The following is a 61,654-nucleotide window of genomic DNA, read 5'->3' as shown; positions in this document are numbered from 1 at the left end:
AGCTTGAGCCCAAAGAATAGGAAGAGATGAATGACCTCTCAAACTGGCTTTAAAGTCCAGGAGAAGGAAGTCCAGGACTAATCCATGTATTTGCTCCTGATCAGCCAAGTGAGAGCAGCTTCCCCTGTTACAGGAGTCTTGCCCAGGGTCTGTTTGCTCTCTTCCAGGTCTCCATGGCCAAATCACTCATTTTCAATCACACAATCAAATGCAATCAAGAGCAGGCTCACAGCCTTCAGCTGCTGGGAGATCAAGCCAGAAAGGAGGAAAGAACAAAGTCAAGAAGTATCATGCTCATAAAGTTATTTATGTTGTGCCAAACCTGTAGAAAGGTGGATTTAAAACTCCTCAAATTTGGGGTATTTTCAGGCTGAAATCTAGGGAGTGGGTCGGGATTGTAAAAGACTTCCAGATACACAGTTCCCACTTTTAAACATGGAAATGGAGACATAGAGAACAAGAGAGGGAGAGGGGGGAATGGCAAAAAAGTTAAAATCAGAAGTTTGTCTTCTGCTTCTGATGCTCCCAGAGCAATGTGAGAGTGTGGGAAGCACAAGGAGCAAGCCATTCCAGAGAGATGGGGAAAGCCAGGCCAAACAGGATAAATGAACAAGGATGGGATAATTCCTTATTTCCAATTAAAATACAGGCAACAGCAGGATCCCCTGCGCTGACATTTATCCTGCTCGTGGGATACACCCACAGTAACCAGCACTGAGAAAGGCTGGAGCCCTGTTCTGTCCTAGCTCTGCCATCAGATGGCAGAACAGCACCAGCTCTGCCACCGAGGTGGGTGGATTAACTTCCCATGGTCTGGTTCAATAACAGTCAGCTGTAAAAATCAACATAAAATTGATGGTTTTCGATAAAAATGTATTGTTTCCCCTTGGCACTGCAAGGCAAAACTCATTCAAACACAGTGAGATGTTTAAAGCCATGTCAAAAGGTTTGGTTCACACTCCTTTCAAGGCTCTGTAGAAATTCATTTCAGTGTGGTTTTTGTGGTTGCAGAGAAAGCGTAAGGAAAACTGAGGCATCTGCAAAGTTCTGATGTGCATCATGAGGAGCCACATGATGCACATCAGTGACACAGCCAGCACAGATCTGGCTGCAGGGGTTTTGTTTTTGTCTGATTTTGCCTGTTTTGTGGTCATTCTCAATGAGGTGAGGGTACAAGGGGCAGGAATTTGCAAACCCTTTCTGCCCCACAGCAAATCCCTGAGCAGGATTCACCCTTGTAGACGCACTGACACAAAGTCATCTGGGTTTAAGCTGTGGACAGCTTAGAATTCTCCAGCTGGATCCATATTCTTATTTTTTCACTTTCATCACCAGACTCCTGCTCACAAGCAGCTTCTACCACTGCAACAGCTGCTGCCACAGGAGACTTGTGGCTCAGGTATTACCAGCAATGAAAGTCTGGTTTTTTTTCCTTTAGGGAACAGACTTTTTGCTACAGTAAATGCCACAGCAGGACGAGCAAGGGGAAGTAGAAAACTCTGGTCTTGAAACCAAGGGGATTCCCTGTCTCTGCAACCATTGGTGTAGCTGTAAATAATGAGGAGGAAATGAGAACTCTGCCTTAAAAATATTCAGTACTTTGAATGTGCAAGCATGACTGAAAAAAGAATTGGGAAGGGAAGAGGCAAAAAGAGCAATAGCAAAAATGCTAAATAGCAGAGATACAAAAAAACCTGAAACACCCTTGGATTGTTTGTAAGAAATGTGATCATGCAAGCTGTGAAGCAGAGTCATGGATGTACAGCCAGCCCAGCACACGCCTGCTTTGGAAGGGATAAATTTCGGCTGTCTCAGCAATATTTGGCAAAGCTGAGAGAGCTTAAGGGTGCAGGTTCCTCCTGTCAGGCCTGCAGTGACAGGGCAGAGCCAGCCCCCAGCAGCACATTGCGACAAAACCATCACAGAAGAGTCCTAAAACCTTAAAGAAGATGGAGTTAAAGGAGTTCCAGGGCCAGGGTGAAACTGCAGTGGGTGGAAAAGTGAACTGTGCCACTGCTTGAGTCTCTTGAGCAATTCAGCCAAGAGCTGGAGGCCTCTGAGGAACGTCACAGAACACCACAGAAACCACACCATGCTCAGAGACAGGAAGGCTTTTGCCTTTCATCAGCAGATGTGAGGCATTCACACCATCAGCAGCAGCTGAAACCATCAGATTATTTACAATGGAATCCTCCTAAGACAGGCAGGTGAGTTCTAATGCCAGCCCTCTTCCTGGAGGACACTCATTTCTGCCAGAGTGGCACAAGGAGATTGGCCACCACACTTATTCCTAGCCCAAAGACACCAAAGTGAATTCAACCAAGGCATACACAGTGTTCAGGTAAACTGGACAAGCTTTGTTCTCAATTTGGTGTAAACAGGAGACAGAATTATACCACTACAAATTCTGTGCAAGCTCAAGACTTCATGGCCATGGGGGTGGTGAACAGCCCTGTGCTGATCATGCAAGAGCTTTGGCCAGTTCTGAAAAAATCAAAAAGCCAAAAAACCAGCCACACAACAAAGTAGACAGCAAATACTAACTCTCTGCAGAAAAAAAACAGCTGAAACACACTGAACAGCAGCGTTTCTTTCACAACTTTGTGCACAATGCAACCCTTTTTATGTAGGAAAGTGCCATGTCAAGCCCTCAGAACTGTAGCTCACAAATACTGCAGAATGCTGTCATTTTGTGCCACTCTGTGCTGGTTTATATTGAATTAGCCCACACCACTTTCTGCCCTGTTCCTTGCCCTAATGTAATATGTATGGGGTTACATCACTAATTCATGGTTTAGGAACTCTCTACTTTCTCTGGAGCAAGGGTCAGGGGTAAACTGTAGTTTTTGGTATCTTTTCATGCAAAAACAAAAAAAAAAAAAAAAACCAACCAACAACCAAACCAAAACAAAAGCCTCAGCACAGAAAGCTTGAGTTGGTACATTTGTGTCGGGGCAGGTGGATGAGTGGAAATGGGGTAGGACAGAAAAACAGCACAGCAAACTTCAGTGAGGCACATCCTTACCTCCAGAGTAATCTACCAAAAAAAAGGAAAAAAAGAAAAAAAAAAGAAAAAAATACACAAACAAAATTCAAAATTTCACACTCTAGTATTTCTACCTGCAATGTTAGAGGTTCTCTGTGGGCTTAGCAGAGTCTTTGGCAACAGGAGAGCCAAGCAAAACATTCCTGCAGCTTCAGAGCCTCTCTGAGCCTGCAGGAAGGATGCTGGGCTAAGGACTGTGAGGAGTTAATAATTAATCTCCAGTATTGCCATTGTTACAGGCAGGAGAGAGGCAGGCAGGAAAGGAGTGGTTACTCCCTAGGTGTGCTCAGTGTGAGTCACTTTTCAAACAGCAGTCAGGCACAGGCTGCAGGGCCCCAGAGCCTCTCCCACTGGCGAGGATTCACCACTGAGCACAGGAAGATTCTGGTTACAGCCTGATTTTCTGGGCTTTCACAGCCTTTGTCACTTGTGTGCTGTGTCCAGGCAAGGTTCTCCTGCCCAGATTGAGTTAAACATAAAATTGACACACACAGAGCAACTGTCTGGGCTAAATGAAAGTGGAAAAACCTCGACTACAGAATTTGGGTGCAGTTTAGCTTAAAACTTCTCAAACTGGAAATTTTATTTTTTTGTTATACTAATTCATTCCTCGCTCTGAAATCCCCAGTACAAGATTCTATTATTAAAGTGATACAATTAAATAAACAAAACTAGGCTTTCGCCATTTAGTGATGCATGAGGTTAGAATAGCAGAAAGGCTGAAATAATTAAAAACAAGAAAAACAAACAAACAAAAAATCAATTCAGAACCCCTGAGATGCCACTCTTCTGTTGCATATTTTACAGATATTTTTGACCATCTGGACACTCAAAAACTTCAGTATGTACAACTCCAGCTGAGGAGCTACAGAGGAGTTATGAGAAGTCCAGCTGAGGCTTAATGATCTTGACTTCTTGGCCAGGGAAATGAGACCAGAGGAAGCTCCATTTTGCCAAATTTGATTGCTATTGGCACCCAAACATCCCACCAAGCTCGGCAGATTTCACTCATGCAAAGTTCTCTCCTATAGAGAACTTACGAGCAAAAAGTGCTGCTTTTAGAATTAAAGCCTAAATTAAATCATCTGCTGCTGTGTAGCTTTAATTGGCCGACCTCAAATGGCATCTGAGCTGGGTGGTTTGCCTGTTTAGACACTTTTTTTCCTTTCAGGAAACTTCTCTTTAACCAGAACACTCCTCATACCCAACAAAATGTGGAATGTAGTAGTTCACAAGAATGAAAGAATGGTTTGGACTGAGAGGGAGCTCAGGGATGATCCCACCCCCCTCCCACTGCACTAATTTGCTCAAAGGCCCATCCAGCCTGGCCTTGAGTCAGTGATAGGAGTTGGTTTTGCCATTCAAATTCCCCTTGGCACAACATCTGTTCCCACAGGAGATCCCCTTTACTCCTTCCCTCAAACTCCTGGGTTTGGAGCCCTGGCAACAGATCAGGCCTGGCCTATTTGCCAAATTCCACCCAGCCAGGTGCAGAGTTCACCATGGAAACCCTGAGAGACCTCAGAGGAGCTGGGGCTTTGCAAGATGCTGCAGGAATGTGAGCACGTTAGAGCTGCTTCCAGAAATTCCCTCTCATCCCAGCAGAGGCACAGGAGGGACAAACAGGTGTGGGACAGGGATCAGAGCTCTAGCAGGGCACCCAGCCTCCATGGGAGAGACCCAGGAGAGCCACATCAGGGGGAACAGCAGCCCTTGCTCGTGTCTGAGGGCACAATTCAGTTTCCAGGAGCAGCCACCACCAGCAGAGCTCCGTGCCCATCACTGCTTGCCCAAAGGTCTGCCCACTGTACAGCCCCACTGTGGGGACACCTCCTCTTTTGGCTCAGCCTCCCTGTGCTAATGAGTTGTCACTCCAAAAAAAAACACACCACAGCAACAGCATCTGCAATATTCCTCTGAACACGGCACCAGCACATTCCCTCGACCACTGCTTAGCTCTGCATTCCAGCTGGCTTTAAAAATTAACTCTAGAGCACAGCTCCTACAGAGCTGTGGGAAAAGGGAAGCTAAAAGGCTTTTTTATCCCTTTAAATGTGTGCAGTTACAAGGTCCCAGGCTGTTTTCATTAACTGGCAGGAGGAGAGTGCCTGTCATGCAATGCAGCTGAACCTACTCCTGTACTTTGACCTCTCCATTTCTTGCTACCTGCTCAAGCATGTGCAAAAAGCACTTTCAAGCTCTGACACTGCCTCTCAGCAAGATCATTTTCCAATTTTCCAAGCTTTCAACCCCAACAGGAAAGAAACTACAGCCCACACCTCTTACTGCAGCTACAAAAATAGCTCTTATGGCATAATTTTTAATTTTTCACACTCTTTGCTAATCCTTTCTATTCACAACTCAATTGCCCTGGAGCAGAACTTATTGACAACTCATGCTCTCTGTTAGAAACTAAACCAGCCCAGACCTGTAAGGCTCCAAAGTGCATTCAGTCCACCTGTAAGGGTGAAATGGAGATGAAAAACCTTCCAGCTCCTTGGAGCAGTGCAAATCCTCTTGTCCACCTTGCACTACAACATTTAAGCTTTTGCTACAAAGATGGACATTGGAAACGCTCATACATTTGTGTATCTGTGTGTATATATATATATAGGTGTGTGTGTGTACACATATATGCTTGTAGAACTTACACCCAAAAAAGAGAGAATCATGTAATTTAGAGAGGATGGTTTTTATTTGGAAGTTGGCACTAGCATTTTAATCTGCTATTTAATACTGAGTTAGAAAATATTTAATTTTAATACAGGCTAAATATCACAATGTAGCATGTAGTCTGCAAAGTGTTAAACTTCAATGAATGTGAAAAGTATTGCCTGTATAGATTGTTTACTCAGGTTCTTTTAAAGCACAACACGGGTAGCAGGCAGCACTTACAGTCCCCTGAGGCAAGACTCTGCTTAAGAAGTTAATTGCCAGGTGAGACTAACCTGGGCTCTGCTTCTCCGTTCCCAACAAACAACTATTCTTCAGTCATTTTTCTCCAAAGAAAAAGACGTGAAAGCACAGCAGTGTCAGAAAATCTGCTCTGATAATGTTACAGTCTGAGTGCATATCAAGGGTAATTGCATGTCTTCAGAATACTGAATATTGCTTTTCTAGTCAGCTTAATAACACAGCTCAAAATGTTAGTGTAGTGAAATCCAAGTAGAGCCTACCGACCCACATCACATGTATTCAAATTATTTTAGCCCAAAGACAACCCAGACAGTGGCCAGGAGTCTGTTGTTCAAAACCTGCAATACAATAAAATTTCACTCACAGCCTTTGTACCCTTTATCTTCCCTCAGATAGTTCAATTTGGCAGAAGAGAATTCAACAGCCTGAGACATCACCCTGCAGCAGTTTTACATTTAACTAAAACCAATTCCTGCAGGAGCAAAAAATCAGTGTTTGCAATAGTTCATCAAAGCGTTTACTTTCCAAACACAATCTCAAAGGCAGTTACAATTTCTACCCTAAAGAAAAGGACAGCAGTAGGAAGATTTTAAGAGCAGTGATTTACCATCTACCTTCCTTTTTAACTTTCATTTTCCACTCTTCTTTCAGCCAGATGCAAATACTCCCAACAAGCTCTGCAAGTATCATTTAAAGCAGTTGTATAAAATCAGACACTTTCTTATCACTGTCCCATTCCTTTAAGCACAAGTGCTTCTTGCTGTCATAAGGTAGTGGGGCAGAAGGCTTTAGACAAGTCTCAAACTGCAATTCCTGCAAAAAGGCTGAAATTTTTCCTCCCATCTTCCACCTATATTCGGTGTCCATCTCCATCTCCGCCTGACTTCCTAAGGGATCATGTGAAATGGTTGCTGCTGCTGCTGAAGGGAACCAGCAACAGTTTCTGAGAAGATGCAGCAGCCACCAGCTCTCAAAAGCCCAGAATGGAACAGGAGACGCCCTGGGCAGCAGGGCTGGCAGCAGGAACCCTCAGTTTCAGGTGATGGCAGCCCTTTCTTTCAGCATCACTTGAGGCACAGCTGAACTCCTCCTCGTTCTGCTCTAAAGCCCCAGGCAGTTACTGTGCAACACCTGTGTCTTTTGGCAGCACCACCTGCTAACCATTACCTGTTCTAAACTCTCCCACCTGGGTTTCTAAAAATAACAAAGTGATCTCAACACAGGAGACAGCCCATGTGGCATAGGTGGGGAGAGGAATTAAGAGAAATGTGACCTGTACAAAGATTTCACGCTTTAATCATCCCTCAGGATGCAAATCATCATCTTCACTTGTCATGTTTCAATAGCTTTATGACAGCAAATGCAAAAAACATTTCAGTGTGGTGGCAACAACCTCTCAGGATTATGAAGGGTGTTACTGGAAGTGTGCAGGTGACACTGGCTTTCCACTTGGGGTCTTTTTCTGGCTCTGAAGTGCCTGAGGAAATGCCTCTTTCAGGCAAGTTATCTTACCATACCTCCACACTTCCAGCTTAACCCCAAAAGAAGCCTGCCAGAAGAAGGTTCATTGCTAAACCTGCATGCCAAGCACCTGGAAAGCTCCCACAAGTGAGGGGAGCATCTTTTTCCAAGTTGTTCATTCAGCTTCCATGACAGCAACACTGATCACTGCTGGCTCCCAGGATAATAACCTTTAAACAAGACAGAAAGCAAAACTCCCAAGTTTCTACCAGAATGGCTAAAGTGGCAAGACTGCATGAGTTTAAAACAAAGAAAAAAAGAAGTGCCAAGAAGAACTAGCAGATGTTTTTGCACTTAGTTTAAAAAGTTAATTTCTAATTAGAAGCAAAGTTATTTGATAGGTGTTAGGACAAACTTTAAAGAGAAAATCACCAATTGCTTCCATATTCTGTCTCTGAGTTTTCAGAGCATTTTTCTTTTTACTAAGCCATATTTTTAATATTTCAACTCATTAATTCAGACAAAACCAGTATTTTCTACCAACAGATTAACTCCTATCAGTACTTTCCCTGCAGTCATGGCAGAGACTGATAAAACAGGGAGACCACTTAACACTTGCAAACATGGAACTGTTCTCTGTCTCTCTAACCAGAGGACTGCTACAAAAAAGCCTTCACAGAATAGAAGTCCCTACAGTATCTTCAGCCACCTGATGCCCCATGGAATTTCAAGTCACATTTCCTGCTGTTTGAACTCCTAGAGAGGTGCTGAGCACCCACTGGCTCTGAAATGCAGGAACCAGCAAAGCAGCAGCTGCTCTATCCAAAGGTGACTGACTTACTGGGCTAAGTGCAGCACATTCCTATTAAAAATGGATAGACTTGGTTTTCAATTAGAGTCACCAGAGTGGGAGTTACCTTGCATGCTTTTCTTTCCAAATCAAATATTTATCAGAGGAAAACCATGGGTGTCACTGACAAGGAGAGATTAGCTGTGACTTAAAACCACACACCTGGATTGAAAAGTGGTGAGACATGCTCTGCTTGCTAAGTAACCTTAAAAGTGCATGTGTGTTAGCCCAGGCAAATTAGAAGCCTTTCATTTGTTTCCAAGAAGTAGAATTTTAAAATATTAAAACTCCAAAGTGGCATTTTTCCTACAGTGCCTGGCATTAATGAAGTTTTTACAGCGAAGAGCATCCAATCTTTTTGTCTCAAGTCAGCTGAGTGAGTAGCAAGAGCAGAGGCACCGATGGCAGCACCTGGGGTGGGGAAGGAAAACAAAGGAGCCAAGAGTTTTGCAGAGTTGGTTCACTCCATAAAATACTTCAGTACCAGGACTTACTGAAGCATATTTAAATCCAGAGCTCAGGTCTTCCTTTTTAAAAAGCTTCTTCAGCAAGAGGACATGGAACCCAAGACCTGAACACAGAAGTTGCCTACTGGATTGTCAGTATTGCAAAGTGACACAGAGAAAAAAGGTGATTACTGTGAGTCCTACATTAAATCTGGCCTGAAGTTCCCTTGAATCCTTCCCTTAGTTACTAAGCACAAGATTCTGAACCTATGTGCTGTGTGCCTCATGCAACAAATTGCAGGTTTCTGACCTAAAAACTGGGAGAACCTTTATGAAACAGGAAAGGTAAGATAGATTTCAAAGATGGAGGCAAAAAAACCCAACCAGTCTCTCTCAAAGTAAAGGTGATTTCACACAGCTGGAGAGTACATGAGAACAAATATTAGCCTTATTCAGCCTCCTGCTCCCTTAATTTAACCATTTCCTTTTGTTTCCACAGGTCTCTCCCACCCCACAATGTGACTGCTTTTGCAAAGTCTCTGCTTATTTTAAGCATTTGCCTTATGATTCTGAATCATACTAAGAAAGCTGTATACTAGAGGAAGTCAAGTCTCCTGGCTTTAGATTCTTGAATTCCACCCAAGTAGGTGCCTAAAACAGCAAGCACAACTATTTGTGTCCTGGACATCCAGTTCTGGAATAATTTCATCAGGAATGAAGGAAAGGATGAGCAGCTGAGTTTCATAAAGATAAAAATAATTCAATTCTATTATGCCATCTTGAATGTGGATTAAGGCTGACATACAAAAGGTAATAGTGTCTAAGTACTGAATAATTTTCACAGAGGTGGCAAATTAGATGTTTGCTGATGAACACAGGAATAGCACAGCTCCTTTCTGGTGCTGGTGGACTGGACTGCTGTTTCTACACAAAGGACACAACAGGAACTCCTACCATAAGGGGCAAGGGCAATTCAAGATTTAATGCTCATTCTATACCCCAGAACATTGTAACTAAGTGGTGGTTTTCATTTCTTAACTTCTAAGGATCTATAGCAAGTTTCCTTATTTTCCATATGCTCATTAAGAAGTAAGAGAGGCCTTTCTTCTCCATGTCATACCACGAATTTTCCAAAAGTGAGAGTGGCTACAGAATGACAATCCTCAAAGGTCTAACAGTTCAATTAGAGTGATATTAAAGGCTTATGGTAACAATCCCAAGACTTGAGGTTAATGCCTGTAACTGAATCAATAAGTAAAAAGTCCCGTTCACCCTACCTAGGGCCCATGGCTCCGAGCATTCCAGTGCATTAATGTTGGAACTTGCGCTTTCACCAATTAGTCATGGTTTCTCCTGCTTCCCATAGAAAGAATAAAAGCTGCTCAGAGCTGTCATTGTTCCATATTCCAGAAGAGACAGTTGCATAATTACTAATTACCTATCAGTGAGTCACAATAGCTGTGGAGCAGGGAAAGCCAAAGCTCCTGCACTGAAGAGAAGCACTGGGATAACATGGAGGAGAAAAGCATTTATAAATATCTTGGAAGCAAAGCAGGGTTAAATTTAGTTTGAGATGGCAGAGCAGCAGCTCAGTTACACAGCCTTTAACTGGAAGTGCTCTGCAGGCAGAAAGGGGGCCAGAGCTGCCTGAGGGGCTGAGCAATGCTCCACAAGAGAGGAAGGAAACCTGGAACTGAAAGTGCTAAGTGAGACCTGTCAACCCGTGCTTCTGCATTTATGATGGTAGGGCACATCTTGAAAATCAGAGCTGACAATTGCCATCAGCTCCACTGCTTCTGGAGATCTGCCCAAACACACAGCCAGGGTCTCCAGGCCAGACAAAAACTGCTCGTGCTTCAGCACAAAGAGACTGACAAACAAAAATACACTTCAGTACATTGCTCCAGAGCAGAGATTATTTGGTGGCTTTTCTTCATTTCTGTTACCAACTCTGCTCAACAGGCTGGGAAATATGCACAATTATGGGAAGTTTTACTTCCCAGCTCAGTGCTGGGTGCTTCTCAATCCAAGTTACCTTTACAAACGTGTTCTTTGCTTCTCAACAACACAGGATTTGACAATGTACTATGAAGAAAGGGCAAAATGTTCAACAGCACAAGACATAGGGGACAGCATCTTAAAACCTTTTTGCTCTTCGCTTCCAAGTTTGAATTTGAGATCAAGAAAAACCATCTTGGTTTGGTTTTTTAGTCATAAAGGAAAGGTTAAGCTTAAAGCTGGCAGACCCCAAACCACAGCTTGCAGAGTTTTAGGACTGCATTATTGACAAAAAAGAGGAGGAATCTGTGAAAAATGAATATTCCAAGAAATAAAAAACAAAAACCCACAGCATTTTGGTGATGCACTGACTTAATGCTACCTTTCCCTCCCTCACCACGAAATGCAGATGCCATAAATAACTGCAGTTCCTTGAAATATTAATCCTAAAGCTTCTGCAAAACCACAGTACCTTTTTTTAAACCATATGAAAATGCAGATGGGTTCATGCTATTTAAATAAAGCTGAAGCTAGTAGTACAAATGAACAAGCAATGACAGCAAGGGGAAAAGAGGCTGACACACAAAACAGTCACCATGAGCAGTGATACCTCACCATGTGTTCTGATGAAGGATTAGATTCTGGAAGCTCATGAAAGTTTAGGTTCTGGGGCTTTGATGGACTTTCTGGGTTTAGGTTTTGGTTTGTGATTGTGAAGTTTCTCTGGTTTTGCTTTTTTTAAAATGCACATGAATCAGTAACTTGATTTTCATAGTTCTCACACAGGAAAAGAGCATGCTCTTGTATATTAAGGTGGCATTTAAATTATTGGGGGTATTTTCCACAAATTAGACCAAACAACATAAAAAGATACAATGAACACTGTAACAACTTTGAAGGGATTTGTTTATTTTTGGTTTACAAACAAAGGCACCCAATATTTCTGTTTATGTCTTATAAAAGCTCACAGATTTAGCATTTGTTTCCAAACATCTGTTCCTACAGCAGAGAAAAACATTACAGGAAAATGTCTTTTTTTTCCTGGTCCCCAATTTAAATACCAGTAACAGTTCAGTGATAATGTTGTTTCAGTCTGTTCCTCTTCCTATTAACCAGCTGATACCCCTCCTGTAACTTGCTAGTCAAAACTCATGTCCGCCTTTGTGGACCAAAATATAGTTCCAGTATATATTCCTGACCAACATCCTTTATGTGCAACCACTGGTGTGAAGAACTGCAGGACAGGGCTCCCAAATGGAAAAAATCCAATAGTTCCAGGTAGAATTTCACAGACTGACCACAGGAAGTGACAAAACCAGCAGAAAAAATGTGACATTGAATATACAATGTGACAATATATCAAAATGTGACATACTGTCAGTTCAATAGGATGACTGATGAATTGGTGTAAAATACCAATAGGGCACAGAACAGTCTCCAAAGAGGGGAAAAAATGGATTTCTAAATTGGCAAATGTTTAGTGTAGAGGTTAAATAAGCTTAGACTTAAAGTAATCTCTCTCTTTGTTATTTATCCAAGAGACTAAATTTCTAAGCAGTGTCTTGGACCACAAGTAATGGGTTCATTGGCTTCATAGTTCATCTGAGTGTTAACAAATCAAGGTTACAAGTATCATGTTATAATGTTCATATATTATGTGTATAGTTAGAAACAACCAAAATTCCTAAGTGGATTGTTTCACAGAATAACTTTCAGAGTATGATGAAGTTATCTTTAGCAAACGTCAGCCACGTGCCAACATGGGACAAGGGGTGTCAATGGACAGGAGGCCCCTCTGAATAAAGTCTAGAATTCAGGAATGCTTAAGCATACTTTCAGGTCTAGTGAGATACTTGGGGAGGCAGCTAAAAATGTCATACACCTACTGTATCTGTTAAAGTGTAACATCTCCAAGCACAGAAGCCTTAACTGATTTCAGCCACAGTCAGAGGTCTCTCACACAAGGTGTGGTCCTAGACCATTTAGGCTTTTCATCACTAGCTTTATATATACACCAGGAATTTAAAAAAGGAATTACAGCATAACTACTTACTACAGAATATTTAGCTTCAACAAGGAAGCCATTATCTTTTCAAAATGAGATATACACCTGCAGGAAAGGTGCTCTCTTTAAAGTAAGAGTTTTTAGAAGAATAGCAAAATAAGTTCTTTACAAATTTAATTCAATAGGACAAAAAAGTACCAAGGGCAAGTAAAATGTAGTTCTTGTGTAATTAAGTCATTACTTGCCTTTCCAGGCAGATTCAAGAACAAATTCATCAATACAAACTGATTTGAATGAACAAACACTGGGCAAGGGGGCTGGTCAGTGCATGAATTAGAGGAACACCACAGTGTTCCCACATCTGTGCAACCAAAATTTAAAGGGATCTTCATGTATTGCCTTGGATTAAAGAAATAAGGATTCAATCTTTTCTTACAATTTTCCATTTTTACAAATGTCTTCCCTACTGAAGCAAAGTAACATGCAGGAAAAAACCCAGATTTCTTCAGGTTTAAACCTAATAATTTAAGTTAAAAGATAGATGGAAGACCTGTTAACATCTCTTCATTTTGGAGCAAGGTGCATCTTACTCTGCTTGCCCAGTGAAATGAGGTTTTACTAGGACAGGGATGAAAAAGTGTGCTTGTGCATTGGTGTTGACCATGCATTAAATTTAACAGCTCAGAGATTTGGAAAAAAATATTAATTCTTGAAGTATTTGCTAACATTGCTTACAACTTAAAAACAGGTGTATCTCTTAAAGAAAGTCTACAGCTTGTCCCGCTACTATTACCAGCAATATAAATAGCAACCAAGCATAATAAATTCCTTTTCATTACATTTACCCTTTGAAGTCAGAAGTGCTGGCTCTGTGTTCTCAATAAAAAAAAAAGAAATCATTAAAAAGAAGACAGTCAATGACTTTATTTACCCCTCTCTAGGTAACACTTCCTTTTATCTGCTCAATGCAAGGATCAATTCTGCTTTCAGAGTAGCAAATTGTTCATGCCGACACAAATGCAAGTTGGGCACAGCCAGGTTCAAGCACAGAACCGAATCACAAAGTGCATTCTGAAGCCCAGATATACAAAAGGCCTTTCAGTAAATAAGAAAGGTTGGTTCATTTTTTAATTTCTTTTTTTCTTTTAAAGCAAAGGAAGCACCCTTGTTGCATCCCTACTTTGAGGGGAAGGGAAGAAGTGGCAAAACCTAAAGACAAATTACAAACATTCTCAATTATTTTATTTCAGGAGATCCATAGTCATTTGTACACTTTTGCAACTTGCAAAACCCTTCCTAATTTAGAAGAATTTCAAATAAATAGGTCTACAGCAACTAGCATCTACTATGCCAATATTTATCTTGCTCAATGTGGAATAAAACTTAAAAAGAAAAAAACTCATGTTAAGGCAGATTCCAATCAAACACGTTCCAAATTGCACAGTTATGTTGGTCAGTGGTCTAATATGTCTTCCCCAGGTCAAAGAGTTAAAGTTATCTAAATGCTTTTCTAAGCCAATTCAGTGTGGCACTTGCCCTTGTTATCTGCTCCTTTTCCAGGAAGATACACAGCTAATATCACAAATACCATACTGCTTATTTCTCACTTCAATTAAAAATGAAATTATGCTTCACGAAATGTGAGACTGACTACATGTTACAGGGTTTGTGCAGTTAGACCACCATATGCATAGATGTCCTAATGCTAAATTCTCTTCCTCAGTATCTCATTGTGCTGGAGGCTCTGAAGTAGGAGAGGAACTTGTAACACAAACTAACCACAAAGTACCAGATGTTTCTTGCCATTTGTGACCTTGCGATGAAGATGCGCCAGATCAGGATCACGAGGATCGTGTTGAAGCCATAGCGAATGTTCCTTAACCTGGGGAAAAACAAAAACCATCACCAAGGGCCAACGTGCAAAGGAAAAAGGGCCAACGTGAGGGAAAAAGAACACTCTAAAAATTAATTTCTGGTGTAGAATACAGCTTGTTTATCTGTTCATCTCAAGATACATTATGAGTAATGACAGAAGTGAGTAACAGAGAAGGCTTTTCACTGCTGAAAAGCAGAATGAAAAACCAAGGAGCAGAGTCAGCCCTGTTGCTCACCACATGTACTTCTGCTTTAGAGCTGCTTGATGGAAACCTCCTAAAGCCAATATCACAGTGGTAACTTACCTATAGAAGGCTGTCAACCAAAAAATATTTAACTCTGAACTTTCCTTCTCCCCACCATGTATTTAAAACTTCTTAAATACGTAGAAGTAACTCTAACTGCCACTGGTGACAATAACAAGAAAAAAAACCAAAACACCTCACCCCATTGTAAGAACTCATCAAATTTTCCAGATATTTCCACCCTCTTCACTGCAATTTCAAACACCTTCCTTCTCAAGGAACTATATTTAAAGTGCAGGATAAACTAAGTGACCTTTTAGAGCAACTGTGCTTTTTAGCAATCTTCTCGCATGTAGACATGAAAACATCAAGAAAAACAGCACCCAGAATTTGCACAGATTTCTTAGAAACAGAGCATTCTCTTTGGCTCAGTAGATCATGACAATTTATATTGTAAGGCAGATCTTTTTAGGGAAATCTTGCAAAACCTTGAAATCTTTATCCTTTGTCTTGTTTACAGGTAAGGCTGGGTTCCTTTACAAATCTTATTTGCAGAGAAAAACAGCTTAAATCTGCGTGTTACAAAAGCAATACTTTTCCACTTGAGGAACAAATCTACCCAGTGGTTCCCTAGAGAAGAATGTCCCCTGGGCAGCCAAATCTGGTTAATTCTAAGGCAGCAGACTGCAAGTTCAGATTAGAGTTAAGAACTAGATGGTAACAAAAGAGACCAAATTAATACCTCAGAGCAAATGTCAGTCAGAATCTAAACCTCTTGCTAAACAATCCAATTAAAAACTTTAGAGCTAGGGGCAACCAGAGGCTACTCTAATACAAGATTATTTCTCGAGTCATTTTTACTATGATCCTTTGCACAAAGAACAGCAGCTATGTGATCATTTCTATGTACTTTTTAATGGCATCTAAACAGAAATTTAATAAACCACCCAAAGAAAACAACCCAGAAGGGACACTTGTTTAGCTATTTCCACAATTATCAAATTACTTTTGAAAGATCCTATCTTTCAAAAGTATATTTGTCATTTTAACATAGACCAAACCTTTCCACAGCTGCAAATCCTTGTCTTTAGAATGACAACAACCTGGAGTCACAAGTCACAACATGGATTGTTTCTCTTTGTACTATCAGGCTTGCAGACATGATGTAGAATTGCAGAACAAGATGATTTTTATTTCACTCTTAAAAAAGAGAAATCAAAGACTACAGCTGCCTTGATGAATCAGCCAAGAACAAAACAAGGGCAACTGTGCTAATAAAATTCTGGACAGTACCAATCCATCCAAATGGCAGGAATTAAGTCACAGAGAAAAGGCCAAAGGAGGTCATCCTAGAGCACCAACATCAAAGTGTCCTGATCTGAAGTGCAGAGTCTCTGCCTGTTTATTTACCTGCCTCAAAAGATCACAGATTCCCAGAACAGCTATTGTTCTATTAAATTTCCCAAGCCATTCTGACCTGTGTAGCCACTTACCTTCGACCTTCCAAAATATACTTGGGTAAAATCAAAAACCTGAATTACAGCATCCACACCAGTGATCCCAGACCGATACTGTAACTATTAATTCTGGGAGCAACTCAGGAACAACAAATGCTTTTGAAAATGCTTCAGACCACTGGACTGGAACAGAAGAATTGTGGAGAACCTAAACAGCTGCTATTAAGAACAATTAAGTCATGACATGGAAAAGCAAACCTATGCAGGGCATAGAAAATATAAATTTATACTTAAAAGAAAAAAAAATAAGATTATACTTACTTATTTAAGTGTTTCCTAGCTGCAGGGAGGCCTGACATTTCTTCATTCAGCACGTATTTCTTCGTTCCCAGGCAGTAATTTTCCATATATTCTGCCCAGTGTAGTTGTCGAACATCAAAATTAAATGTCTGCGTAAGAGAAAAGCTTTCACTGTTAGTTGCCTAAAAACTCACCCCTATATCATTTAAATGAAAATAAATGTCTTTATTCCAGATAAATCCAATTTGCCTTTGACACAAGAAGGTTATCCTATCCTTAATCCTAGAAACAGTCCAGATTTAGGTTCCATTTCTGATTCAACCACCAGCTCATGACATAATTTCTTCCAAATTTCAATCACTTCATGCCTTATTTTCCATCCTCAGCAGTAATACTTTTCTCTCCACTTCTCAGTTTTCCCACTTCAACTGTCTGTGAGGAATTCCATTCTAAAAATAACTATTTCCTAGTATGTTATTTATTTTTAAGCAACAATATTATTCTAATATGCTCTACAATAAACACTGCTCTGTGCCAAGTTCACTGTTTGGTAAGTGCAGGGTGCTGTTAGCTGTGCTTAGAGTTGTACAGTTATATTTTAAATACTGTTCTATTTAAAATATATTTAAATACAGTTATATTTTAAATATATTTTAAATACAGATTTAATTCTAAATGCCTTCTTTAGGAGAGAAGGTCATTATGATGAATTTGATACACAAGTTTTTTACTGATGTATTGATTCCTTCATCTCAAGATTCTACAGTAACAGTGTTTAAATCCTAACAAAATGCAGCAATTTGAAAATACTAACAGTTCAAATTGTCTGGCATTTTGTTTTTCAAGTTTTTCCTGAACTCAAGTTGCTAGGAGGAGCCAAGAAGACAGGAAGGGGTGGAAATACCATCCACCCAAAAATCACTGAAAGCTATTTTATTTCCTACATTTAGACAGCTTATTTAGGAATCTGGTAGCTTCTCTGGAATGTAACTACTGGAAAACACTTCAGTAGCAAAGACATCTCAAGAATGACAAAATTGTTCCAAATGCATAAGGGAACCTGAGCTTTTAGAACTGTAACTGGTAATTTTTATTCTGCTGAATACTAACCAAAGTCACAGCAGAAGGGAAGTTTAAATTCAATTGGGGCACCTGAGCCATTGTTGGTGGAGGAGGTAGGGAAAATTTGGGGATTTTTTTTAAACCTGGGAAGAAACAAGTTTTCCTTCTTCCTCAACAAACTGTCATCCTTGTTTCACTTCTCCCTGCCCTTCTTCATCTCCTCTTGTCACTGATGTAGCTTTTCACAGAGCCCTGGCACATGTGAAAGGATCTCCCAGGAACCTGCAGTGCTGAGCTCCTCCCAGCTCAGGTGCACATTACATCATGTCCTTATTCTATCTTGCACTGCTGAGCTGCTGCCCCCCTCTCAGCCTCCATGGCCACAGCACACAGCCACTTGCCTTTTTGTCTTCAGGGGTGAGCTGGTTCATCAGCATGGTCATGTTCTCAGTGCTCCAGGTCCAAGAATTGCTGGTAAAGTACTCTAAAAACATCATGGACTTATGAAGACGTGTTATTGTCTTCATCATCCTGCAATCCGAGGCATGGAGTGGACATGTTACAGGCATAAAGGGTAGTTCAAACAAGTGAAACAGACAATAACATTTTTTACCCTCCAACCCCCTACCCCACCTCCAAAAATCCCATCTTGCCTAAAGCAAGATGTACCTAAAGCATATTATATTACATCAATAGGATATTTCTGCATAGTATTGAAGTGAACTTTGGCTGTCCAATCTCTGCATAAACCAGAAATTGTCACAGTCCTTTTTTTCCTAATCCTACTTCCCAGTGGAATTGCAAATGACCATTTTTTTCTTTTTTATTCAGGGGAACAATATGTTGTCTTCTGCTGGTAATTCTTAGTTTGGGACAGAGAGATGGAACATTTTTGCCTTCAGCACACTGGAATATTCAGCTGTACTCAAGAGTCTGAGTTGACAGAAGTCTCAAATTGCACAGAGCAGAATGTCTGTGCAGGAACTCCCCTTAAACAAGGGAGGAAGTTGCCCTGATCTTGCTGCACATTGTGCAAGACCACATCTCTGCAACAGAACAGAGGTTTTCATCATGGTTACTAAGAGATCAAGGCTTAAAACCACCAGCAGCAAAGGGCAGGAAAATATTTAAGGGCACAGACAGATCATAGCAGATTGTGTTCTATGCTACTTCAAAATATGCAGAAATACCTTCCATCATCCTTTATTATGCAGAGGAAGAAACTCTATAAAATCATCACTTGGAATACAGAGAAATTATGTTATAAGGATCAATTTGGGCAAGTTTCTCTTTGATCATACCATCTGAAGTGGGCCAAAAAAAAAAAAGTATGAGTCATCCAGCCTCTCAGAAGCAAAGCTTCCACATTTGTGACAAGAAAATTGTTTCAAGTGTCTTGTGCTAGAGGTGGCCACTCAATTTTAATAAGTACTAACTAGTACAACATGGCCTAATGCTATTCAATTCCTGCTTTGGGTGCTCAAGGTATTTCCATCTCACAGAAATGGAAAACTGCTTCCAATTTGATCCTTATAGCAGGACACGGATCATTTCAAGCACAAAGGTAAGGGGGGAGGCAAAGAAAGCAGAACCCACTACTAACAGGAAATGGTTTTCTGAAGGTAGATTTTGCCAAGAAAGATCACAGAAGCAATAAAAACAAACTTATTTTTCTCTGAAAGCTGCAATGCATTTGAATGCATCTTGATGCACTCATACTTGTTGAAGGGATATAGTACATTGTCACAGAAATTTTTCTAAAGAGAGTATTTTGCATTGCATTAGTGTCCCTTACTAGCAGCTGGCATCTCAGTATGTAAAACATTAAAATTTCCTTTTTCTTCTCACAGAATGGAGCAACACAAACCACAGAGACTACTGAAAAATGTAATCTCTAAAGAACAAAAAGCATACTTTTTTTTTAAACCTCATAGGAATATATCTACTAATTCAGAACTGACTTCTAATGCTTCACATGTTAGACCAGCAGCTGATTTTATTACTAAGCACCTCTAGGACCTTTTAAACACCTGCTTAGATTTTCACCAGTTGGGCAAGGTGACACCAGTGAGGACTGAGTTGAACTGGATCTCCCTTGATGCAGAAATAATTAGGAATATAAACTTTGCATCCAAAATATATTCTGTACAACCAAGACTACATTGAACCAAAAAAAGGGATGTTAGTTATGTCAAAAAATTAGGAAAATAACTCAAAACTTGGAAAGCAAAGATCTCACTGGTCAGATAAGCCAAAAAGACCTCAGAGCTAAAACGCCTGGATAAAATTAGTGCCAAACAGCATTTAAGCCTTTTTGCAGAGCTCTGTCCACTAACAGTCTGAAGATTATTTAACCTGACTTGCCCTTTTGAACCTTCCCAGTCTGTGTCCTTATGCTAAGCTGGACAAGCAACTGAATTTTAGAGTGCTTTGACTGCTACTGTTTAAAAACCTTGTGCCTCTGCAAAATACAAACTGAGCAAATGAATATCTGATTAGATAAGTGTATATTTTGAACTTGTTTCTGGACACTGACATTGGTTTTCATTCTTTTCTAAATAGAAAACCAAACTAAATTTAAACTAATGCAAAACTCTGCTGGGATTCTTTTTGCCTCTGCTCATGGATATGACTTTAGAGCTTAGCTAAGCTGATTACAGAAAAAAAAGCTTAAAAGAGGTTTTTTTTCCCTCCCTCTCTCCAACTCAAATTGGATTTAGCCGCTGACCATGGAACCAGCTGATTCAACTCATCAAGGAAAAAAATTGTTTTTCTTTGTAGGGTTAATTTCTTTCTCTACCAGCCCAAAGAATCCAGTTCTCCACATTATCTCAGCTGCTTCATAAATGACAACATTGGAGGAAGTGGACCAAGTTTGTCTGTGACACTTTGCTGTCATGCACTAAATCAACAGGAAACTACACTTCTCTTTGAGGGGAGGAAAATGCAGCCTGGTGACATTGAGAGATGTCAGCAATGAGTGTCCTTTAGTGGACACTGGTGTAGCTCTGGCAGACTGAGCTGTAATTGCAATGGCACCATACTCCTCCTGTGAATGGCAACACACATGACTCAAAACCCAGCACCAAATCACACAATGGAACTTTATCCCTCAAGTTTTGAAGGTTAGTTATTCCAAAGACAGCCATTGGACACAAGTCATAAATACCAACACCAAATATAACCAGTCAGTACAAGACCATTGCCTCACATCTTCTTCATCAGCTGAAGACAGAAAAAAGCCAGCCCTGCTGACCATCTCACAGCCCTGAGCAGCCAGTCCGGGTGACTTGCACCCAGATTCAAGGTAGAATTTTGCCTCCTGCTTTTGCAGTCCTAACTGCCATCAAGACCAAGCACATTACAACTGTTTGAAAAGCACATCACAGGAACTAAAAGTTTAAGCAAGTTAATTCAATTAACCCTAAGTTAGGTGGGCTTGTTTCCATACCAGACAATTCAAAGTGACCTGGTTTAAGGCTATAACTGCAATTTGAAGAAGTCTTAGACACAACCTATTGTCTCCAGGTTAAAACAGTCTTGATGCCAAATACAGACTGATCCCTCAGTGGATCTACAGGCTGCCAGTCTGCAAGTCTCTGCAGAAGGATTATAGATAACTACTTTCTTTTAAAGACTCCTCTAAAAAACACAGAACAAGCTTTTAGATTTGTCTTTGTTCAGATTTTCACCTGGCTGTAAATTTTGAACTGTAAGACACACTACTGGATTCTTATCTATCCAGCAGCTCTGTGGTTGCTTTAAGCACACAATTTAAGCACTGTGAAGGTATAAAAATGTATTGATCTATTTAACATGATTTGCTTCTAATTCATTTCTGGTTTGTAAGACAGTAATTACATCAAAGATGCTTCCAGTTTTAAGAAGCTTTAAATTGAAATGACAAGATGTAAAAGACCTAATTTCATATATCAGCCTTTCCTAACACCTTTCCTTTAGCCTTCTAAGAAGCAGTAACAGAAGAATTGCTGCAGAAATCTCTGAACTACAACTTTAAATATTTCATGTCACATGCTATTTTCTCAGAGCAACTGGGAAGGTCTGCTTGGTGTGCACTTTTAAAGGCTTTAACATTTCAAATATACCAAACTGCTTTTAAAAAACACACAGTTCTGTCATGCTAAGCACTATGCAAAGCTACAGGAGCAAACTATGCCTTGTATTAAAGATAACTAGACAACTAGTAAGTTCTGCTATGCAACTAGGTATGTATGGCAAGCTACCAACAACACTACCTTTAAACTTCAATGCTAAGGTTTATCACCACTAGTTACATAATTGCACAATGTAGAGCATTATTTAGGATAAAATATTAAATCTTCATTATGCCAGTCCTTTTTGTACATGTTCTTTCTATACAAATTTGGAAGAAATACTACATAGGTTATTTCTTCCTTCCCTTTCCTTACCTTTTAATACTATCAGAGAATCGTTTAATTCAAGAACCTTCAACTAGATGCAAAAACAGCAAAAATATTTCCATTTTATCAAAAACATTGCTTCCACAAGTGAGGTGCAAAAAAATGACTCCCCATTGCAGAAAGATTACAACAGACAAATGCTTTGAAAATAGGAAGATTTTTTGTTTTAATTTTTATTATTACTAACATAATCATTTAATTCTGAAGGATCATAGACCTGATCAATTTCTAGCTTCTTCCTTTTCTTCTACTTGATAAAATTTTTCATTCGATTGCAGTACAATATCCTGATGGTATGACAAGAGTGCAGTTAAACCTGCACAGTGATTTCATTACTTATTTTTCTTGTAGAGACTTCAGTGTACTCAGCACAGAGAGGACAAGCACCCACCCACGTAAAGGCAGGTTAGCAAAGTATTTGTATTTTCTTGTGCTCATTTTATTACATTTTTACTATACTGTTGTTCTGCTAAATCACAGTGGAAAAGGTCACATTTTTAATTATGCCAGCCCTTCTTCACTCAGACCAGTGTTATATTGAGTTTAAGAATATCTATTAATGTTTCCAAGTCTTTAGAAGTTTGAGTACATGCTACCTGGTAATTATAACATTATATCAGCTGACATAATGACCACAGCAACAGCAGTACACCCCTCCAGCCCATCAGTTAAAGCAGCTTCAAAGTACTAGAAAAAAGTACAAGAGTAAGGATCTGTCTCAAAATTCTTGTATTATTAAACACTAGCTTCTTCCATTAGGATTTAACACTGCACATCTTCCTTGCATCTAGTTATTCATTTGCTTTTACTGCTTCTCTTGCAGGCTCCCATTTTTAAATGCTTTAAAATAGGAGAGAGGAGTGCTGTCTAGTGAAGGCTGCACTCCTGTAAGTTGGCTGTGTAGCCAGCTTAAAAGCTGAGACTGAACCCTAGCTCAGTGTAGTTCAATCTGACATCTCTTCTCCAAACTGGAATCTTGTGCATCATAGGAAACCCATCCAATCACTGTTACAGTAAGCTAAGTAGGAATATTCATATCAGTAAACATCTCTTTTTTATTCTGTAAAGTATTAATGTCACCAATTGTACCAGTAGTGACAAAAGTCCTAAATTCCATCTTTAGACATCAAGTAAGAACTCCAGGAAAAGCAAAAACAAGAATCAACATTCAATTCATATGTTAGAATATAAAACCTAAGCTAAATATTCTAAACTGCATGATTATTCACAGCCTCATTTTACTCCCACTGGTCAAATACTCAGCAGACCAGCTGCCTTTCAAACCTGACAAGATTCTGGCAGGACTCCTTCCCAGCCATGCGGAAGACAGGACATTGGCATTTATAGCATAACTATTTTAATGAGGGATGAAGTTTTCATATCTGTCAGGGAATTTCTATCAATTTTTATTAAAAATAACTTAAAAAATGCAAGAGAACCTGGAAGCTAAGATGTTTTATATACAATACCTTCTTTAGAGTTGAAAGTCTTTAAACTTTTTAATGTGGGAAGATTATTATACAGACACAGCTAACTGCCACTGCTGCTGCTTTAATATTACACTGTTGCAGCTGAGAGGTTTTCCCCTACAAACCATTTACACAGCTCCTTTCTACTCATCCAGTGCTGTAACAGAGCTTTTACCCTCCTTGTAAGACAGACCTAACTACAGGACAACAAATGAATACCATTTGTGTCAGTGCACTGTCATGACAGTGGAGGTTTTATAGTCTGAAGGCAAATGCTTGTGAAAATGTAACACAAGCAATGCGTTAAGGCCATGTGGCTTTGCAAATCTGACACAAATTGAAGTGGTACCTTATATACCTTCTACATGATTTAGTTTAGCCTATTATTTTCACCACTTTAGTTAGCCAAATACTAGCCTAAATATTATAAACTGAATGGAATGTTGAGATGATACAAACCAATGTACCAGGTCAATTTGTATCATCTACAGGAATAATCTGCAATTAAAAGATCGGTCCCCCATTCCATTTTCAGTTTATAAAAGAACAACAACCTTAACACAAGCCACCTCTTAGAGTTTAATGACTGACAAGGATTCTGATCCAAGACATCCCTTGGACAGCATTGTTAGGCCAGTCATTAAACTCTTCAAAATGCAGCCACTGGATTCTTATTGCTTAGTTAGTAAACCTAGATAGTGCCCAGGCCATGTCTTCTTTACAAGTCTCCACCACCTTATGGGCAAGATATTTTTAGCCCTGTCCCTCTTACCATGGTTTCCGACCTGTCAACATGAGCAAAACATCAAAGAAGAAAAACACTAAAAGGGTCTCTGCACACCGGCAGTAAAACAAGAGGGGGTTGTAGGAGAGCTTAAAGGCAGGTTCTCTTGCTACTTTTTCTAGTGGATATTTCTCATAATTCTTAATCATGATGTTTTCTGTAGGAAAAAATAAGGATCAACATATTTTTAGTACTTATTTTCCAAGAATAAACATCACTTCTATATCTTTTAATTTTCTTGACTACTCAAACCCCCAAACTATCCAACATCTATCTCATTTTTGCTAGAAAGTTCAAAGTCACTTTGAATTCCAGGACCTGTTCTCAGGAAAAAAGGTTGAGTTTTAGTCACAAAACATTCAGGGGAAAAAAAATACCAAAAAAGTTAAAATCAACATACAACACAGTGTAAGCATAGCTTCATTTAAAAGTCAGAGGAACAAACAAGGCAGAGCCAGTCACCATTACCTTGGGCTTCTTCCAGTAATCCTGAGGTAGGTATCATACAGGAATGCTGGGGCCTTATGGCTTACAGCAATCCAGTAATGATATAAAAGGTGATTGGAAGTTAGATTTACATTGGGCCGTCTGAAGGCCTGTTCGAGAGGGTTCCTCTTGAAAGTGGAAATTACATGGTATTCTGAGAAAGAAAAGTTGCACAACAGCTTCGATAATCACCATGTAAAATGTAATGTTTTTCAAAGTACATTACAGGGCACAGCATCAACAGCAGGATCTTATTTAAATAACCACCCTAACTCTTCTACAATGCACAGTTACAAGCTTTTAACTAAAAATGCTGTTGAACTGGTTCTCATTATAATCAAGAAGTGGTTTATGCCTTCATCTTCATATCTCACGGTAGCTTCTCTTTCTGTTCCCTACCTTAGAAGTTGGTGGTTTCAAACACTGACAACAATTTCAGTTTATAAAGCAAGTAAAGCTATTCAAATAGTCATCTATATTTCATGAAGAGGGTTATTCTGATCACTTGTGTAAAGAATTTTAGAACAGATTGAGGACTCTGCAGTCATCTGAAGCAATTTGAAATGACATTTTCAACCAGTTAATCCAAATTTGGGCATTAAGAAAAAAGCAATTAGGGTGGGACTCCATGAGAAAGTCTTGATAACACCTGTAAATTCAGTACATAACAGATATTGCAGGATCAGGGTTTTTTAAAGTTATGTGGAAATTCACCTCTCCTTTAAATCTCCTCTTATAACTTTATGCTGTTGTTTATAGACAGCACTTAAATACCTTGATTCACTTGGGATATAAGTGAAGTCAGCAATTCTCAAGGTTTAATTGAAGCAATAATGTTTGCAACTACAAATCCACGTAAAATGGGCAAAAGCAAGTAAAATGGATTTGAGTATTGAGGTTAGCTGAAAGAAAAAAAACAATCTGAGTTTCAGAAATCAATTTCTAAGAAAACTGAAAACTAATAAATGGTTTTACTATGCCAAACAGCTTGCATTGTTCTTTACAACATTTACTATTACAAAGCTGTTGGCCTGTGGGTTACATTTTAGTCAGGATATCTTAGAATTGAAAACAAGTAGTCATATTTCCTTAAAGGCTACTCTTCCCTGTACATGAATTGTTCAAGTGTCATGCAACAATCTGAATATTAAAAAAGCCACCTCAACCAACAATCAGCTTAAGCCAAACACAAAGAGCTACACAAGGGCAAAACTATTACCAGACCTCTCAATTATGCAGATGTACAAAACATTTAATTGTGGGCTGCTTATTCATATGTTTTTTCATATGTATTTATTGATGTTGGCATTACAGCCAGCATCACTACTGCTCCTCTGAGCAACACTTTTCTCCACACACTACCTACACTCTATGGATTAGGTCATGGCAGCAGCAAACAGAAAAATCAGTTCTTCCATAGTTTAAGTTAATAATGGAACAAGAGTAACAAAGAAAAATACCAATAAGAACTAAATGAAATGGAGGTAATGCTGCAGGGAGAGGGGGGAAGAATTAACAGTGGAAGCTAATGAGAAAGCACAGTTCACTGCAAAATTGAGAGGTATGGCTAAAATACCAGTTTCAAAAATAAAAATGCATTATGGTTTACTGATTATAACCTGTTTGATTTTCTTTTTTTATTAAGGCTAATGAGAAAAAAGAAACACGGCCTACCAACTTCACTCCAGTGGAAAGGATTGGTGCCACCTGTTGTACAGTTATACACCATGACTTTTCTTGGTCTTGGGAAAAAAAAGATAAAAGAGCAAGTTAGAAGAAAAACAATCTTTTGAAAATACAAACAGAACAGATGCCCAAAATTATGCTTCCCCTCAACAGCATCATTTATATAAAGCAGAAAGCATCAGTCTCATGGTGGATTTTTTGCTTTAGCATCTTCCAGTATATTTCTCCTTCTTAAATTATCTTTTTTTTATTATTATTTCAGAGAAGGCATCACCTACACTACTACAGCTTGTATTGATTACAAACAAGACCCAGGAGAGAATTTTCAGACATATCTTCATAATATCAGTAGGTGATGTCTTCCTCTAGCATAAGCAAGTTACCCTTTGGGACACTAAGCAGTCAGAACCTTAGATTCCTTTGTCCTGAGGGAACAGCAGGACACTGATGAGGATTTCAATACAAGACTGGTTTACTAAATACACAATATCATTTCCAAATATTCAGTACTCTCTTTTGTCACTATACCTATTAATTGCAGAATACCAGGCTGCTGCAAGTGTGGTATTGACAACAACATCTATTGGGACAAGATCTGCTAACGCATCATTGGAAGCTCTCATTGTTCGAAGAATTCCTTTTCCTGCCTTGAAGAACAAAACAACAAAGAGAGACAGAAGACCCAGCAGTGAAACATATGAAGCTTTTCTGTCTTCCAAAAGGAGGGGGAAAATTAAGTATATTCATTACTTACAGCAATGAAGATACCACTAGGTCCATTGAAGTTATCAATCCAGCCCTATTAGGAAGGGGGAGAGGGAAAGGATTTGGTTAGAGCATACTGAAGTCAGCAGCTTCAAGTGAAAATCTGAGCAGTTTCTACATGCGTAAAGGGGTGGAGGAAAAGGAGACCAAAGAGAAGAAAGATCTTTAATTCCATGTTGCTAAATAAAGTTTTTCCATAGCGAACTCTGGTGATGTAACAAGTTCCTATGACTCAGACAAGAGATTTACACATAGGACACCATGGTTCTTCAGAGAGAGATGTTTATCTACTTCTTAGTGAATGAACTGCAATTGTCCATAAAAATACTTTTATGTTCAAAGTATTCAAGTTTACAAGTATTTTTAGACTAGCAGCTCGGGTGTTTTTCATTTTTCAACCAAAATACACTCTTGCTCAGCTTTGATGACAGTATTTAGACTCTATATACTGTTATCAGTCATCCAGAAGCAACCAAGACACAGCTTCATGGTCCAAGAGATTTTCCTCTACAAAGTTCACAGGATAAAGAGGCTCCCAGTGTGTACTACAGTCTACAGCAAGATGGTCAGGTGACAGCTCAGGGACTTACAGGAAAAGGCTCCTTCCAGCTGGCACCAATGATGGACGGCCTTACAATGGCAAGGTTTAAATTTGCACCTTCCTGCTGCACCACAGATTCAGCTAAGGCTTTCGTGTATGTGTAGGTATTAGGTCTTTTGCCTAACAGTTTAGGAGTAATATCATTCACTAGGTCATCATCCATCCACCTAAAGAAACAAAACAAGAAGTGTAAATTACAGCATGCTGCTTCACTGGGGAGGTGGGCTGTGAAATAGTGAAGTTACCATGACTATTTTTTTCTCATTTAAAGAAAGAGAGGCACACCTAAACAAAAACAAGTTTCTCAGAAAAATTGCATGCAATTCTCAGAAGGATTGCATGTTCAGCATCCATCTAAAGAAGCATACTGGCATTTATTTTTTGCCCTGGGAATTCATTTGTAACACATCAACTACAGAGCAAGCAGCACACTCATTTACAATAATCCAAATTCTGCCAACCAAATTCTCAAAGATGGAATGCAGACACAGCAAATCAGTCTTTGGAACACAGGCTCACTGCATTATCTATGAAGTGATATCACTGCAAGGGAGTCCCAGCTGCATTACCAGCATCCCCTCCAATTTTGTGGTGGTGAGCAATCATATACCACCCCTGAAGCAAGCTGGTCACAGTGTTTCTCCCTTTAAATTAATCAAATCTTGCAATTTCATCTTGCTTCCCAGTTCCTATTAAAAACCTAATAACCTTCAGTCATAGCACACAAATAAGCTGTGCCCCTGCAACTATTGCTACTTTGGTGATCTTCACTGCAAAACAGGACTTGAATTTTTATTTGCTTTGGTCTCTTAGTCACAGAAATGGAATTTATTGTTATTCACCAATGTCATGTTACAAAGTAGACACACATCAGACTCCTTTCATGATATGAACTGGGTAGGAAGAGGGATAGTGAAGGCTAGAGATCACTCTTTTATAACTTCACAAAAGCCTCCCCTCAGGAGTTCTAAAGTACACACAGCTGTCTTAGCCCACAACAAACAGTTTATGTTACATTTTTCTCTCCACAAGTCAGATATTTAAAAATATGACTGTTTTGCAATCCCTCATTTTCTAAGTGTATTTAAAGTCAATGTTATAAGAAAGGGCTGGCTCAATGTGCATTCTAGGTGGTAGCTCACTTGGTTTTAATGTTAGCATTCTTCCACCTAAAATCACAAGTTAAAGTAGGTATTTTAATTTTTAATTAATTTTTTTCAGTTCCGCATTTCTCTTCCAAGAGGTGATATTTTGTACAACAGGTAAGAATGAAGAGACCAATGTAGAGTTACATTACACTTATCCCACATCGTCGCCTGTTTCAGAGTTTGACAGCTACTAAGCAAGACCTCAGGACAGTTAATATACACAAAAAAACCCCGCAAATGAGTCATTTTTCCAACCCATAATGCCCAATCCAAGACTTAAAGCTACAGAAAACAGATTTTTAATGTCTGGGCTCTCAGCATACCTAACAGAACCACTTCTACAATAAGTAATATTATTTGATCATCTCAGTCTCCTCTAGCAATGGCATTTAGGTGGCTGTAGTAGAGGCAGCCGTTTAAGGCACCTCAGTTTTATCTCTTCCTTCACAGTGCTGGTACCAGCACAAGTTATCAGCATCTCCTGATTCAGCCTATCTCCATACAGCTGAAAGACCGGCACTCTCAGCACAGAGTGGGCACTATAAGTACATGTGAGCATCCCTCTCCTTCAGTAACCCTCCACACCCAGCTCAGCTTAAAAAATTCATAAACCTTAACCCATGTCCCTTACAAAGAAGGGGAGTGTCGGACATTTTGTCAGACCTATGGGACAGCGTAAGATAACTCTTCATCTTTACAGCTCCTAACCATTTTTGATACTTCAATAGCAGGAAGAAAAAGAATACAGAGTATCCAAGTAAATTCATAAAACATAACACATACTCAAGGGAATCTATCAGTTTCTTGGGATCCACAGGAGGTGGGTACACGACTTCTTCGATCTGTTTCCGATTGCAATACGCATAGGCAGTGGAAACGTGTGTGAACACCTCCAGATTCTTCATTCGGTGTGCCAAGGACAGGAGCTGTTGTGTGGCAACCACATTTAACTGCACAGCATCTCTATTGATTCAACAGAAATGTCATTAGTAGAAAGCAAGACAAAAACAAGCAAAAAAAAAAATTCGTTCCTAAATGCCTCATTGCTGGATATATAAAGTATCCCTGAATTCTCCAACTAACCCCAAAAAAGCAGCATCAATACTGCCCTAATTTTCTGCTTAGAATAACATACCTAGAACATAATCTAGAACACCTCCCAATGTTCAGAATAATGCTCCTTGTACCCTTTTCTTACCAGCATCCTTTGATCTCCTCAATCGAAATCCCAATTGTACGTTTTCCAAAAAACATAAAGGAAATTATGCAACAACACCAAGCTTCCAGAAGATGCACCTCTGAACTTCCAAGTCCAAGTTGAGAGAGGTCAACAACTTGGAGGCTTAGCAGGCCAGTAAGTTGGAGACTGGCATCTTCTTGTAGGATATCAAAAGGCTCCATACAGGATGGAAGGAAGGGGAAAAAAAAAGGCAAACCACCAAGAACCACCCCTCAACTCGAGCTCCACCGCTGCTCATTCCTATGTTTAAGGACACTAGAGCAGAGTAGGTGTATCTCTACAGCTCCCAGCAGATAACAGCTTGCTGACCAACTCCTATGATTATTTTATAGTTTACATCTTCTCTCCAGCCTACAGACTTGCTGTGGGCACCAGCTTCCTTGTACACAGTGTACTATCAAGTTTCAAGAGTACAGCTAAGCAACACTTCAAAGTCTTTGCAACAAAAGTGTTACATTAACAACAACAACACAATCGGTATTCCCCCAAACAATCACTAAGTTCCAGAATACTTTATCTCACATTATTACTGAAGTGGGGGACAGGAAAAGGGAGCATTATCCCAAAGCAATTAACATAAATGGTAACTAATTAGTTTGCTACCTCTTTCAACAAGTCAAAGGAGCTCATAATCCCAGCTGTGTGCACCACTTTTTCCACTTCTTGTTTTCATCTCTCTCCCTGTGCACCTACTTGTCCCCACTTCTTCCAATGCAAACCTCCATTATTAATAAGGGACTTTTAAAAAACAGGAAGAAAAGCTGAGCTGTACTCTCCTGTTTTTCTTATCAGGTAAGAGAGAAAGCACTAGAACCTCCCACACACAACTTTTCTCACAAAACTCTATCCTCTGAAAATGTGCATTGCCTTTCTAACAAGGCAGGCCAAAGGAATAGTTTGTGCTTACACCAGGAGGAAAACTGGCATTACTAGGGAGAACAGTAGATGTAGCTACAGGTAATTTGTAGCCTTTCTACCCATATTTGCAACACTGGGCAGACACTTGATTCATCCCCTCCCTTTGAGCACCATTGGTTTATCAGACCAGGGTAAACCAAATTTTAGACTCACCTTAGTGATTCATTGAATCTGACTGTAGCAGCACAATGAAATATAATATTAATGCATTCTATAAGTTCTTCCTTGATTGGTTTACTAAGATCCAGTTCAGGCTGTGAAAGGTCACTCACAACTACTACTATTTTTTCTTTGAAGTCTGGTTGCTCTTCTCTCAATCTGTCAAAGAGCTGTCAAAAATAACAGGACTATAAACTCAGTGAAGGTAAGAGAAACAATTCACTTAAATGAAGAAAATCCCACATTCTTTCTCTATGCCTCCTAACTTCTCGAGGTCATCAGGAAGTTAGAACAGTGCATTAGCAGTACCATAAGAACATATTACAGACTTCTCATAAACTATATTTTTTTTCCAACATAAGGAAAGGGAACAGTCTACCCACTTCCCAAGCTTGATAATAGCTATTCAAATTCTTATATAAGTCATATTGGACTTTAGGTTTAGAAATCTTGCATTAAGATTTACAAATTTCAAGTGATTTAAGAAACCCTATGCTCAAATTATGTCAGTCTTGGAGAGCCACATTAGAACATCTGATTAAGTTTTATCAAATTGGTGTTCAATTCCCCCTGAAAAAAAATCTCATCAAAATTATATTCCATCGAGAATTCTTCTCATAAATAGCTGGGTCCTAGCCAGGTGGCTTAACACACGGATCAAAATTCTTGCCTCATCTTATTTACACTCATTAGTATGCAAGTTTTCCTGAGCCACACAGTAGTGTGGCAATAAAACACCCTTGAAAGTTGCAGAAGAGCAGACCCTTCTTTACTGTCCAGGGGCCAATATCTTACAACTGCTTCAACATCAGTCAATTATATTGTATTAAAATCGTGGCAGTACCTTCTTTTCCCTGCCCAAGTATGTGGTTATGCCAAATACAAATAGTCAAAGACATTTCCTTACAGAATGATGTTAATTAATTTTATACTATGAATCAAGTCAGCTAAAAGTGCGGTTTCACAACATTTTAGGCAATATGAGTTTGCATTTCTACCACACAGACTGATCTCTAATTTCTTTATTCCTGTTGTTTCTCTGACACTGGCAAGAGCAAGAAGCCCCAGAGCTATGTGACCTAAAAAAGGTCCAGCTCTTTTTTTAGAGATTTTTTTTCAGCTCAAACATGAGCTAATGCAGCTCATTGTGGCCATCTGAAGTAGCAGAGCTAATTCTAGAGTGAGAACATGGTACATCTCCACTTTGAGGCTTGACTGGACTTTGCAAACATGAAGCTTCACTTTATAGGACAAAGTTGCCAAGACAACATTTAAAGCCTCTGCAACTCTTATGGGTACAACAAACAGTTCTTACCTGAGGGCAGAAACTTTGTGTGATTTTGAAAAATAAGCCTACTATGTTTTTGGTTGGAATGATGGCACCTTCCTCCAGGGAGCTGAAGCAACTGCCTGTTAACCACATTAATGTGTGATATGATATTGCCTTGTAACAGAAAAGCAGTTACCATGGATGAGCTCTTCAAGAGCCAGTTTTTATTTTTCATACATCCATCACACCTTTATACCCCTTTTCACATCCATAGTCATGCACTATTCCCACACACCCCTTACTAGCACTGACACCAGGACTAAGAAGAAATACCTAGACTGCACGCAATACATATGGCAAATCAGCAGAGGAATTAGATACCTGAAGTCCAAAGAAAGTAGAAACCTCAACACTGTTTTGCTATTTGTAGCTCAGTTTATTTCACATTTATTTTATTTCACATTTATTTTATTTATTACCACATTCAACCATTTAGATTTCAAACTCTTCAAGAAACAGAACATTGAAAGATCTTCAGAGCACTTAATGAGTCCATCTAAATTGTGAAGAATTACTGGCAGTGCCCTTGCAACTGGACAGCTTAAGACAATAGATCTTATTAAAGTTTTCATAGACTTTTTGGAAGAATCTTGATGTCAAAGCCATTTAAGCAATGGCCTTTCAATCTTGTCTAATCATTTGATAAAGACAGAACAAACATCTGGCCCTATTCTACATCTCTGCATAAATGAGCAACTCCATCCCTGCATGTTCCTGCCTCAAGCAGAAACTGCTTAGCAGGACTTCTGCTGTGAACCTGCTCCAGCAATAAGTGCTCACCAAGAGTCAAATCACATCAGATTTTTATCTCAATGGGAGCTGGAACAGACTACAAGCAGACTTTGACTCAAATTTAAAAGCCTTTTACAACAGGTTTCCTAAAAGCCATACTGAGCCTTACAGTTTACCAAAGTTTAAGTCAGTCCACACTAGTGCTACTTCTCTCTCTGCCCGAATACTCCCCACCTTTCTTTGGATAATAGTGTACACAAAAAGTGGATTGAGAAATGTTTCCTTTTGCATCTCAGAGCTTAGCCCAGAGATCTTTACTTTGTTTCAGGGCAGTGACAAACTGAAGGTTTTATGTAGAGAGAACATGCAACTGAATTTTAAGATAGAACCCCACTGTAACTCATTCTGTTTTATGACATTGCACAAGACCACAGGAAGATGCTTTTTGAGCAATGAGATACAGTTTTTTGACTGGTTACAGAAAATAATTAACTAGGGAACAGCCATCCTCATATCTACTATAAACCCAGCTAGTCAGAGTTGTGGAAATCCACTGCTGTACTTTAAACAACTTATCCCTAAGTGCATTCATAGCTCCTTATTTCTACAGACACCATTGTATCTCAATGAAAAAATTAAACTGCTGACACCTGTGTTTCATAAGAAAAAGGCCTAGATAGAAATGAACAAACTCTGCTTTAGCAAAATTCATGCTAGAAATCTTTCCTCATCCTGCTCATCCTTCCCATCATGAACAGGATACTCTCTAAAGAGAAAGATGGGCAACAGAGATGGATAATTCTACACTTAGTAAGAATGGTCAGCCTAGCTCACCAAAATATCAAGGTAATGAGTCTCTTCAGGAGCAAAGTATTTGACCCAGCTTGCACAAAAAATTGTTTAGAGAGCCACTTGGATAATTTCACAGCACAGACCTTCAGTACCTTTCTAGCTGTCACAGGCTGACCAATCTGCTAAGACAAACATTTCTGTTCCACTTACAAATGTGAGTTCCTGTTGAGATGACACATTCTTATTTACTGCTAGATCCAGTAGCACATTTCAGAAAAAAAGAGAAGGCACAAGGTGAAAAAGTGACTTGCTTGAAATCTTTAAGAGTCTCAATCTGTCTTACAACTCCCAGTCCACTATCTCTTGTACTTGATTTTATATTCTCTTAACAAGCTCTGACACAGATTTTTACTTCTCATTTCTGCATTACAGCTGAACATCCTCCACCTGAATTAAATACAGGATAATTTTCAACTACTGGCTTTGTTAGAGACCAACATCTTGAAGCAGCTATAGAAGCACTGCCAGGTCTTAGATTTTGTATTTCTGTTAGAACAACAACAACAAAAAAAAAGAACCAATAACATTTTGCTTTAGACAGACTGAAGTTGTTCTTAAAATGAAATGAGAGCATGATAATGAAGGACAAAAATGAACTTTTTGAGCATATGACACATACCTTAGAGCTGGTAATTTCTTCTATTCGTGCTTCAGCTGTCTGCTTTGCTTTTTTTCTTACCAGTACATACACTGCCTTCACTTTAGGACAGGATCTGAGCAGCTTTTCCAAAAGCACTTTTCCCACAAAGCCTGTAGCTCCTGTCAGGAGGATGTTTTTTCCTTCATAGTATTCAGGAATGGAAACCATTGTGACCTTCAGAAAAGATAAAATCAAAAAGTATGTTAAAGAACTTACAGAGTCCAGATTTGCAGAAGATTGAATAATCATATCTGTGCTGTTTATACCTGAAAGAAATGCTTAACAGATTTTTTTACCTATAACCAGTACTTGAAGTTGCCCTTTCTCACAACATTCTGAAAGATTTCCATAGGGTCACTACAGTCATTCCAGGTCATGTAAATGGCTCCTGTTTTAAAGACTGAGACATCCACTCAGCCAGGAAAATAGCCCAACTTCAGTCTATTTTTGCCTCTGTGTGCGCAGTCCTTTACCACTCCAAGGGGCTGCTCCATGTGAACTAGAGGTTGCATCATCAAAATGTAATCACAAATGGATTCTTCAAACCCACTGACAGAAGACAGGGAGCCAAGCATCCCAATTGCTGGAATTTTGACAGTGCCAGCAGAGCCCCCTGGCACTATTAGGATGAGCCTCCCTACCAATTAAACTAAACCAGAGAGAAGGTTGAGTTAGTTGTTTGGAATGGGATTTGATAGTTTTACACTGATTACAAAAAACCCATACAGATCCACAGATAAGAGTTTTCCAACTGCTTCATCCATTAAGTCATTTGGGAGGAAAAAACCAAACAATATAGTCATTAGAATTCTCAACAACTAAGATGTAACCACAAATACACCTCCTAATAAAATGAAGGGTAAGGGACTATTACTCAAATTCAGCACAAAGCTAGAAAGTGCTTTAGGTTTTGCTTCACTTAGTAAGTTAACCTTGAGAATCATGATTCTTTTCCCCTCCCTTTATCAGCCTCTTGGAAATGATGTCATTCTTCCTAAGAGAAACTGAAACTCTTTTTGAGGACAAATATGGTATGTCTCACAATAAAGTGAGAACATGGCCTTTAGGATCCCAAGGACTCAATCACAGCGCATCATCCAGAGCTGCCATTCTTTTAAGTCAGCTATAGCAACATCTTTACTGTGACCCTTAACCAGTTTACTTTCACTAGATAAGATGGTAGCATTATGGATACACTTCCACATTTTACCAATCTTTCTGATTAGACTCATCAAAATCCTGAGCTGATGTAGTGAATGTCTAATTATAGTCCTCTACAGCAGTTCCATGCAAACTGCTACAACCAAAACACTCCCAGGAAGGGACCATAGAGAGTAACAGAATGTTCTGAGCTGGAAGGGACCCACAAGAATCATCCAGCTCTCAAGTGAATGGCCCATGAGAGAACTGACCCCACAGCCTTGGTGTTATCAGCATCATGCTCTGACCAACTGAGCTCATCTCAGGGATAGAGTCCATAAAACCATGGAACTAAAAAAAAAAAAAAAACAAACCACAGAACTGAGAATCTTTAAACACAGATGGAATGCTTCTTAGGCAAATAAAGATTACAACACTAAATACCTTAACAGGGTGAGAACCTTTCTTCACCTGCCACCCAGGAATAAAGGTGCAAAGAACTGAACTCAGTTCTTTCAAGGCACTAAGATACTGCAAGCAGGGACTTACCAGGGAATGCACAGAATGTATGTTAGGAGTGAACAGCTAATTTGTCATGTTTGCCTGAAAAGTAAGTAAATATTTTTGGAACCCTATTTGACAGGTACCCACCAGATCAAAGCAATTGTGCTCTGTTTTTCATGTGGTCATATCTCAACAGTCTCTGGACAAGTTCCAAATGATTACTTGCTAGAAATGAGTTAATACCTACACAAGTCCTGGTTTCACAAGTCTGGGTACCAAGTGATATGTCAGATACTCCAAATCCTTCTTTTGACTCCCTTCTTTGAGAAGTGAAGCATCTAACAACAGATAGTAGGATACAGCAGCAAGTTTAGAGCAGAACAAGCACTACTATTTCCACTGACCACAGTAGATCACCTGGAATTGTTTCTTTGAAGGTCAAGAGAGAAAGCTATTTACATTAAAACACTTCCACCACACAATTAAGAGACTAATGCAAATCTGAAAGCATAGCTCCTGCCATAAAGCATGGAGTGCAAGACAGAGCATGCTTATGAGTCATTTTTCCCTGTTCAGTTAAGGTACAGGCCTGTTGTCTTTACAATGGCTCAAAGTCACAGTTAATGCTCTTCAGGTATGTCTTCCCCATAACTTTTGCTTTCCTGGTCTTTGTGTACACCATTCACTTCCTCCTAAAGATCTGCATGATTGCTCCCATATATAGGACAGGATTTCAGTTCCCTCAAAGAGGGAGGCAAAAACTCATGCAATCATTACTGCAGCAATTTTGTCACTAAGAATCAGTTTTGTCATGGTTCCTACACACCCTTCTTACTAATTTACCTAACTAGCCATAACTTCTATTTTTCACACTTTGAGACCCTATGAGAGTATCTAATACTATCCATTCACCTGTCCTTCCTCAAAGAAAAGTTTAATCCTGCCTCTGACACAATGCCAGAACCTCAGTCTGCAAACCTGCTTACATGGGCAGAGTCTTTGGCTACACAGAACCTTGGACAATACCCAGTACATGGCTATGGTCCAACATCTGTTTCTGAAAGCTATGAAAGCAATGAAAAGTTATGCTGTCAGTGGAAATACCTGTGTTACTGTAGTCCATCTTTTTAAGTCACTGCAAAATCTGACAATATTTAGGCTCAGGTGATGTAAAGAAAACTGGCACAAAATAGACTGAAGTTTCCTGCCTCAGTCATTTCTGATCTTATTCCTTTGTGTAAGAGGCTGAAATCAGAATACCAGACCTACAAAACATCAACATCCAGAGCTATGATGAACCATAATGATGAAATAGGCTCCATTAAAAAATCAGGACTATCCACAAATACTCACAATTCACACTTGGGGGACAGTACCACTTATATGTTTGCAAGCTAATGTATATATATTTTTTTATTTTTTTTAAGGATTGAGAAATATTTTCTTTAAGAAACTCTCAATCCCATTTCTCTTTACCCTGTTCTCCAGCAACCAGACTTCGGTAGACCTTATTCATAGCAACTTCCCACACTGAGATTGTCTTCTACTTCCATTACTCTGGAAGATTCCAGCTAGAAAACATAATTGGTGACTTTTTCAGAAGTACACATTGCTGTCGACATTACAGCAACAAACACAGGGATTGTGAGGGAACTGCCTTAAAGCACTAATTTGGATTTAAAGGGTAAAAACCATGCATGGAATCTAGGTGTGAATGATCAAAGTCTGAATCCAGCAGTCTATGCTTTGCTGTGTTAGAAAGAAAGGTTATCTCAAGCACAGGGAAAGGAAAGAATGTTCCCATTCTCCACCTACCTTTCCCTGCCTTCTCCGAGAATGCATGTCCACATGCCAGTTAGCACAGCACTGCTGGCAACTCCTCATCTCAAACTCAGAAGGTATAATATATTACTTTTTAAAGTTCTTTGCAGCAGCAAATTACTGAAGAATCACAGAATTGATAGGGTTGGAAGAACTATTTTATAATTCTGTTTTTAAATAAAACTGTCAAGAAATAAGGAATAGTAGGAATGTAGTTCCTATCAGAAATTTAGTTTAGTCTCTAACACATAGGAAGCTGGTTCAAGTGCAAAAAAAAAAAAACAAAACTACCTTGCAAGCAAGATACCACAGCAAAACCAAATTTAACATGTTAAGGTTGTTAAGTGTCAGCAATCACTTTATCTATCTGGTTTAGAGTACATCTTGTATGTTTACAATAGCTGTTAACCAGCAATACATATTGCCACCAGTTATTAAATCATCTGTTAACACCTACCTCTTCGAACACACACAGAGAAGTCCTACCAAACACAAAATTGTCTAATCCACACTGTGGGATATCTAAAACCTTGTATTATAAACACCTTTTTGAGCTAATAAGCAACAACAGTCTAGAATAAAGAAATTTGACGGTTGAAAGGCTTAATAAGAGTTCTGTAAAGAATTCTCACTCTAGAACAGAAATGCTCAAAATCCCCACATTATCCAGAGGTATAAACAGCCTTTGCTAGAGGAATCTTACTTGAAGCTGCTACAGAGCAGCTGCTGCTGGGATCCTTCTGAATTCACAGGTTCAGGGCTAAGCCCACGATGACACTTCGTAGATATGCTTGTGTGAAGGATGCTGTCCTCTGGTAAGTGAAGAGTTCATAAGCACTTCAGGAAAAAAAAGAAAAACCACCGGCAAACCAACACTCCAGGATCCTAGCCAACATTCCCCATCTTGCAAAAAGTTCTGATGTCCAGGGCTGAGCAAGTGCTTTCATGGAGCAGACAACAGCAGCTCTGTTTGCCTCCAGAGCTACAGCAGCAATATTTAACTCACAGCTTCAGAGGGCTCTGACTCTCAAAACAAGGACAATTCTGTTTTTGACAGGAAAATGATCAGTTCCCAGATTTGTCCAAACACAGATCAAGATGCTTAAAGATGTGCTTTCCAAGTGCCAGGAAAGCCTGCTGCAGTTCCACTAAATGTTTAAATGCTAAATCCAGCAGCTAGAGAGTGTGCATGTGTGTCCTTGTTAGAGATTAAATGCTCTGTCTTCTGGTTTATCACTGACAGATATTAGGTCAACAGCATGCTCCCTCCAAATTCAATCCTATCAAGATAATTGCTCACAGGAAATGGAAAATGTGCACTTCCCAACCTCTCAAACATCAGCAACAAAACACAAAGTTCTGCAAAAACACAGCCCAACAAATCAATTTGCCCCTTCCCTCTGACAGCTTGAACCCAGCACCAGCAGGAGTAAAAAGCAGAAAAAGTAAGGTGGTAGAAGTATTTTGTTTAGGCATATTCAGAAGATGAAATTTGTCCAGACATCAAATCTGAGTGCATCAAGTGTGTTTAAATACCACACACACTCCCCACTGCATCCACACCAGACAAAAATCATTACAGAAGTCCCTCATACAGAGCTCCAATTGCCACACTGCAAGGACACCATCACAAGCCAGAAAAAATAAAACTCTGGGAACTGGAGAGATTGGAGAGACTCGGGCAACAAAGGAAGTAATATTTAACTCATCTAAACAAGGTTACTGCCAGAAAGACAAGTCTGGGTCATGTCATATTATATCATATCATCATGTCTCAGTTCATCTGTGCCTTGTTTCCACAAAAGCAAATCAATGAATGCTATCAGCAGAATGCCCACATTTTCAAGCACCACAAGGGCTAATGACCTACCCTATGTGGCCAATACCTAGCCAGCATATCTCCAAAGGATACAGTCTATTTGTCTTTGTGGTCCAAGGTTATAGCCATTGGGAAACCTTATCTGCGAAAAGATACTGCTTTAAAAGATGAGTAGAGACTGTAAACTGCTTTGGGTGCAAGTTAACCTTAAAGCATACCTATTCCAAACTTCCCAATCACGTGGAAGATTTGGGATTCTTTCCTCAGCTAGCAGAAGGACAGATTTATCCATCTTTTAGATTTCACCAGCATTCTTATCTACTCTCTGCAAGTTCATTTTCTTTACTAGCTGTAAGCCAGGGACCAAGAAAATGTAACACACCTCTAGGAGCTGGAAAACCTACTGGCAGGCTTGAAAGCTAATTAGAACAACTAAGTTTTGAAGAATTATCAAAATAGGCCCAATAATCCAACATCAACTAGCCAGGTTTTGGCTTAGCCCTGGTAATATGCCAGAGCTCAAGTGTCTCACTACACACTTTCCACACAATAGTAGGGATGGATTCAGGGTAATACTGTGTTCTCTACTTGTGAAATACAACAAAACTAAATCAATCTGAAGAACCAGGCCCAAAACTACAGCATGGATAAATGCCACCAGAAGTCCCAAAACTCTTATGGCAAAGACTATGGCAAACTTGTGGCTGACACTCACTGATTTAAGAGAATTTCTGAAAAATAACAAGGCATTTCAAACTAGTTGAACATCTTCAGGATTGAAGACTAGAAAGAAACTTCCCAACTACCAATGAAAAGATTTGTCCTCTTTAAATCACTTATCTAATGAAACACAATACCAGTTCGAGTAACCAATCTAGTTAGGTCAAAGTTTACATAGCTGAGTGTATAGCTCTGTGTACAAAAATAAAGTAGACTTGCTTTTCAAACAGTTCTCCTCACTATTCTTAACCACTGAAATATGCTAGATACTGAAAGCATGCCCTAGAATGTGTGCTCCTCAAGCTACACTCCTCCTGAATATATTACTGTCTCTGGCAGCACATGTACTCAAGGTAAGGAGCATTATTAAATTGAATTAGGTGAGATTTAGCTAATACTGCATATGATCTCTTTAACAGCACTACAGCACATTAATATCAAAATTCACATTGATACCAGACACAGAAGTAGTTCTGTCACTTTCTTTTAGATGACAATGACAAAACCCAAGTATAGTATTCACTCAATTGCTTTGGGAAGATGGTGAATTGGGACCAACTGACCCATGGCCACCCAATATGTTACTAGCAGAATTCAGCCCAACTCACCTACTTCACCAAAGAAACCCTTGTGAAATAAGATACTCTGAAGTGAGGGCTGTGCTCACAGTCATGGAATATTTAACCGCTTTTAATCCTTTACTCTTATGGAGCAGAATCTGATTTCAATGTGGGCCACTGTTGAGTTGATCTCAGCAGAACTCTGCCAGAGGTATTCAATGCCTGTGGTTACACAGATATTTCTTAAGCATGTGTTCACACACCTTCCTTCAGCCAAAGTTCTGATTTTACTACAAATTTCCACTTATTTGTGCCTCTACTCAGAGGGATTCTGTATCAGATGAATTTGTAATTACTTCTTAGTAAGTAATCTGTTCACAAAGTACATACTAGGGAAGTCCCTTGCTTTGCTGTAAATATGTTTCTTTTACAGACAGTCCCTCCTCCAAAAATTAATTGGAACAAAGTAGGAGGTTTTTACAATCCCTTTATAATTAGGTTGTAAGTTGACATTTTTCTAAATTGTTTACTGCTTGAGCCTAGTCATGAAGTGCACAGTGAAGAGGAAAAAAAAAGTCTCTTTTGGCATGTTGAACTCATTTCTCAAAATTGCACGGAAGGCACAGATCAGGTCAGAAATTAAGCTATTCCAGGGAAGCATACCCCACATAAGAACATTAACTGTACTCCATCACCAGTTAATGTGAAAACATGTTTAACACACATGCAGGGAGAATTTTAAACAAATTATAGGAAATCAAGAGACAGGCAAATTCAAGATTTGGTGAACAGAAGCTGAGTTCCAGATCATTTTATCTAATTTAATTGGAAATCTGCATTAGAATCTCATTTGCACTTTTGGTTATGAAAAGGATTACAAGATAAAGCCTCACTGTTTATCAGGGTAGTCGCATAAATCATGGCTCTGACTTTGCATATGTCATTACTTTTGATTTAACCCATAAAGGAGAACAGAACCTGTCTGAAGGACACATCTACAATACAATGGGCAGAGCAGCATTCACAGCTGACTCTCCATCACTCAGTTTTTACTCACTGCCTTAGGAAAACAGGCCAAAGGCATCACTTCAGCCTTCAGAGGAACCTGCTGATATCCAGCCCTGGTTATCACTAGGGAAAGCTTTAGCAGCAGCAGGAATATTGCTGCAGTTACTACCGTGATACTGTCATTTTGCTGGGAGGGGAAAGCCAAAAATCTAGTAAATAGAAGGGCATGGGGGAACACACAACATTCAAGTGCTCATCAGTTTGTCAAGTTTCAGTGATAAGAGACTTTCAGTCTCTACTTTAACTTTCAGGGTTAACTCCTTAATCTTGGTAATTAAAACCCAGATCCATCTTTTTATATATTGATCAGACAAGACAAGGATAACTACCCAAAACCTGCACCTGCAATTATGTTCTGTTCAAACTTATTATTCACAAAGCAATTACAATTGGAATACTTAATCAAGAACAAAAAGCCCAGCTCTTATTCTTCTCATGTTTTAAATTACACAGAAGGCCTGAATCATGTTTTACAATAGACGTTACACGATGAATTTAAAGTCCTAGGAATTAACACTCCCAGATTCCTCCCATACTTTCCCAAATCTCTCACAGCAAAATGGTATTTTCTCTTCTATTATGTTCCTGCAGAAATTCACAATGACTCTTTTGAAACCTAAAAATTATTAATTTATCTGAAAAGTGCTCTACCAAGTCATATTTGAAACATAATCACCTTCTAAAGAAAAAAAAAACACACTAGTTTACTTTCCTTTCTTCCAATACATGTGGAACAAACAACAGCCAAAAAAATAAAAGCCCATTTCCACAATTTTCTTATCTTTAAAAGTGACTTAAACAGACAATCAAAGCAAGTTGTACCAAGAGATTGCTTACCTGTCTTCCAAACAGGATGCTGGCAGCCTCCCTCCTCCTCCTCAGGATGGCAGATACTGATCCTGTGTAGTGCCAAGAGCTCCAATCTTAACTCCTATTTATGCTAATGGATGTCCTGTTCTATCAACTAAGCCTCTTGCACAAGGAGCTCTACAAATTTACAAACATCAGGCTGAACAATGGCACAGAAAGGTGTGAGGTCCTGTGCACACACAGATACTAACACCAACATCTGCTAAAAGCATGGCCTTTGTCACCACAGTGAGGGCACAAAGTGACAGGTACATCCCTGGGGTCCCCACTGCTGGAGAGAGCTCAACAGAAAAAGTGCTCACTACAAAACACTCAGAAGGGAAAAAAAAAAAAAAAAAAAAAAAAAAGGGAATACCTAGTTTATTCTGATAAGACAGGATTTGTTAGTACAGCTTGCAGCTTCCAAACTGTGCAAGTGTCAAGGCTAAACAGATTTATTACTGCAAGGCTTGGAATCAGCAACAGGGAGAAACACCATGGACATGCACGATGGTACCAACCATGGCCAGGCACCGAATGTTTGCATAATGCAAGTGCTTCACAACACCCACCAAACTAGCCAAGCACAATTCTTGCTGATATTGGCTCCTTCGCAGAATTTTTAGCTTGCCACTCAGCAGCTCTGCTTCCTGCAGACAAGTAACAAGCAAACTACACAGAACATCCTCAAACACTGAATATCTTGTGACAAAAACCAAACAGACACAACTTCCGGCTGAAGAAGCCAAGCAAGCCTGAAGTCACTGCAACAATTCATGTCTTCAACAACATCCAGGACCTTCTTCACTCAGGCACTCACTTAAACCTTCCAAATGGCTGTATAACCATTTTAGTTTGTTGTGCATCCCCTTCCTAGCACCGGAAACAATAACCCTTGTGAGGAACTGGGAGCTCCTCCAAAACCTAGAACTCAGAAACAGGAAGATGACAGTGAACTCTTCACTTTGTAGCAGCCAGAAGGAGATTCAGTTTGACCTTTCAGGAGCTAAGAGGTGGTATGGATGGTTACAGTTTTGCTTTGATGTTAAATTCTATCGACAAGTATCAGCTGCTATAGAAAACTAAGATGTGGACAGGCCGGGTTATTCTGGAACTATAAGAAAAAAACATTTATCCTGTCCAAAACCTACAACCACATTTAATTTAGAACAACTCCCCCAACGTGCTTTCATTGTTAAAATTGTGTCTAGTAAAGCTTCACTATACCTACAGTCCAGCAATAAAGACCAAGTACTTGCAGTAAAAAATTTAGAGATCTAGATTTGTCATTACTTTATAGCTCTGCAACAGGTAGAGGTAAAAAAAAAAACCATGAAAACATAACCCATAAAATTAATCTTTCCTATCCTTCTATAGGTTTTTGGTGGGGAAATGGCTGAATTTTAAGGCACCAATATATGAGTGGAGGGTGAAAAACAGGGTAGAGAAGCTGAAGGGTGAAGATCCTAGAAATCTACCATATACCTAGTATCTAATTTCCAAATTGCTGAAATAGTGGTATCTCATTTAAGAAGCACAGACATGATACACAAATGGGGGATCAAGAAATTCTAGCCTGCTCCAGTACAGATGGATGTGACAGATAGTAAAACTCCTACATGCTCCACTTCTTAATTATTACCGAAAGAGTTATTAAAATACTAAAAAAATAAAAAAGCTCCAGTTGCTAAAGCCTTGAAGTAGGTTAAATGAAATTAAAGGTTTCTATTTTCATGGGAATCAAGCTGGTTTCGATTACAAGCTCGCTACCAACCACTATATCCCTGCAATCAGCCACACTTTAAACTTCACTCAGGGAAGTGCTTTGAAGGAGCCAGCGGCTCCCGCTCCAAGGACCGCGAGCCTCTCCCCAGGGCACGGGCGGAGGAAGGGCTCGGCTGCTCCCGATGGAGCGCTCCCAGCGCACGGATCCGCGGGGCCGGGGCTGCGGGCACGGCCCATCCCGGCTCTTCCCGCACACGCCTGCTGCTCTGAGAGCCAGAGGAACTCGTGGCCTTCCCTGCGAGCCCGTTCCGTGCGCCGGCCCCGCGGCACGGGCTTTGCCCGAGAGGAGCCGCCGGGCGCTGCGGCGGCAGCCAGCGGGAGCGCCGGGCAGGCAGGGCCGGGGCGCCGCCGCAGGCCCGCCCAGCGCCGGGGGGATGGTGGTACCCAGGCCCAGGCCCTGCGGCGGGCGGAGCGGGGGCTTTCGGCCTCGCCCACGCTCTCCGCTTCCCTGAGCATCGACCGCGGCCGCCGCGCTCCGCCGGCCCGGCCGCCACCACGACGCGCCCCGGAGCTCCCCGGCGCCCCCCATCCATCCATCTATCCATCCCACCCTCCCGGAAAGGCGCGGCCGCCCCCTTCCCCAAGACCCCCCTCCCGGTCCACGAGCGGGGTGGGCGGGGTCGGCACGGCCAGGCGCGGGGTGCGGGTGCGGGTACCGGTACCTGCTGCGGGCGGTGGCGGCGCGGCCCCGGCTGTGCCCGCCCGGCGCTCGCCGCCCCGAGGGTCCCGTACGGCGGCCCCGCACGGCCGCTCCCGTTGGCCGCTGCGCGCGCGCTCTTCGCGCGCCCATTGGCCACTCGCGCCGCCGCTCGCGGGACGGGGAGGGCGCGGATTGGCGGGCGCCCGGCTGCCCCGCCCCCAGCGGCGCCGCGCCGGGAGGCCGCGGGCTCCCCCTCACACCCACACGCACCTACAGGCACCGAGGGTCACGCGCGCAGACAGACACACAGACACACACCGAGGGTCACACACACAGACAGACACACAGACACACACCGAGGGTTACCCACACAGACACACACACACACACACAAACAGGCACGCACAGAGGGTCACACTCATAGACACACCGACACACACAGAGGGTCAGACACACAGACACACAGACACACAAGACACAGTGCACACACAGAGAGTCACTCACCCTCACACACACACACTCACACACACAGAGGGTCACACACAGACACACATACAGAGGGACAGACACGCAGTGCACACACACAGACACACACGCCCCCCCTCCCCTCCACACACACACTCTCTCTCAGAAGGTCGCACACACCCCCTCACACACACACACACACGCTCCGACTCCCGGCCCGCGGCTCTGACGGGCAGAGCGGCTGCTCCGTGAGGGGCCGGCAGTATCCCCGTGTGTCCCCGCAGTGTCTCTGGCTGTCCCTGCCTTTGTCCCTGTCCCAAACGCTGCCATCACAAACCAGCGCGGGTCCAAACCCGGCTCCAAAGCTCCAGCCGCGGCTGAGGCTCTGGGAAAAGTGAGCCCGGCCCTCAGAGCACGGAGCCACCGGGCCGCAGCAGCGGCACCGCGGCATTCGGGGCAGCCTGAGCCCGCGGGTCAAAGGCAGCACGAACCCATGCCAATGGCCGAGAACCAAGGAATCGTGGAGTAGTGGAACCACCAAGGCAGGAAGAGGCCTTTGAGAACACCAAGCCCAGCCACCAACCCTGCACTGCCGCTGCAACCCCCAAAGCGCTGAGCTCAATTTTGAGATTATCAGATTGCTATTGATAGGCGCCGTATTTGTGTGCAAAAGTCACTGCGCTCCACTTGCCTCACTGTTTGTTACCAAACAGTGCAACGTGATGTCCTGGTGCTGTGCTGCCATGATGCCATGCCCTGCCACCATATGCCATTGGTTTCACAACTAAATATTGCATAGATGGACATGCATCAGCTGAACAAAAAAAAAAAAAAAAAAAAAAAAAAGAGGCATTTAAAATTAGGAAACACCCTATATAAACTTGTGCAACCTGTACTATCCAGATTACTGTACAAATAAGGTATTATATGAGAATTGTTGTAAGCACAGTCTTGGCTTATGCAAGGGTAGGTTGGTTTTTCAGAATGATTTGAGGGCCATGAGAACAGGAGCTCTGCTCACATCCTCCACAGCAGCCCAGTGATTATTTTATACTTATTTTTAGATATGTATTCTCATGATTTTTTCACTCCAGAGTAGTTACTCCTGGTACCTAGGTACTTCTTGATGGAGTATTTAGAATCACATAACTGTGAACTCCTCATCATAACTGTCTAGTGGACAGTTTTTCACAGACTGTTCCTTGGAAAACACCTGCTCACTGAAGCTGGGTCATCATCCAGTCATTCAGCCATAGGAAAACTAACTCAGGCAGACAAAGACTGGAGTCTGAATCTCCCACAGTCCTGGTGAAAAATTTTACCATTTCATTGTACCACACCAAGAGTTCCTTTTTCGTTGTATGGAAACCCTCACATGTGGTAGGCAGCCCTACAGACTGTGGGATGAGGTTTTTCCATTTTAGATTACCAAGAAAAGATGAGTCCATTGCAGCACAGACACAGAATTGCAGTCAGTGCACATGAACTCTTAAGAAAAAAATTTTTTTTAAAAAAAAAAACTCTAGTTGGAATGTGCAAATTAAAGTTTCTCAGTTTACTACAGCAGTTAAATTTAGGTACATTTTACAGAAGTCCCTCGGTAAAATGTGTCTGTGACCCCAAATGAAAGTCATGGGGAATATCCCAGCAATATTTCAGTGTGGGAACAACAGCGTCATTTGTCCAGTCTGGTTTTTGAAAACAGCTAAAAGTGGTGGTGGTTTAAAATTTGTCTCTAATAAATACCATATCCTCTGATCATTGTAGTCCATTAATAAATTATAATGCAGTGACAGTGGATTAACTGATGCTCTCAGCATAATTTATTATTAATAATAATAATAAAACAAATCAGATTTTTTTTCAAGATTACTCTTTTAAAGTCACAACTAATTTATCTCTCCTAAATTATTTATCATCAGGAAAATGTCACAGTGACATTGTATCATGATGCATTTGCATTTTAATGTAGTAACATATGGTTACTTCTCAAAGAACCGACCAAACTGGTTATTCAAGGTAGCATTGTGAATTTTTCATTGCAGGAAAGAGAAGATATCAACACCAATGTGGCCTAGTCTGGAAACACTGAATAAATTATTAAAAAAAAACCCAACCCAACCCTATTTGAAACTCTATTACTCAGCACAGAGATAGCGTGACACAAGGTTGTGGGAATCCATAGGTAAATAACTGCAAGTGCTTGCAAGGCAAAATCTTGGTTTGTTACCCATGAGAGTGAGACAAACCCCTAAATGCTCACTATCACGGGGAAAAAAAGAGATTTGGATTGTATCTTTAAATTGATCCACTTCTCTACGCAATGCTAGCAAGTTGCTTAATTCACAGGAACCTTTTGGAGCTTTGCAGACTGCTTCATTATATCTCTCTGATTTTAAGCAAGGCCAACAATTGTAACAATTTTGTGTCCTTTATTGACAGCTCATAGAAATTTTTAATTTTGCACCCCCTGCCTGGACAAGGTTCCCCAATCTCCTTCCTTGGACACTGACAGAGGTGTGAGAGGATGATCCTCCAGACACAAGCCACCAAGTGTCAGCAGGACTTACAGCCATGCTACAGGGGCACAGTGTTCACATGGAAACTTTGTTTCTCTGCGCATAACTTCACTTTTTACAAATATATACACTAAGTGCCTATATATACACTGTATACCTCAGGAACAGAGCTGCTTTTATGCAAACTGTAGTCGTGTTTCTTTGTTTCAGTCACCTGTGGACGCACCATGAAGTGTTTTGCATAAACCAAGGCACGTGTTTAGCCCGGCCTAGCTACTTCTGAAGGCCACAGGGATACTCACTTCAATTCCTTGCTAAATGCAACCCATTTAATTAAAAGATTAGCCAAGAGAAATGTCACTTTCTGTGCTGCCAGAAGAAAGGGCACAGGCAGGTTCTGTTTGGTGAGCTTAGACTCCTGTAATATTTCATCTGTACTTACACTGGAAGGGGCTGACAGCCACATGGAAAGAAGGGGTTTATAAAGGATGTATTTGTGATGCAATGAGCATTAACAGCTCTTGTCCCCAAGCTGCACAGTAATATAGGCTGGAATTTGCAAACTTACTGCTGTACAGGATGCAGTGAGAAAGGAACAGTCCTACAGAAGCTCAGAACCTGCTTCAGTATGGGCAGTAACCAACACAGTTAAATCTTGTTTGTTTTCTAATTTGAGGTACTATGGTTCAAAGATAAGGGTCTGACCAAAACTAGTTAAACCAGTTTAGGAAAAGTGCAGGAACTTATTTTTAGCTGTGGACTAAAGCTAGTTGATGCATTTAAAGATATCTTTGGATCCAAAACAGGGCAAACATCTCATGACAGAAAATTTGTGATTTTACTCTCCAAAGAGTTGATACAGTTTTTTGTCAAGTGCCTCTTTTGTCTTTTACTAATGAATTAACTGACTGAGGATATTTACTTAGTGATCTGAGTGGGTTTTAAAGTCTACCCTGAATATACTGCTTGTTAGATACCAGTGTACAAACAGGATGGGTAACAAATACATTGTTTGCAATTGAATGCATTCTGCTACCTTTTCTATGCTTTGCATCATAATTGTGCTAATTCTTTGGGGTTTGGGAACAGCTGTTAGGATTATGATGTATATTCAGTAAAAATTGCTGAATCAGAATGAAATGGACCTCTGCAGCTTGTCTAGCCCACCCTCTCTGCCTGCCTGGAGCAGGTTCATCAGAGCTGCATCCAGCTGGGCATTGAGCATCCAAGGACAGAAACTCTACACCCACTCTGGGCAGCCTGTGCCAGTGTTTGACCTCCTTTGCAATAATAAAAAAAGGGTTTTCTTTTGTTTAAGTGGAAATTATGTATTTCTGTTTGTAGCCTCCTATCCTATTACTGGACACTACAGAGAAAAGTGTATCTCTGCTGTCCCCTGCCCAGGGATTTACCCACACAGCTCACAGTCAGTGTGCCGGCCACCTGCATCCCCAGGGCCTTTCCACAAAGCTGCTCTCCACCACTCCGTCCCCAGTCTGTACTGGTGCATTGGGGTTTTCCTCCCCAGTGCAGGGCTTTGCATTTCTTTTGTTGAACTTTACCAGTTTCCTGTTGGCTGATTGTTATCTTTTCCTTCATGACTAAACACAAACATGATTTCTACTTTTGCATCCTTGCCACGTCACTTACAAGCAGCAGAAATACCCACCACGAGATCTGAATATAAAACTTCATTTCATTCTTCTTATTTTGAAAAAACTAATTAAAACACCTCTTAACTGTACTGACCACTGTGCCAAGCCCTGCCAGTTTAATATGAATGATATTTATGTTTGATATTTCCTATCTTCTTTTTCATTGCCTTTTGGCATATCAATACACTTAATTATAGTTTAGTACACTGAGTATATTGATAAATGTGTGGGTGATAGAAACAGTTGCTAGGAAAGGCTGACATCCATCAGGAGTGCTGCAGGGGGAAGGGATCCTTCAGAGGAATGATGGACACTTAGTTATAACTTGATCCTGTGAGGCTTGGCTCATTAATGCATTAAAAAAAAGGGGCTCTCTGGGTCATATGACTAAAATAAAACAGTTTATAAAGAAAAACTTTTGTACAGAATAGACTTCTTGAAAGAACCTTCAGAGGTATTGAAGATGCAAAAGTTATTGCTCAATTATTTTCAGCAGACTGGCTGAAAAAAAAATAGCCAGGTATCTCTGTGAGGAGCAGAGGATTAAAGGGAGCTGAATGGGCTAGTGGTGCTCAGCTGCCCCAGGCAGGGGCTCACAGAAGCCCCTTTGTGAAATGACCCTGTGTGATCTTTTACACAGCTGTGCTTTGCTGCCTCTAACCTCCTTTTAATTGTCCTTCAGCTTTCAGACTGAATGCGTTTGCCAATACACACCTTTGTTTCCCTGCCAGCACTCGCCTTTTTAGCCAACAAACCACTCCTGCAGTGATACATTCGTAGGGAACAATCTTACCCCATTTCAGCTTTCATTTTACAGGGCTAGAAGAACCATGATCTGCAAGTTTTCTCTTGTGTAGAGACTCTCTTATCTATTCCAGGTGCCCATCTTTGCATATTTTTCAGATTAAATTTGTAATTATATACAATATTCCAGGTAAAGCTTCCCTGAGATCTTAGATGGCAAAAAATATTTTCTATATCTCTACTGAAATCAGATCTCTCGATGGCAACTTGGGCTCATATTTGTTTTGGCATAGCTGCCTCATGCCAGCAGTTCACAAAAAGTGTGATTTTGAAGAGTATATTTTGGGTTCCTCTTCTGTCATGTCAAACTGAGGTTCTAGTACATAGTGGTACTATTTGTTCCCAAACACAAAACTGCACATTTGGATATAAATGAAATTTCTTCTCATTTCTAGCAATCTAGACTACAGGCTTTTTTAATACTAATTCTAATTGGTAGTCATTAATTATTTGTGTCATAAGTGTTTCTTCACTTTATCAATGAATTTTCATTATCATGTATCCAACAGTAACATTACTTGTAGTTATTTCCTTTTATGTCAGCTCATTTCATGCTCCACTTTGCCTCTTTTTTCTATTTATTAGTTTTCCACATCAAAATGTTAGAAGCTACTTTCTTCTTATGCTTTGTAACTACATAATATACCCCAAGTTCTGATACTTTTGAATTCATGGTCAGCTCTCCCTTCTATTTCTTTTTTAGTTACCCTTTTCTTACAAAAGGTACATGATTGATCCTCAAGATGACACACAATCACGCCTGGCTCCCAAAAACAAGCATGATCATTTCTCCCTCTGGGTAACTAAATAAACTTTACAAGGTTGTTATTGCTCATGATGATGGCTTCACATTTTTTCCTGATGTTCTATGAAACAGTTTAATAATATACTTTCATATAAGCAGAACATCCCACCTCAATGGTGTTTTCTCCAAAGACTTTCTCTTGAGCTGTCTGATTTTGTAGGTTCAGACTTATAATGTATTTCTCATGTTTGCTCTGTTCAAAGGAAGCCATTTCATGCTTTCACCTGTGAAGCAATCTCTTCTTCAGACATAATCACTGTTTCAAAAGTTTGCAGTTCATTGGTGGTTATTGTACTGTTTATCCTTTTGGTGATGTTGCATTATACTCATTGTGACTTGGTGTGACAGGGGCAGATCAGAAGCCTGAAGCAATCAGGGATGAGGGCCCTCCTCACCAAAGGAAGATGCACAAGAGAGAACAGGGCACTGTTCTGTTGCCTGTGGTCTCCATCCCCACAGTGACCGTGCTCTCAAGGATGGGTAGCGGTACTGGAAGAACTGGGACAGAGTTACGTGGGCCTTGATCAGATGAGAGGGATGGGTGAAGCCAGGTTCTGAAAATAATGTTCCACGTCACAGTGATAAGTTCCCTTCGTGCCTTTGGAGAGCAGAGAATTGGGCTCACTTATTTTTTGTAGCCTGCATTGATTGAAAAGTGGATGAAGAGAAACTCCTGCTTGTTCTGCTGAGCCCAGGGACAGACTGGGTGAGGCCTTTGAGTGCAGACAAGGTGCATTGTGACTGCTGGCCACCAGTTTGCTCATGCAGTGCCACTGCCTGTGCCAACCCTGCCTGCTGGGATAGCTCAGAGAGCTGTTCCTTTGTCATCAGGAACGCTACTTCTCCACAGCCCTGAACTAATTGCTGCTTCTAATTGCCCCATGATATCCACCCTAGAGTAATTTCAAAAAGGGTTACACTTATTTTGGTTTTACTCAGGTGATCCAAGGAGCTGCTGATCCTGGTTGTAGTGAGGAGAAAGTTAAATCTCTTGCAGAGTTTTCTGTGTTTTTCTGATTTCTGAACTTGGAAAGATAGCTCGAGATGGCAAAAGCAAGTAGATAAAAAGCTAAGAAAGAAAAGTAATTAAAAAAAGAGAGGGGGAAAGGCAACAGAAAGTAGGCCAGGGAAGGATTTCAAACACAAAGATGTGTAGGTGGATGAGGAACAGCTGAAGACTGGCCATCAACAGCAAATGGAGTTGTAAAAACAAACTCGAAATAATTTGTGATGTGCCTTTGACTTTTTGGACTGTGGAGACAGAGAAGGTGTTTAGCAAACCCACCAGACATGGAAATGGAGAATCATGTAAACTTTCCTTTATTCTGAGTGTGAATCCTTGAATGGATAAGGAAAAAATACATCTTCTCTCATAGCTGCACTGTCAACACTCATTTGATGTAGTTATCTACAGAACAAAGTTTTGTTATTCTTCATCAAGGTTTCCAGGCTGCTGTAGCACAAACAGCCTGTAAGAAACAGCCTCAGACTCATGGCAAATTGCAGCTTCAAAGGTGAACAAGAACATCCCTGCTGAAGACACCTGGTTGTGTGTTAACCACGTGTTAACGTGTTAAGTATGGAAAAATGCAAATCCTACCTTAGGAAACTACATCATGACAAAACAAGTGTTGTGCTAAGTGATTCTTATTGCACCTGTGGAGGGGTTACTCTGCCAGCATCTCTGGCCAGGGCCTGGAAACTGTCCCTAAAAATCTGCAGCAAATATAGCAGCACAGAGAAGAAAGGATCAGTCTGGTGTATGCTTACCTTCTGGCTCTTAGGCACAGTCCCAGGACCCATTCTGAGATTTTTTTCTTTATTTACTTTATTTATTATCTAGAATCTCATGTGAGCCATTGAGTGATATAACCTGGGATGTGATTTGAAATTTAAAATGAGTAAAAGAGTTGTAGCAGTAGGAGAAAGACTATGCTCAGAAACTCTGGATCTTCATCTAAGTAACTTATTTAACCCTAAGAGACCCACAAGTCAGCAAGAGCAAAACAAAATAGTGAAGGCTCACAAACAGGAGTAGTACCTGTAATTAACTCATATCTGGCATTTTACTTTATGCCACTGGTTGTACAGAGCAGGGACCACACATGGTTTAAGATGCTACTGCAGTTCCAATAAATATTTGACATTGATTTGGAGCCATCAACCTTAGTGCCATTTGCAGTTTCCAGAAAATTTATTGATGACATGTGAGTAGCACTGGAAGACAGAAGTTGGGTATCAAGGAGAGCAACACCCTGCCTTTGCTTCTTACAGTCTGCTTCCTTAAGCATCTGCTATTGGCCACACTTAGGGTAGCATTGAGAAAAGAAAATATTGGCTCATTTGCCAGTCATTATCTTCACTAATATCACAGAGCAGATCTACAAACGTTGAGCAATGTACTCTCTTTATGGGGCATGGTTGCAAGATGCCACTGATGTCAAGACATCCCAGATAAGATTAATATCTCATCAACTAATGAACTGTATGAATTCCAGCACTTAAAAAGGCTTTGTCCAGATAGGTTACACTCAGCTGAACCACTATTAGAGAACTGCTTAAATTGACTTTGAATTATCCCTGTTAAAACAGAAAGTAATATTCTTGGCCACATAGTAAATTTAAACTCTGCCAAGTGCACTGTTGTAACACTCACTGCCATGAAATTATTTTTTTAAGACACTTGAATTTACAGTCTGTGATTTAATAGCAGCTGTAATGTCACTATAATATTGCTGCAACTTCCAATGGGGCTTGACAACTAAGGCAGAGCAATCAGGTATTCAGGGTCCCAAGGATACAGCCTTTTGGGGCAGAATTTAAGGACATATTGGACACCTGTCAGGCATTTCTGGTCCCAGCATTCAGTCCTAATCAGACAGCAGGGTGTTCAGAAATCCCAAACACAGTAACAAACCCACAGTAGCTGTGCCACTTCCCTGAGGGGTCAAATCTAACATGCTTTCACTGCAGCTATTGCCTGCAAATGCTCAACTACCCAGCAAACTCCATGTGCTGGAGTTAGAAAAAACACCTGGTCTGCCCATGAAGAATATGTAGAGGTTGTGTATTACAGCCTGAGTGTGTCAGGCTTGCTGTTTAAGCACCAATTCAGTGGTTATGTACAGCATCCAAAGATCCTTCACCTAAACTATCAGCCCAAAGGCAATAGTCCTTACTCCAACAGACGGACTCAGCAGTAACTCTGAGCTGTGATCTCATTTTGGAGCAGCCTAAATATCCAGTAATATGGTGATTAAGGTGCCAACAAGGGTGTTGACAGGCCTGATTTCAGTCCTCAGTCGAGATGATGAGTGGCTTTAGTGCTAATTCTTTGTCCCATTGTCCATGAGAGTGACCTTGTCTGCAGGCTGCCATGCACCCAGCGTTCCAGTCTTCTGGAACCTCTTACTGCACTGTTTGGCTCTATATAAGAAATTCTTCAGAGCAGGGATGTGGATGAGAAGACAGAATGTGGATTAGAAAACACTTCTCTCCTTCTAACTAGGATTCCCCTAGGAGAGAAAACCAATCCCACTCTCCTAAGGAGAGCAGCACCTTTCTGCTCTTTCTGCTTTCTTTGGGGTGTCAATTACATTTATCTCTGTTCTTGGCAGGACCAGCCGGTGGGATTAAAGTTGAATGCATTGCTTAGAGAGGCAGGGCTTGCAATCAGGAGCTGAGGCAGGCAGAGGCCTAAAAGGCAACACTTCTGTAAACCTCATTCAGATCGATTTGGTGAGCTTTGAGGCTCAGCAGCAGAAGAAATCAAACTGGGCATTTCTTCTGTGAAACAGTTTAATAGCTGCTCTTATTCGACAGTGGGTCAATATCTCTGGTCTTTGGCCATACTGGAATTTTTTTTTTTCTTTTTATTTGTTGCTGCTTAACTCAGGACATTTCTTTTTCCCCAAAACTCTTACGGCATAAAGCATTATTTTGTACTTGAATTTTTTCTGTCAAACCCTGGTTTCTGTGACATGATATCAGCTGCATTTAGCTTAACTATTTCCATTAGTTAAACATCTTCATATTTCTTGGAGTTTCATAGAAATGAAAGCTGTAGCACTTGGATTCACTGACTTACCTGAAGGGCAGCAGTCCATTTTGTAGATAGAATGTGAAATAAATCAAGTCTGCACATTGTCTTAAAAAGGCTGAAGCTTTTCTTTAATTTCCTCCATGTCTCATTCCATTTCTTCATTCCCTTATCTTCTCTTTGTCTTACTAAGCTAGGTGCTACAACCTTTTGGAATCTTTTAAAATCACAGAGAAAATTTAGTTGGAAGGGACCTCATCTGGTCTGAGCCCCCCCTGAAAACAGAAGCAACCCCAAGCTTTGACCAACTTAAAAAAATCTGGTTTTTTAAGTGGCTGCAAACCCCCCTCCTTCTGCTACTCTGATTTACACTGATCCCATCTATTGTTTCTGTAAATGTTAATGCACGAGAAAGGAGCTGTAGCTGTTTGGGGATTAACTAGACACCCTGCAAGCACAGAGCCCGAATGTTTAGTTTCGTTCTTTGCCTCGGTGTGTAGGTGGTGAGTTCTGATGAGCTTATGTGAGCACAGGGTCGTGTACAACCATACCACTGTGGCCTCTGGAATTCCTAAGTCCTATGTTACAATGCAGGTAAGAGCATGCAGCACTAACTTAGGACAAAATATATTACAGAGATATTGAAATGAATACTCAATCCAAGCATTACAAAACAAGAAAGCTCAGAAAAATAGAGAAACAAACTATGTCCTGATAGACCAACACAGCTCTGGGTGTCAGTGGTGACACCAGGCAGAAATCAGGGAAGTGGCAGTAAAGACACTTCAGGGTTTGAGCTCTCTGGTTAAGTTCCATGGTGAAGCATGAAATGCCTCTCTCTGTCTGCTAGATCACTGATGGGAGGAAGATAAGGCTGCAGACAGATCTCAAAGCATGACAGCAGCACTGACCTGGTGGCTTTGTTGCCAGGGTCAAATGCTTGTCAGAGTTAGGGCACCATCAGCCAGCTGTGTGGGGAGCCACAGGCACAGCAATGTCTGCTCCTTCCCCTTAGGAATGCCACTAAACAGAACTGTGCCTCCAGTCTGAGGCCCAGGCAGAGCTGTGCTCTTCTCGCTCTTCCTCTCAGAGCCCTTTGCCCACTCCAGGACTGTCCCTGTCCCTGTCCCTGGGGTGCCTGCTCAGGGCCTGGCTGCATCCATGGCAGGCAGTTTACAGAGACCCCCAGCAGGCTCCAGCAGGGGAAAGGCTCAGGGGAGAGCAGAGCAGAGCAGAGCAGAGCAGAGCAGCCTAACCTGCAATATGGTCTAGACCACCTGGCAAGCTGAAGAAGCCTCAACTCTCATCACCCAGCTAATTAGTTTGAGTGCAGTGCCACGAGGGTGCAGCGACACCAACTCCAGTCCCAGGGTTAGCAGAGCTGGCTGGGCTATATGATAGCTCAGACTCTGCAGCATACCCATCCCTTCTAAGGGATGCTGGCCTAATTACTTCTCCTCACAGTTTTTAACTCAACGGAGCACCTTTTTTCTGGAAGTCTGAAAAAGCCAATTTTGTCTGCCTTTTAGTTGTAAATGCTGCAGCAGAAATAATCAAAAGTTGAAAGCCTGTGCCCAGACAAAGTCACATTTTCTCTTCAATATGATGGAATCTATGAAAAAAATCAAGTAACGAGAGTTTAGGCATACTGGGGCTAAGTAACAGTGATAAGCTTTCTCCACTGGTCAAACTGCTGGAGGGTTTGGCTGCTCTTCAGTATTCACATCCATGTGTAGATGGATGGTCTGGGAATGCCTTTGGACCCACCAACACAGATGTGAGACTGCAGCTCTCTTTAGCTTCTCTGTCTGTGCAGTCAGTGGGCAGAAGCTCTGAGCTCCACCACATGCACATCTTCAAGACATCTGGAACAGTCTCCTTGGCTTTTCCCTCATGTGTTTTTTAACATTTTGATTCCTATGTATCAGTTATTTCAAAATTTTTTGACTAATTTTGTTGTCCGGAACAGTTATGAAAGCCTACTTCTAGTCTCATGTACCCAAGATTGTACAAAGATAAAAAGAGAAAACCTGTGTTTATTCTTCTTTCCTTATTTAAACATGTGAGACCATCTTTTCAACATGATAGAGCTTATTTTTAACCCTGCTCCAATGCAAAACACAGTGAGTTTCTGTTAGATGACTTCAGCTTCATCAGGCTGAAAAATGTTTGTGTGTTGGTTAGGGTTTTTTTCATTTTAGCTTTCACCTTTCATATGCAACATACAGTATTACCCATCTTCTCTTTCATGGAGCTCTTTAATCTTCTTTTGGGACAACTTGCAGTTGCTCTTTATCCCAGACATACTGGGACAGTATTTCTTCATGAGTGCTCCATGTTGCCGTCCAGTCAAACGTGCTATTGCTTGTTGTTATTATTATGTTATTTTTTGGGCAGGCTAATCTTGTTCATAATTTATGTTTAGGGCCACAGCTTATCTCTTCATCAAATGCATTTGGTTTTGAAGTTCTGCAAGGGTTTACCCTGTTGCAGGGCATTCATTTTAGAAGGACTGCCTTGCTGGGCTTGGCTGTATTCACCCTTTTGGTGCAATAGGAGTTTTATGCTGCAGGCTGCTGTGTTTGATTAGTGCAGCCTTGCCCCTTAGTACCAAGTCAGCCTCACTTGGCAGTGTTTCCCAAGTTACCCAAATGACCAACCCTCACAACTTCATTTACCCCAGTCCCTGGAATAATCCCACCACACCCATCAGCATCCTCTGTCCTTTCCTGAGCTGCCACCCTCAGATTCTCTGGGATGTTATGTTATTTCAGAGCTGTGTCTGTCTGAATTTCATAGATTCTTGCATACTGGAGGCTGATTATTGCAGAGCTTTCTCTACAATACTGTGTTGTTTATAAACTCACTTCATTTGCAGGTCCTGAATCCTTTCTGATTGTGGTTTCCTCATGATGGGCAATATGGTGCATCTGGGATTCAGGGCCTGTCCTTTCTACCCCCTCTTTCTACTGCCTAGGCAGTGGTGGAATACTTGGTTTTGGATGCAGTTTAAAGTTATAAAATCCCAGCTGAATGCTGAAGAGTTCATATTTCAAGTAATAAAATATTCATTTGTTCCCACTGACATTTTAAAATGCATTAGAGAAGCATTTATGCTGATTCCCCATTTGTTAAAACTTGTGTCTAGAAAACTCCCATCTGGATCATATTTACTCTGATTTCTTCTTTTAAAACTTTGACAGTGATGGCTCACCTGAGTGAAATGAAAATGCTGTGTTTTGAAACTGATTGTGATAGTGAAAGTTTGATTCGAAAGTGTAAAATTGTTGTTGGAATACTCCAGATGGCTGCTGATGTTAAATAAAGCACTACCGCCTTGAAACAGAGAATCTTGTTCTTTGAGTGTGACAGATGCTTCAGAAAGTTGTTACTTGGCACACTTTGGTAAATATTAAAGAGATAATTTTGGGTGGAACCAGTAATTTTGTTGATAGAAATATCTCACAAAATACAAAATTCATCACTGTAGAGTGGAGTTCTCTAGAAGGAAAATATTTCTTTCGTAATTCTTAAGAAACAAAAGAAAAAGCTCAATAAAATAGCTGATCTAATTTTCTTGTAAAATCCATTAGGATTTTAATCCTTTAGGAAAATGTCATGGGTCAGGATGTATTTTCTTGCTAATGGTTTTGTGATGGAATCAACACAGCACACTCTGAGGGAAATACAGAGAAGTTGCTTGTAGGTGTGAGGAAGAAAACTTTGAGAGAAATTCTCAGTGTCACCAAGTATAGAAGGAAGGTGTACAAATGTAACTGCCACAGAGTGCTCTGGGGAGAACAATTGATACAGGAAGTTCTAAACAATAACAGAGCCCACGGAGATGCTGGAACTTGGGGGGGGTTTAGGTATTTCTCATTGTTCTATGAGGATAAGGCAGTTTTTGGTTCACAGAATGTTTCCTCTGTGTTTAAGCCCTTTTGTGAGGGAAAAAGTAACAATGTTAGGGAGGACTCAGATCCTTGTTTTCCTGGCAGGCTTGCAATGTTAGAAAATAAGAGTAAGCTGATTATTTCTGCCAGGAAGAAAAAGATAAATATCAAAACTGAGTCAGAAAGGATCCTATATGCCACATCCAAAGCTGTGTTGCAGAGTCTGAACTGAAGGTAACCCAAAAGCCAACTGCACATTTGGAGCTTCACTAAGATTTGCTCAGTGTGCTAGAACTCAGCTCTTGGCTTTCTGATGCCTGCAAGCCCATTTTCCTAATAAGAGCTGCAGACATAATTTCATAACTTGGAGGCTGATGGCATGTGACTTTTAGGTTCCCAAGACACATGAAGTGAAATCAGGCTCAGAATGAGCAGTTTTGCTCACAGATCCCTTTCTGCTGTGCCATGGCACTGGTTGATACAAACAAGGCCACAGTCACAGTCACAGGTGTGTGTGTGTTTGTGTTTATGTACAATCCCACTTGTCATCTCTGCTCATTCAATAGTAAAGAGTGAATACTCACTGGAAGACAAGTGGAAAAGCGTGAAATTCCTTTAGTGAGCATGCTGGTTTGCTCACATTGTGAAAGAATGGGCTGGACAGCCTAAGGCTGAGACAGGATCACAGGTTGAGGAGAGTGTACTTCATTGCAATGGCCAGCACATACCTGCTTGCAAATCTTTATCCTTTCTGGTAGATTTGGGTCCTTGGACTCCACAACATGAGGTTCATATTTCAGTTTTACTGGTAGTGAAGCCGAGGTACAGAAAATTTCACAGCTGAAGACTAAGCAGCCTGGGAAGAATGAGATTCAGGCTGCTAAACCCACAGCTGCTGCTGCTCTTCTTTCTAAGCCAAACTGAATCTGACTCTGTCCTACATACATATAAAAATATTAGAGCATTAGGTTTACCTAAAGGCTTTAGCTAATGGAGCCATGAATCCTGAAAAGCTGAAAACATGGAAAGGCTGCAGCTGAAAGTCCTACAGCCTTGGAGAGAAGTTGTATTTAGAAGAAAGAAATGTGTGTAGCATACTTATTCAAGAATTGCAGTGGTTTAAGGACTCTTTCATAGAGGTAGTGGGGCACTTGAGTTATTTCTGCTCTGTGGAATCAAAACTGACCTTGTGTCCTCTCACACAAGACATGTATTTTTTGTTTGCCTCAGTCTGAAAGGTGACTCTTTTTGAAAACATTTATTGTCTCCCAGCAAACAGTGACAGTGCTGGGCAGGTTTTGTCCAGACAGCAGAAAAGTAGCTGAAATGTCAGTTTTCTTTAATTCATTTTGCTCCATCCAATTTATTGTGGACAAGAAGTTGTATACTTAATAAAGCCATCCACGTAAGGGAATATCATGTCATATTTGTGATGAGCCACCCACAAGCAGAGCAAAGTGTATGTGTGAGATTGTTACTGATGAAAAATTCGATGTTTATGACAATCAAGGATGCTCTGTGCTATGTACTGACCCTAGAAAACAGAATCCACTGAAATGGATGCACCAATATTTGTCAGAGTCATGCTAAACTAAGGTTATGCTTCTCAGGGAAACAATGAAGCTCATTCTTAGAAAGGAGGAAAGAAATGTCAT

General features: G+C 40.6%; 1 protein-coding gene across 3 annotated transcripts; it reads right to left on the bottom strand.

The window, feature by feature from the left end:
• Positions 1–11,605: 11,605 nt before the first annotated feature.
• Positions 11,606–45,973, bottom strand: FAR1 (fatty acyl-CoA reductase 1). 3 transcript variants are annotated; one of them, XM_071455305.1, is made up of 13 exons: positions 45,842–45,943; positions 43,383–43,532; positions 34,893–35,087; positions 31,354–31,529; positions 29,826–30,005; positions 27,884–28,061; positions 27,283–27,327; positions 27,057–27,175; positions 26,517–26,584; positions 24,825–24,996; positions 18,063–18,192; positions 16,621–16,748; positions 11,606–14,604 (listed from the first exon to the last, which is right to left on the bottom strand). In XM_071455305.1, the coding sequence occupies exons 3-13, from the start codon at positions 35,079–35,081 to the stop codon at positions 14,442–14,444; spliced, it is 1,548 nt and encodes a 515-aa protein (XP_071311406.1). In that variant the 5' UTR covers positions 35,082–35,087; positions 43,383–43,532; positions 45,842–45,943; the 3' UTR covers positions 11,606–14,441. The 3 variants fall into 3 exon arrangements, with proteins under 3 accessions (XP_071311406.1, XP_071311405.1, XP_071311407.1); XM_071455304.1 differs by lacking the exon at positions 43,383–43,532 and having other exon boundaries at positions 45,842–45,973; XM_071455306.1 differs by lacking the exons at positions 43,383–43,532; positions 45,842–45,943 and adding an exon at positions 39,082–40,834.
• Between the last annotated feature and the right edge of the window lie 15,681 nt (positions 45,974–61,654).

This window comes from Agelaius tricolor, unplaced genomic scaffold, assembly GCF_023055355.1.
Source record: "Agelaius tricolor isolate 1412-34295 unplaced genomic scaffold, bAgeTri1.0.p SCAF_46, whole genome shotgun sequence".
Classification (NCBI taxonomy): Eukaryota; Metazoa; Chordata; class Aves; order Passeriformes; family Icteridae; genus Agelaius; species Agelaius tricolor.
The sequence above is the reverse complement of the archived record's forward strand: the minus strand, read 5'-3'. Positions and strand labels throughout refer to the sequence as shown.

Excerpts from the sequence above, each read along its gene's own strand:
- FAR1 (XM_071455304.1), bottom strand. The coding sequence starts at position 35,081 with ATGGTTTCCATTCCTGAATACTATGAAGGAAAAAACATCCTCCTGACA. Across the intron at positions 27,328-27,883 it reads GCTGGAAGGAGCCTTTTCCT|GGCTGGATTGATAACTTCAA; the intron begins GTAAGTCCCTGA and ends CCTTCCTAATAG. Across the intron at positions 27,176-27,282 it reads CTAGTGGTATCTTCATTGCT|GCAGGAAAAGGAATTCTTCG; the intron begins GTAAGTAATGAA and ends TTGTTCTTCAAG.